Genomic DNA, 72,089 nt, shown 5'->3' on the forward strand with positions numbered 1-72,089 from the left:
CTTGAAAAAGTCTCCATGAGTTGGCCATGTTGTAACCATTGACACAGAAATCCAAAGACTTTCTATGTAGCATGATTCTGCCCCAAGTGAATAGCTTGCATAATGGCTCGAGGCATTGGGTTACATGTGAGACAGCCGAGTTGCAGCCAGTCACCCTCTAACAAAAGAACCTTTGCTGTTTTCTCATCAACCGGAAACACCTGCCAAGTCTCTAAGAGTCCCTGCTGGAAAAATGTTTCCTTTAGATTCTGCTCAAAAATTCAATAATTTCTTCTCTAGTTCATCTCTATCGATTGATACTTTTTCATATATAGCTAAAAGAAAACCACTGATACTTTTTACTCTGCCTGGCAATCCCCTAAGCCAAACTGTGTTAAAAGTATGACTGCTATTTACCAGTTGTGTGATGTTGGGAAAAGATCTCCTCTAGTTTGAATTTCCTCACCTCGGTAATAGGGATTTTGATGCCATCCTTGCAAAGTTGTTGTGCAGATATGGAGCACAAAGCTCAAGCCACAAGTTCATTAGATAATATTTGCTATTTTCCATTCTATCAACTTTCTGCCAAGCTTTTGGTCATGGGTAACATGAGTCAGCTTTTCTCCGTCCTTCCAGGCCTCACTTATAGTCTCCCTGAGTCCCTTCCAGCCTCTACCCACTCCAGAGCCAAAGCCAAACCCGTATGTTACAAATTTTTGTGATTGATCTCTCACGAGGTTATGATCATAAGGGGGTGAGACGGAATCATTTTGAGGCTTCCCTCCGACACTGGCATGGATCCGTTCTTTCTCTCCATGGAGTGTCACGTGGTCTCTCCAATAGCGCAGCCAGATTTTTATATGGCCTATCAGGGCTCCCAAAAATGTAAAACCAGAAGCTTCTAGACCTTCTTAAGGCTTACACCCATTTAGGTAAGTGTCACTTAACACTGCCTTTTGTTGGTTAAGTAGTCACAGGGCAGGGAAGATCCTTGGGGGACATAAAGTCTACCTCCCAATCAGGGGCATGATAAAGGAACTGTGGCCATTTGTTAGGACTTTCATGACATTTTTAGGCTTGTTGGAGACATATTTTAAGAAGTATTTCCTCCCAGGTATATATAACTTGGCATACTGACTTGTTGGTAAAGGTTCTAGCTGTGGTGATCTGGAAGAATCACCTGACCTCTTTGCTCAGCTCTGGGCTCTTGCTAGAACAATGCATTTCATTAAGAACAGATTTTGCTACAGCTATTTTATGCAGACACATTTTCACTGACTCATTTCCTGGGATAACAATCTTAGCTATCAAGAAGAATAGACCTTTAATTTGTTCTTGGTGGTAGGGGGGAGGTTTAAAACAGAGATTAAAAACAGAAGATAAAACGACACATCTCTCGCTGCTGATAAAAAAAAAAAAAGTGTCGAAACGGAAAGCTAAAACCAAGAACACTTCCAGCTTTTGTTGCTGGAAGGAGACAGGCAGCACTGAATTTTTATAGAGTCTATTTCTGACATGTATTTTGCTCACCTGGATGTATCACCTTATCACATTAATGCAGCACCAACTTACAGAAGCATCTTCTAAACAAGTGAACTCTGCCAGTAGCACTTATATCTTTACGTAACAATCAAGTTGATCAGTGGTTCTTGCCGTATCTAAATGCTTCTCAAGAAGCAGAAGAAAATGTTTGATTATACCTCATTAAACAAAATGACATAAAATTAGGTGCCTGGGAATATTATCAGACTTGGGCAAAAATCATGGATTAATTAATTCATTCAAAATTTTGTGTTGACAAGACTGCTATGGGACAAATACTGCTTATGATTGCAGAATAAAACATAATAAAAAGCAGTATGGGAGAAATGCCTTTAAAAAGGGGGAGCTCATAAGAGGGGGTGACACTGTTAAAATTATAAAACCACCCACTATCTCTGAGGCAGGCTGGTGATGCCCTCAGGAGCAGATAAAAACGCACCCCATCAGTAATAGAGAAACTACCTATGCCGTTGGTTTGAGAATGCCAAATCCTCCTTGTGAATGAAGAGATAACTGTGCTTTGTCCTAATATGGTACATTGGTGTCACCCTTAGACTCACCTTCTAGGGAGGTCATTACGGGACCATTGGAAACTTGTCAGCCTTTGGTATTAAGTCACAATCAAGACTGTTCATCCAAACTGCTAGCTGAGAGTACAGCTTGAAGTGAATGAGACGTAATTCAGGTGCAATTTGATACGAAAGTCTAGAGAATGATGTCATGCCACAGAAGAAAAACCTGGTGTAGAAAGCATTACTGTATTTATTCAACAAAGTGTCAAGACTATAAGAATAGGGAAAACAATCTCTATTCTCAAAAAAAATACCCATTACCTCCTGTTGAGCACCTCCATCTGCCTGTCATGCTATGAGCCCTTGCATAAGTTCACACTGCCCCGGTAACAATCTTGCAATAATGGGGTCAATGTTCCCAATCTTCTGGTGAAGAAACTCAGGCTAAAGGAGGCTCAATATCTTGCCCGATATGACATCATTTTGCCCCAGGTGTGCCTGACATCAAAGCCTCAGCTGGTTCTACTACATGAAGCAGTCTCAAGCAGAGAAGACGACTAGTCAGGGGCCACAAAGGAACACCATCTAAATCAGACCATCAGACCAAGGCGTTATGAAAGGTTTCAGGGAAACACTGATGCTGGGATTCGGTCTTGGAAGATCGTAGATTTATTCATTTAAATTTCAATTAGTTTGTTAATTATAAGTATAAGCTCTCGGTAGATAGTTCAAACTAAAGGAAGACATAAAACAAAGAGCAAGATCTCTCCTCTTTCCGCCCTCATACCCAGCAAGTCTAGAGTTCAGAATTAGCCATTGTTATGAATGCCTTGTATATATTTCTGGAAACTTTATCTATAAAATCCTTTAAAAATTTGCTTTACATTTAAATTATGCGTTAAAATTCTATGTAAATCTTCTATTTCAACTATGTGTTTGATTTTAAAACTCATTGTACAGATCATTCAAATCATATGTGACATGAGTTTTTTGATTTAAAATACACCAACACCTCTCTGCGTAAGCATTCATGGCTGTAGAGTGTTTCACTGTAAAGAATTTCACCATTTATTTTTTAGATGAACAGACTTGTTCCCATTTCTTAGTTATTTGCTGTCACAAATAATACTACAAGGAGCATCCCCACATACCCACATATTTTGTGCACTTATGCACAGAGGAAGAAATTCCTAGAAGAAGAATTCAAAGTAGTGTTGAAAACATGAAGACTATGGGCTTGGAGTGGGGGGTACTCTGAGGCTGAGGATCCACTTAGGAGACACCAGGAAAGTAGGTGATGTCAGGAAGACAAAAGCATCAAGAGCAGAAGTAGATCATAAACACGGATGTGACCTAAAGAAGATTGTGGAGAAAGCCTGGAACAAACTTTTTGCACATCCATCTCCTCACCAGCACCCACCACACATGACACACACGCATGCACGCACACAGCAGCCCTAGTCCGGGTGCAACCGTCCCCCATTCTAATGAGGGTTTTTCATAAAATGCTGTGAATTTTAACCCTTCCATGTCTCAGATGCCACCACATATAACTGACCCCGGGCAGGGCGATAGGGATCATACAAGCAATCCCGGGAAGACTTTTGAAACCCAACAGAGGTCCCGGGAAGCCAGACAAAAACACAGTGTGGGACAATGACCCACATGCACACTAGGGAGCAGACTCATTTCTAAAATTACCACTGTAAAATCATCATTATTTTTCTTAGACCTTAGACCTTCTTTATAGGAATCCTGGGGATGGTAAGGGAATTGAAGGGGGGAGAGAATAGAAAAAAAGCTTCATTTTTTGCAATCCCCCAAACTGCATATACATCCTCCAATATGACAAAAGTTTTCCTGCATATTGATACTGAGATGAGAACGCCTAAGTCAAAATATTATAGTTTAAAGAAAAACAAAAAAACCTCAACAAGGGCAATGGAAAAATGTAATCAAACCTCAATAGCTCCCTCTGCTGTCATTTTGGGTAATTTAAAAAATGTTTTGGTTTTATCTTTGTTTTATTTTGTAATTATTCACTTTGGAACCACATTAAACTGGGTAGCATTAAGAGTCAGTTGATAAAATCCTTACCGCTTTGGTTACAATTGAAAGCATCCCTCCTGTACCATGAACAATGACCATTTTATGATCAAACTTCTTCTAAATGGTAGAGGTGTTAGTGTCATTGAAAGAAATGTTTACAGTTCTGAAGTGAAAAGTTCTAAATGGTAGAGGTGTTAGTGTCATTGAAAGAAATGTTTACAGTTCTGAAGTGAAAAATACGCTTCAGAACACGGAAACATTAGTCTCTAAAAATGAGACTAATTTTTAAAAATAAAATGTTTGACGTTTCACTTATGTAGGCAATTTTTGGTCACATGGAAGCCGAAAAGCCCATGGCTTTGAAGAGGATCTACAGTTGGATGAAAAGAAGGAAAGAAACACTAGCCAAATTAGGAACGGAACACGATCTTCCAGGTGTGGACAGCCAGAAGCGCAGGAGGGACAAGAGGGAGGGTGGAAGAAAAGCCTGCCACAGAGCGGGCTTCAAGATGTCACGCACAGTGCTTCTTCATTTCATTCTCCAACAAATCTGTGCGTGGATATTTCTCGTTTTACAAGTCAGAAAATGGACAGCTGCATTTAATTGTTTGGTCGGTCAACAATTAAGTCAAAGGTTTGGGCTCAGATTTAGAAGTGTTTGGCTTTGAAGTAGAAAGGAGAAATTCTGGGCTTGAAGTCCTAGTTCTCTCACTCCCTGGGATCTTAAAAAAGTCCAAGCCTCCCAGCCTGTTCCTTCATCTGTAAACTGTGATTGAATCACCCCCTAGGTCCCTTCCAGCAGTCTGAGTGATCTCAAGATAAATCACTGGATTCCCACACCTTATCTGACCCAGAGAAAATCCAATTTAAGTTAGAATTGAAGGCAATTTTGGAAAAAAAGGAAGGAAAGAAGGAAGAAGGAAGGAAGGAGGGAAGGAGGGAAGGAAGGAAGGAAGGAAGTAGGAGGCAGATCTCCAAAGCAGTTAAAGAGAATACTGAAGGTAAATGGGGATGTTTCAGCAGCCTACTTCCTCCTTGCTAAGGAAAATGAATGTCACGTAGCTTTTTTTCAAGCAGTAATTAGCAGCACCAATTTTCTCCTACTCTGTGCCTCCCCAGTTCAGAGGCTGACTTCTGGTTCCCAAGCAATGAAGGCCACCACTGCAGCAGTGATGGCGATGGTGGCCTTCCTCAATCTAAGAACAGGCTTGGAGGAGTGCCTGACTCATTCAGCAGCTCTTGAGCACTTTCTGTGCTGGGCAGCATTTATGGCAATAAAGAAGACAAAGTCCCTTAATCTCATGAATGTCACACTTTACAGAACAAAGACCATACAGAGAAAACTTTAGATAAGTTCTAGGAAGAAAATAGGAGGTAAGAGAATAGGATAACAGAGTAACTACTTCAGATATGGTGATGAGGGACTTACTCTCTGAAAGTTCTTGTAGCAGAGAAGAGAGAAAATATCCAAAACAGGCAGAGGACAGAAAAACTTGGAGGTAGCAATGAATCTTGGGTTTGTGGGGGGACAAGAAAGCCATTGTGGCTGGAGCAGAAGTGACAAGGCAGAAAGAAGGCAGGGACCCCAGCAGGGATCCAGGCTGCCTAACAAACAGGAATGAAAACACAGCTGAGGAAAGTGGAGACAGCAATCACTGATTACTCGGCAATTTCTCTGGCTCTGGTTACCACGGCCTTTGCTTGACGCGTGGTCAGTTAAGTCAGTGGCACGGGAAGAAGTGCAGAGGCCAAGGGCGGTGAGGGAATGCTGACTGAGTGGGAGGGCGGGGCTTAGGGAGACAAGTAAGGAAGACCCAGGATAAAAACAAGCACTTCCCTTCAGACACAAGTATCCTCATAAAAGCTCCTTACGCATACATACGTATCCATACTAATTTCATGGCACAAATCAAAACTAACTTTTGGTTAAACCATTCCTGTTCTTATTTTTATAGGCAATAAAGTATCAGATAAGGAGAGCAAATATGAAGTTAAAAAAGTTCAGCGATGACAAAAGCTAACGAATCAATAGATCCCTTGTAACGAATCTGCTGAAATGTGATTTTGACTTTATGTTCATAGATCAAAAAGGAATGGTGTGCACCTGCAGGAAGATAAGGGGGCCTGGGAGCGTGTATGGTGGGGAGTTGCCAAGACAGAACTCAAGAACTGGTTCGACACATCTTGTTAAGGATACCCATTCACACAGCGGAGTATGTACACCCCCAGTCCATCAACAAAGTGTGCCCCAGAGGGGTCTGCAGAGTCCAATGTATATTCATAATCATACTAAGACTTTTCCTCTCATCTCTCAGGAGGGCACAAGTCCAGTTTTCCAGAGGATTACATGGGAAGTGATACTGCAAAGACTGAACACAAGAAAGATGAAAATCCAGTTACTTTACAATGTTTCAGTTTTAACTTCAGTATGGTGACTACCAACAGATACAACCCGCATGAACAAAAGCTCTTCGGGTTCCTCAATAATTTGTGTGTAACGGGGTCCTGAGACTAAAATGTTTTGAGTACTGCTGCCCAACCTGTTAATAGATTTGACATTATTAATATTATATATTATGAATATTGTACATTACAAATAGGACATTTATGTTGGTGGTAGTTTTATTATTAATAAATTAGGAGAGTCCACTAAGTACTGGGAGGTAGATCCAGGTATCAAAACCACTCAAGGGGCGCCTGGGTGGCTCAGTTGGTTAAGCGACTGCCTTCGGCTCAGGTCATGATCCTGGAGTCCCTGGATCGAGTCCCGCATCGGGCTCCCTGCTCGGCAGGGAGTCTGCTTTGCCCTCTGACCTTATCCCCTCTCATGTGTTCTCTCTCATTCTCTCTCTCTCAAATAAATAAATAAAATCTTTAAAAAAAAAAAACCATTCAAAAACCACTCGAAGGTAGGAAGAATCTGAGTGTCTACTGTCGGCCTGTGCAAAACTCCTGAATGGTGTAAAAAAAGTACACAATACACAATAATGAAACATCTGAGGTTTTCCTCGAAACTACTTTAAGACCTCACCATGAATGGAAGAGTTTCCTCACCCAACTATAAACATGAACTAAAGAAGACGGGTACCTACATGTTGAGTAAAACTTGGTATTGATGGGTCTTTTTAAAATTTGAACCTTTGTGAGAAAGCTGTTCAAAGGGTCTTCTGTAAAATCTTTTTAATCCGGTTGAAAATAAATACTAATGTGAATAAGTAGTTTATTTCTTCAATTATATGCTATAGGAAAGCATTCCATTGGTTTTTCATTTGTTTTTAATGTGTGACCTTTCAAATATTGCCTGGACAGCAGTAAAAATTAACAAGCAAAATCAAAATGAAGAAAACAAGCCTATCTGGAAAGCCTAGGCTACATAATTCCAAAATAACTATTTAATGGCTTACTTCCTCTTCCTTTTTTTTTTTCCCTTATTAAAAGGGAGTAATGGGGGAAAAACCATCAGTTTCTATAAGCTCTTAGAAATGAAACACGTGCCTTTCTTTCCAAAAGAGAAGTGGTTTACTCAAAGCAATTTCTAAGACTTGAACAAGGTTTCTGCGGCTGTAAATGTAGATACCAGTAATTATTCTGGGTGTATGTCTTCTCTCCAGCATTTCATACAGAAAACATTTCTTACACTTTAGATATTTGAAATAAATACATAAGTGCTAGCACATTACATTTTCTAAGTGGTATGAATACTTCTTTCTCTTTATTAAATTTATTTGCCAAGATATCGTAACAGATTATCATCACACACGTACACATGCAGCCACATGCAGAAAACGGTTAACCTGTGTAATGCAGAGGGGAAAAAAGGTTTTGGACTTTAAAAGAATAGTTTAGGTTAAAATCTTAAAAATGAACAATGTTAAATAATGAAATCAATGTTGGTTAAGGAATGGATTCATAAGAAGTAATACAAACAAACTTTAAGCATTTTAATTTAAAAGAGACGTAGACTTTAATTCACCAATTATTTGCTATACGTCCAAGACTTTTTCTTTGATTAGGAATCTGGTGATGCAAGTTCGTTGATGTCTTTCTTCTATGAACCATGCCTCACCTTTAATCGCCTAAGATTTCCCACGGGAGTGAGAACTGAAAATACACTCGCACACTATGTGCAAACTTGCACATTTTTCTGACTTTGCTGACAAGTATTTACAGTTTTCTGATCTATACCTAATTAGACAACTCACCTCTATCAAGTATTTCCAAAGCCGTCAATTTAGTTTTCATAGAAACAACTCATTGTCACATTTTATCAGTTTACATATTTAAATCTCATAATAGAAGAAACAAGTACAACTGGAATCAACAAGTTCAGAAAGCAGCACAGATGACTCTTGGGCAGCATACACACATGGACAAACTACAGAAGAGCCACGAGATGCGCAAACCGAGTGTGCTCCAAGCACCGGGTGCCTCCCAGAGGAATGCAAAAGTCAGTTCATACAGCAAGCCCAAGCAGAAATAATCCACTTAGTATCTTAGTTGGAGATCATAGCTTCAATATTAGCATGCAACGATATTATGTTGAAGTTGTATTTGTAAACATTTTATCTCAAGATATCTTTCTTTCAAATACATACGAGAGGGTTGAAAGTGCCATCTTGTTTCATGGATGTCAAATACCTCTTGCTTCTAAATTGCACAGTATCGCTGATGAAACACGGAGGTAACATATCCACATTAGTGTTTTTCATTCTGAATTGTTACTATTCATGATGAAGCTTTTACTATTTACTAATGATAAAGTTAATTTGTATACTGGCACCCACAAAATGGAGGCTGCCCCAGGGGCCAGGCCATCGGGAAACTGAACCCACTTAAAGTCAGCCTGCACTCATACCTGAAACACCTGTCAAGGAAACCAAACACACACCAATCACAGTCCTCCAACTCAGCCTTAGCTAGCTCACCGTACCCTAGAAAAAAGGACCTGCTAACCAGTCATGACCTGTTTCCCTGTTGTCTCTTATTGCATTCTGTAAAACTGGCACTTGCCCAAAATCCTTCATGAAGCATGTTCCACTGCTTGGGAGGCACAGTACTGCCCAATCCATGGATTATTTTCCCTTGAATAAAGGGCATCAAACTCATTACTAAATTGTTTTAGCTTTGTCATCGGATACTAATACACTTAAATGGTATCAATATCAAGGATTGTTTGTAACAAAGCAAAAAATTTCTTCTTAGGACCTAATTTTCATCTTTGGCTTCAATTTTCTTCTATTGTTTATAGGTTTTCTTATGCTATTCCCCCATATTTGCTTTCCTTTTGGTCTAATTTGCCTTTGGTTCTGCCATCTGCTCTGCTCTAGCCAGATAAACTAATTTTATGTTGTTACATTTTACTTATTTAGAAAAAGCATGGCTGACAGTCAGCTAAAACTCTGGAAACCAAAAGTTGGCAAAACAAAGATAAATGATAATTTAAGCTTTATTCAGGAAGTGACTGTTCTCAGGATCTCAATAATAAAACATGAATTTAAAGTAATCAGTTTTCTAAAATCTCTAAACTGCATGTAAGTAGTGAAGATTACCCTGACAAATCTTCAATGGCAATCAATAAATTCTAAATTCTCCTAAATCTCTAAATTCTAAATAAAAGAGAATAGAACAGTTAACATTTGAAGGTTTGCCACAGGTCCGGGGATTGTGCTAAGCACTTTCTGAATGTTACCTCATTTAATCCTCCTGGAAAAGGGTCTATTTTCATTCTTTTATTTTTAATTTTTTTAATTGATGAGAAAATCTAGGCTTGGATCTAGTTTAGTGGACCCAGGATTCAAGGACAGGTCTGTAGGCCTCCAAAGTCCATGCTTTTTGCCAGAATATTATGCAGCAGCCTCAGAAGTTATTTCAAAAGAATTCCATCAAAAGACATATGCCAAGCTGTTTAAATCACCCTTTCTTTTTAATGGAAAGAACCACTGTAACCTGTTTAGCTCCTAACTCAGGACTTTCAAACCAGGCAAATCTGAATTTGTTCAGATTTGACCATCTGTTCTTACTTATACACATAAGATCAAGATATTTTGCCATCATCTAAATCTCCTTTATTAAGATTTATTTAATACATCTTCAATCCCTTTGTTAAAAATCATCATTCCATACACAAATTTAGAACTCAGGGAGTAGGTATGAGTCTCCATTAGAATTCCTCCAATATACACCTGTTTGGCTGAAAAAAGGAGAAAGTGGAAAAAGAGTTCTAAAATGATACAAGCAAAAAGGAAAATGTATTGACACAACCTGCTGGGATGAGGCTAAGTAGTAATAAAATATGTTCTTATAATAATTCCTCTTCAAAATTACAAGCATAAGGGGGAACACAACTGCCCACTGAAGCGTAGACTGTGATTCTTTAGGAGCACAGTACGGCAAGGAGGAAAAGAGTGACTTTACAATGGAGAAACCTAACACTACCTCGGCCAGGTGACCAAGGTCAACATCAACAGGGTATGTTGGGGCTATGCATCTTTGGTATGATGTGATGGAAATGGCAATTTCCCTATGGGTTATTCCCCTTCCCAAAACTCATAACCTCAGTCTAATCCTAAGAAAATCACAAGATATAATTACAGAGAGACAGTCTACAAAATATCTGACCAGTATTGTCAAGATCATCAAAAACAAGTCTGAGAAGCCCCCACAGCCAAGAGGAACCTATGAAGACATGGAACTAAAAGTAATGTGCTATCCTCAATGGCATCCTGGACTAGAAAATGGACATTAGGTAAAACTTTAAAATCTCAAAAAAGTATGATGATAATGTATCATCAAAATTGGTCTATTAATTGTAAAAAAACATACCATACAAATGTAAGATGTTAATAGGGAAAGCTGGACACAAGGTATACGGGAGCTCTGTACTGTCTTCCCAACCTTTCTGTAAAACTATTCTAAAAAAAATAATGTACTGGGGCGCCTGGGTGGCTCAGTTGTTAGGCGTCTGCCTTCGGCTCAGGTCATGATCCCAGTGTCCTGGGATCGAGCCCCGCATCGGGCTCCCTGCTCCGCTGGAAGCCTGCTGCTCCCTCTCCCACTCCCCCTGCTTGTGTTCCCTCTCTCACTGTCGCTCTCTCTGTGTCAAATAAATAAAATCTTTAAAAAAAAAAAAAGTGTACTTAAAAAAAAAATCCATAAGGATAATGTAAAATGGTAGTATAATGGAAAAAAAAAAACCAACCTTGGATTTCTTTGGAACACATTCTGTCTCTTTTTATCAACACTATGGAAAAGGTGAGGATTTTGTACCACTGAACTTCAAAATTCACTAAAGGGAAGCATATTCCCATCAAATACAATGAATAAAATCTAATTTGGGATATTCATTACTTATATTCTGAAAATAAAGGATGACTATTAAAAATTATATTGGTTTCCAAACTTATTTTCAAAAGACCTAATATTCACCATTGCTAGAATAAGTCATAGCATACAAAGCTATTGAAATCATAAATTATAGGGGCGCCTGGGTGGCTCAGTCGGTTAAGCATCTGCCTTTGGCTCAGGTCATGATCTCAGGGTCCTGGGATCGAGCCCCACATCGGGCTCCCTGCTCAGCGGGGAGTCTGCTTCTCCCTCTGCCTTTCCTTGTGCTGTCTCAAATAAATAAAATCTTCTTAAAAAATCATAAATTATGAAACGAGAACGGCAAAGAACCTTGCATGCATTCTACACCAATCTCTTGGTAAGTGCACTAAAACAAAGGAAATTTGCTCAGTGTCAACCTACCATTTAGAAGTAACTCGAAGTCTCGTCTTTCAACTTTCAATTCTAAGATCTTCCCCTACACGATAATTCCATTCTGATTGCAGACACGTCAGATAGAGCCAATAATGTTTTTAAATGACATTCAAATATCTACATCCCTAAGTGTGTTCTATGTAAGGGGTATTCTTTTGACGGGCAAGTGGGGTGACAGAAGGGATGAGGAACCCATCAGTGTTACAAACTTCACATTTAGATCTTCCTTGCATTCTAAGTTTTACAAAAATAGTGTTTCATTTACATTTAGTCCCAATGTTGTACAGGTAATTCAAATTAGAGAGGAGACAAATTCTGAACTTCATGCAGTATTTATAAATAAACTATTTAAGCTGCTACTACCACGTGTAGGCGATATATAGTTCTACTTGTCACTAGTACACCAAGAGGAATGAGAAAAGAATACACCTCAAGATTATGCAATTCGAAATACTGTAATTAGAAAGCCTTGGGTTGGTCTGTTAACTTCTGACTGCAAGAATATTTTAGTTCCTAAACTAGACTTACTAAACCTAGTATCACTAAGCAAGATAAAGCCAGGCAGGTAAGAATTAGGGTCCCAACAATAAATGAGTAGCCTTGAATATAAATATGCTGATGAGATGCAAACCCTCCCGTTAGGAAATGACCAGTAAAAAAGAGGTTTCTGATGATGCCAGTGTGGGACACCTGGGGTGATTCTGTTAAACTGTGCCCCAATCACATGCCAACAATGCTGTACGCATCTGGAAAGTTTTGACAGCACAAAACTAAACTCTGGTTTGCCCCATCAGAACAAGTACCTTAGAGCCCAGCCAATAATCAATGCACCAGCCAGATTCATCACGATCTACATAAGCTCTATCTATCCCAAAGGATAACATACAGACTGTTAGAAAAGCATTCCTTGGTACCAAAAATGGGGGATTAGGGTTATTAGACAGCTGGTACCACCACTTCCTCCTGTTACATGAAAACAAATAGGCCTCTTTCTCTTTTGCTCTAAGTTTAGTATTAAGAGCATGTAATTCAATAAGCTCACTGGAGCGGATAAAGATTAGGATAAACTGTTATCCTCCCTCTCTTTAATTCCCCCACTTAATTTAAATGGCCAACTAAAACAAGAGATACAATCTATTTGTACTCGAGAGAAACGTCAATCAGGAAATCCATAATAGGACAGACAAAAATGTTATGTTTTCTGGCAGGCAATACATATTTTTGAAGATAAAATGGAAAAAACACAGATATGAGTGAACAATTTTTATTGAAACCCTCAAAGATTAAAGAGGACCAAATGGTGAGTTTGGGTACCATAACAGAAAATCTCACCTAACTGTACCATCATTCACAGGAATGAACAAACCCAAACACGACAAAATTCAAATTCTCATGTAATTGCTACAAGTGAATGTAAATGAGCTAATCATTTTATCATAACCTTTCTTTAATCATACGAAAAAGGGAATTTACATGGCATAACAAAAGATATGCAAAACTTAATGAAAACACAATTCTCTTAAATTTTTCAAACTTATTTTTATAGGATGCAGAATGCACTTGAAATGATTAAATGACTTAAGCTGATTCTTTTTTTATTGCAAACTGTTTTAACATCAGCTTAACCCCCATGCATGGTATTCAAAAAGAACACAGCTTTTGAATTAGAAAGATCACTTGAGTTAAAATGAGGAATTAAGTATTGAAATTAGGAAAAGGCTGGGGTTTCTTCTGAAAGGAATTTTCAAGTACCAATACGTATAGAGAAAGAATACTAATTTTGGTTACATTTTCCCCCTTACTGTTAAATATACAAACTATAATACCTTTCAAAATAAAATACCCACATAAGATAACTTTAATAAGAAACATTCAAACCAGATCTTGGAAAAATATTAAGCAAGAAGTTTACTGGGTCAATAATGTCTTAATTTGTGATTATTCCAACATTTGATGATGTGTCTCCTGCTGTAGAGCCCAGGTTCTCTCCCTTTTGGTCCCTACAGTTAAGAAATATTTAGTTAGTTGTGCTATTGAGACAATCTGTAGTAATTTCACTTAGAGAAAAAACTTTTTGCCATACACTGACAGACCAAAGAGGAAGAGAAGGTAGGTGCTCTGAAGAAAACTTAAATGAGAAAAAAATTACCAATTTTGAAAAGTTTTTTTGTTTTTTGTTGTTTTTGTTGTTTTTTTTTTTTCCCAAAGGAATGCTGCACCCATTTTACTTAATATTAGAAATCCAGGTTAAAGGCACTGGGATGTACTCCTCACCATGAGCAGACTACTCAACTACATCTGACATCAGAGTCTGCTATTGCAATCAGCCTGCTTGCTGAGTGAGTGACACTTCTTACATAGAAACCTAATGTAAATTAAACAAGTTTGAATCCACTTACAATGTAACTAGTTTTATAAAAATATTCAGAGTTGCTAATAAAGCACCAAGAAAAAGAGAACCTCAGAGAGGACTCAGACCTGTCCTACAAGGTCACCCCTTTATAGTTTTGTCTAATAGGACCTCCAGAGTGACAACAGTCATCTTTGACATGTCCTACCTATATAATCTTAGGGATGTAGAACATTGCTATGGTGACTATACCCAAATGCCAATTTTCACTATAAATAGTTAAGAGACATGTTACAAGATTTCATGGCTTACTCTTAAAAAGGTAAAATAGGTGCAATTTTCCTTTAAGAAAGTCTTTATAGTGTAATATACCATTAACATTTTGATGTTCCCTTCAGTAAACACTGATATAACTACACTGGGACTACCAAAGAACTGTGAAGTAGCTACGATTACCTACAAATACTGTATTTTTTTCCACTTGAATACAGTATTTGTACATTTAAGAAAACATTGTACAAAAAAGTTATATAAATGAAAGCCTCAAAGAAATATCTGTCACTAAATTTTTGAATTGAAGTGACCAAAGACCATAGTAAATGAAAACATTTCTAAACATGATGTAAACATAAATGGAGTAATGCAAAACATCAAGGTATTCAAATCTACTATATTGCTATTTTCACCCTTAATGTATCTTTCTACATAGTTTTCTCCTTTTGGAACAGTAATATAAGGGGCAGTACATTATCTTCATAACCTTATGCCATCAAATCAATTAATACAGATGCTTGACACATTTAATTATACAAAATCAATTTGTTTCAAGTTACAAAATTAATGTTGATATGTAATTAATGAAAAAAAATAAGATGTTAAAAAGATAACTATAAGAATACCCAGATATATGCTGTATTCCCATTTATATAGATCTGATCAATAAAACATCAACACATTCACTTAGATACTGATTTATCCATGGATCAAGGCCATATTTTCAAAGTATTTTAAGGATGCCAGGACACTGCAAAAGCTGGAGAAAAGAGTTGAGGAACAGTATATGCTTGCTAAACAAGAACTATGTTTATTTAGCTAGTGAATACCTAGAGTAATAAATTTTTACTTCATGATAGCAATCAGGCTCGCAAACACCCAGAAAAGGAATTAAGGGTTTTAAATGTAGTTATAAAGGTCATAAAAAGTCTGATTAGACTGAGGTACATTTACTCAAAATTTTGAGATTCATTAAGTGGTAGCAAACAAAATAATTCCTCAGACAAATGCACATTTTTCAGTATACATATTATTGGGGGAAGGAGGGGAGAAGAATGTGCATTAACTGGTGAAATCCACCAAGCTGCATATCAATATTCTGTTACACCAAACAGTTTGAAGACAAGGGAAATGTTCTAATATAATTTCAGATTATGTTTCATTTGGCTAAAATAGAGCTTAAGGTTGCTTTGCCATATTAAAAGTTTACTACAATAATTTTTCACATAAACATTTAGACTTGAACTCCAGGACTAAATATGGCATGATTATTTTGCTTTTAATCTGTCAAATAGCTAAAAACTGACAATTTAAAAACTACAACAAAGAAAAAGTTGAAGCAGTGTGACTCTTACATCATTGAACCACTTCTAATGGTTAACTGTTAGTATTTAACAAATTCAAAGAGTTAATGAATCCTTGCATTCATTCAGTCTTCTGTGCCTTAGCTAGGATGCATAATTACAAAAGACAGCAGATACTGGTAAAAGCTTCAGGACAGAAAGTGCTTGACAAAGTTACAGTTCTCAAGTGTGTTTGGTGAGAGTATAAGGGCAGATGCGCTGATGAAAACCATTACAAGAAGAGTCAATTCTGTGTTAGAGTTCAAAGATGTCACCTTAAGCAGAAAAAAAGCTTTAATAATGTCTTCTTTGACTTATTAGGCATTTCCAGAGTCTACATCATTAGTGTTGTAATTCTAACAGGACATCTTCATATGGTTATTGTTTGTTTCTATTTCTCTCCTGAAAGAAAAACACAAAAAATTTTAATAATATACTATCATTATTTAAAAATTTAAATTATTTGTACTATAATGCAAACCATCTTCATAAAAACTTCTTCAAATACTAATTGGAGTAATTAAAAAAGATTTACTACTACCCGTACACACCATAGAGGGATGATTACCACAAAACATTTTAAAATAAAGCAATCCAAACACAAAGACCTATTTCAAGAGAGTATGGCCCCCTCTATAGCCCTACTTTCCCACGAGATTTTATTTAAGGTGAGAATATGAAATGTCTTTTTAGGCCTTTCAGTGAGTTTTTAATGGTGACGTATCAAATAGACTAAAAGGCCTCTGAAGCAATTTTAAAACTACTGGCTAGGTAGAGTTAGAAGGAAAGGAAGAGTTGCATTAAATTGCGTTCAAGTTGCATTACATTAAGATTCTATTGTTAATTAAAAAATACTATGAATCACAAACTTCCTCTATATCACATTCTCACATTCATCATATTGTAACTTTTTCATATCAAGAAACATGATTATTTATTAATTCCTTTAAGAAAGTGGAAATCCCTTGAACAAAAAGTTAAACTGAGTGATGTTTTCACGATGTTTATTAACCAAATATTTATCTATAGTACTTCTGTCTGTGAAAAAAGGATGACCAGCATTGTGCATGTCTATCAAGTGAATGCATTATATAGTTTGTTTGCATCATCTTGTTTCATTTTTTTTTTTAAAGATTTTATTTATTTATTTGAGAGAGAGAAAGAAAGTACAAGTGGGGAGGCGAAGGGCAGAGGGAGAGGGAGAAGCAGATCCCCCCCCACCACCACCAAGCAGGGAGCCTGATGAGAAGCTGGATCCCAGGACCCCGGGATCATGACCCAAGCTGAAGGCAGATGCTTAACCGACTGAGCCACCCAAGTGCCCCTAATAAGTTCGAACTTCTAACAAGTTCACAGGTGATCCAGACACTGCTGGTCCAGAGAACACACTTTGAAAACCACCTGTGTTTAAACAAATTATAAGACTCACTCTTTCTGTTTTCACTACTCCCACTTTATTTTTCCATGAGTAATACATGTTCCATAATAAATATGAATACACTTTGCAAATGGTCAAATTAGTTTCCCACCCTGTGACAGCATCAGAAAACTGTATTTTACATTCTAAAGAGAACTTTTAAGTTCTTTGTTACTAAATTCCTTTCTTTTTTATTTTAATTTACTCCTAGAACTTGAAGAACAGTATTTTATACAGAAAGCTAATAAAATAAATGCACTACTACATGACAGCTACAAATAATTTTATACACACATAATCAGTGGGAGACTCTGAAATTAAATAAAACAAAATGAAAGCAGACACAAAGCTAGCTGACTCATCACATTTCAAAAGGATAAACAAAAACAAAAATCCAACAACATAAAGAAAAAAAAAGACAAAAAGAGAATTGGTACCGGGAAGCTGTAGTCTAATTTTATAAAGTCCCTAAGCTCTTAAAAAAAAATCCTAAACATAAAATTCAGCTCTAAACTGAAGGAAACAAATAGATTTGTATGAAAAATTTTGAAGCCTGCTTTAATTAGCCAGATATAAAAAACCAGAGAAATTCATCAACTCCACGAAGAGCCCGAGAAGTACAGACAAAAAAAAAAAAAAGAGGCACTATTTAAGGATATGTTAGACAAAGAGAAGTTTAACTCAAGGGAGATGATCAGCTATATCAGTGAGGATCATGTATTATTTAAATAGAAGTTAGAGATGCTATTTCAGTTTGAACAGTAATCAACTATGCACTTTAACTGGATCAAATTTAAAATATATAAATTACACATGTATTATAAATCTATGTATGTAATGTGTAACTTCAAAAAAAGGAAAATAAAAAAGAAATCAATCCAATAGAACAGATGGGTCGGGGGTGGGGGGGCTTGAATGATCTAGATTTAATTAGAAAGTATAAAATAAGACAGCAGAAATACACATTTATATCAAGCATCAAAAAAATGTATGTTCATCAATGAAAACATAACAATTCAGATGCTTCAAAAATCCAGTTATACATGATTACAAGAAAACAACCTAAAACATAAGGACACAAAGTTAAAAGTAATGAAAAGACATAAGACAACACAAACCAAATAAAGACTGACACAACTATATTAATACCAGACAAAACTGATTTGAAGGCAAAAACCATTGTTGGGGAGATAAAATGGTCACTACATACTAAATTACAGACATTTTTAAAATAAGCTTGACAATATTAAACTAAAAAAACTTTACATATATTAGAAGTTGTCAGAGTTATAAAGAAAATTTGACAGGCTTCTCATTATAGCCGAAGAATTTAACACATTTCTCTAAGTAATTGGTAAAACAGAAATATTAGTAAAAATACAGACTGAATATACATAATACAGAAAACGGAGGCAATTATAGGGTACCCTGAACCACCACAAAAGGTGACTATATGTCAGACTAGAAAGCAAATCTCAATAAATACCAAAGAGTCCATGTCATGCAACATCACATTTTCTGACATCAGTTTTAGAAGCAAAACAGATAAACAACAACAAAACACTGTACCCACATTTGGAAATTCTAAAAACACACTTCTAAAAGTCTCCCAAAAAAACATAATGGAAATTCAAAACTTTTTACATCAGTACAATGAAAATGCTTAGTCTAAGCCCCACCGAACACTTAGAAATTTACATGTACAAAACCGGGGAAAAAAAAAAAAAGCTGAAAAATAATGAGCTCATCATCCAACTCAATATGTTAGGAAATGAGTAATAAGTCCCCAAAAGTAGAAGGAATGAAATAAGATAGCAGAAGAAAATAATGAAACAGAAAACAAGAATAAAGAGAACCAAAGAGAATAAAAATTGGTGCTGGCGGGGGGAAGAGCTAGTGTCTGGGGAGAAAAAAACCTAACAATAGCAGAAAAATCTCTGGGAAGACTGATTTAAAAAGAAGATGCATTTAATATCATGAAGACTGATACAACTAAAAAATAAAAATACTATTCATGCCAATATGCAAAAAAAAAGAACCTTAAAACAACTTCCTAAAAATGTAATTTACCTACATACAATTTACCAAACCAAACTCAAGAATAAACAGAAAACCTGACGAGACCTGTAGTAACTAAAGAACATAAATCAACAACTAAAAATCTACCCCACACAAAAGCCTACCAGGCTCACGTTTTTGTCTGTTATGTACGTATGTATGTATGTATGCATGCATGAGTGCATGTATGTAATCTCTACACCTAACGTGGGGCTCAAACTCAAGACCCTGAGATTAAGAGCCAGCCAAGAGCCCCCAGACTCACATGGTTTTAGATGTACATTTAATTGAGTTTGTCCTAGAATTGATCATTCTAAACTTATCACCAACTATTCCAGAGACTAGAAAAAGGGAGACTATTTCCTGAGTATTTTGAGGTTAGCAATACTTTGATACTAACAGGGTCAAGAGAAGAATGAAAAAGTAACAGTCTAGTCTCACTTGTCACAAAAGGATCTCTTAAAGGCTGTTTTGCTGGTAACAGACTGTAGAGGAGCAAAGGTGAGAATGGGAAGGCCAGTAAGGCTAGCACAGTAATAATCCAGTACAATAATAATAGCCCTTAGATGGGGATGAAAGATGCAGAGCTAGTGAAGAGCTTGGATTCGGGATACATTTTGAAAGCAGAATCAACAAGACTGACTTACTAATGTGTCAACTGATTAGATGCGGAGTGAGAAAGAAAAGTATCAAGAATGAGTCCCGTGACTGGAAGGGCAGTGACCTGTACATAGAGAAGGTTGGGGGCAGGCAAAGAAACAGGAGAGTTATATTAGATTTCAGATGCTTATTAGACAGCCATGAGAAGACAGGCAGTTCGGTGAGCCTGGAGACAGGAGGAAAGCTCCAGGGTGGGCATACGAACTCGCAAGTCCTCAGCATAGTAAATGTCCACCAACTTTTAAAACTCAGGTCTTCCTGAATATGATCAATACCTTGGCTTTGAGACAACAAAACCCACATTTACATTAACAAGACCTAGAACTGAGCCTGACACTGTTAATATTAAATAAATATTTAAATATAATGAGAGATCTAGGGCATGCTATCAACTACAGACCACCAGAAATATGAGACTAAGCAGTATGGAGCTATCAGTGATAACTTCTTGTGCTGTTGTAAAATGAGATACAGATTACACAGCTGACATCATAAATTACATGTACTGGTGTGTTGTTGGGAAGTAACACAGGGAGAAAGAAAACCTGAATTATACAGAGGGAGCCCTGGTCCAGGACACCTAAAGGACTATGTCTTTAGTGATAGTTCAGAAGAAGGCACTTTAAACACACACTCTTTAGGACACAAACTTTCCAAACTTTTAATAATCACTGACAATTCAAAAAACAATTGGCAGAGAGATCCCTCCCTCTCTCATTTTCCATTAATAGAGCTAGGCCTCAACCAGGCAGATTTGGGGATTTGAGGGCTTTTGAATCTCTGGTATAGGACTTCTTCCCCACCTTGAGCTGAGCAGACATTGGAGACCAACATATGATCCTAAGGCCCAGACCCAGAACTTGGCCTGTGGAGACGAGCTCCAGGAGGAAGTTTACTTGCCAACCCATGTCTTTTTGACTGAGCATAATGGATGAGCTAAGACTTCCCTACCTAGTAAACAGCTGGAAAACGAAATTTTCTTCAGGGTCCTCAGAGGGGCCAACAGCTTGCCCTTAATGTTATTTCCTTTTAATCACTGGTAGGTTTATCACTATTAGTGATATTTCAGTAACCAGACCTGATACTACATAAACCACAAGGGAAAAAGCAACTGTGTATCTAAGAAGCCACACCATCCAAAAAGAAAATGAGAATGAGCACTAGGAACATAAGTACAATACAAGAGAACTGCAGAAAGAGCCAGTGAATACCTGGGGGGGTGGGGGAGGAAAGAAAGAGAAAGAGAGAAAGCAGGCAGGCAGGCAGTCACTTGAGACCCAAATGCAACAAACACCTTTTGTCTAGCTTAAAAATCTGACTTTCAAATTGAAAATTTCAGTAGATGAATTAAAAGGGGAAAATGGTCACTGCCTCATTTAAGGAGTAGAATATTAAGTCCAAGAATTACCTCAAATTACAAAGCAGGAAAAAGAGAGCTGGATATCACAAAGGAAAAAAATAAGAGAACTGTAGGATAGATCTAAAACAAAATGAATATTCTAGAAGTAGGAAAAAGAACAAATACAAGAGCTAAATAAATAACAACTAAATAACAACAAAAAGAATTTCACAAATTCTTTAATATTCTTCCCTGCATAAGGTGGGGGGGCTTGGTTTTCGTCCTCTAAAGTGTGGGGCTGGACATTCTGACTTGCTTCTAAGAACAGAGTATGCAAAGAGAAAAAAGGGATATTCACATTAGAGAAGCCTAGCAGACACAACCTTAACCAAGTAATCAAAACTAGTATCACTGAGTAGTAAGTTACATATAATCAGATGAGGACACACCACTTACGCAGTATTCTTCCCATAAACTCAGTCTAATCGTGAGAAAGCATTAGGCAAACCAACAATGAAAGACACCTTATAAAACACCTGACCAGCAGTCTTCAAAAATGTTAAAGCCATGAGCGGCAAGGCAAGACAGAGAACTGTCATAGCTTAGAGAAGACTCAGGAGACATAAAAACTAAATGCAAAACTGGTTTTCCAAATCTTGAACAGAAAAAGACATTAGTGGGAAAAGTGGGGAAATCTGGAAAAAAGTCTGTAGTTAACAGTACTGTACCAATGTTAATTTCTTAGTTTGGATAAACATACTAGCATTATGTAACATATCAATATTAGGAGAAATTATATATACAGAAACATCCTGTATTATCTTTGTAACATTTCTGTAAATCTAAAAATTATTCAACATAAAGTTTTAAAAAAGCATGATAAAAAGTTAGAAAAGCACAACTCCCAAATATATTAAATATCAATGCTATAGAAATATGAAATACATAGATGTTCTACAGGGTATTGTTAATTTAATGGCTGCCCAGCTTCTCTTTTTATTGTTTATGGGGATATGTGTTAAATTCTGAAATTTAAAGTTAAAACCAGTAAATTATCAGACTTCATTTTTAAATTAAAAAAAAGGGGGGGATAGGCATGTTTCAAAAAAGACAAAATTATATATGAAGAATGACTATAGTTAAAATATATAATACATTCAATTCTTCAGGAAAATTAATTACTTACCAGGAATAAAATCTACTCAGATTGCCTTACATGACTGAAAATTTCACACTAGAGAGTAGAACAAGGGCAGTAACAGATGGATAAAACCCCCAGCTGTTCAAAAGCCTGTACATTTGTCCAGATCCATTAAAGTGCTTTAATACTGAGATAAGCTTCTGACCTGCACTGTCCCAAAAACATGATCAATCATTTTGCATTAAGAAAGCAAAAGACAAAGAATATAAAGGAAACAAACCAATTCTGTACTGTGAAATAAATTCAAAATTTAAAAAATCATCACAGGAAAGGACAATGATTATGCTTTGGAGGCTCTGTTTTGGGAAGCCAACTTTTCAATTTTTTTAAACTTGCATGTCTATGTAACCGAGACGTAACATTCTTGATCCTCTGCATGACCACACTATAATAAAAAAAAACTGCTTTAAAAGATTCCAGTGCCCAAGTTTGCATTTACAGAATAAAGAAGTATTTCAGGGTTTGAATAAGTATATGCAGTCTGATAATTCATAAACAATTCAGCTGTACCAACCAAAGATAAGTAATCTCAAAGTGTACTATAAAATGGAAGAGTTAAGAGTAAGTTCAAATAGTGAAAAATGGTGAAAAGCCATAATATGTGTCAGTTTAGGTCCAAATGAGAGCAACAACACGATTCTAAGGAGTCTTAGAATTAGGACTAATTTTGTTTGAGCTGTGATTTAGTTTCAACAAAATAGCATCACTCATCACACTAAATTAACTTTTTTGTTGATGTGTAGCCTTATTTTGGTTTTAGAGTTTTCACTTAATTTCACATTTAAGTCACACTATATAATCACATACAAAAATGAAGCATAAAGATCAAAAAGAAAGAAAATGGTCTCTATTTACACACAATGGGACTGTGAGGCAGAAAATCCTAAGGATGTTCTGTTAGAACTACTAGAACTAATAGGTGAATTTACGAAAGTCACAGGACATAAAATATTTCTATAAATCAGCAATAAACAACTGAAAAAACTGAAATGACAATTACATTTACAATAGCATTAAAGAATATAAAATACTAAAAAAAAATTAAAAATTAAAAAATACATATATAAAATCCTTAGAATAAATTCATCAAGAGACATGCGCAGGTCCCCAACACTGAAAAATATAAAACTTCACTGAGAGAAATTAAGTGTCTGTCTGTCAAGCAGATTGAGTTCTACAAAGAAAGGGCTATTTATCTTTAGTGGCTCACTGGTAACCTTTAATATTTACCTGTTGACTGAATAAGAGATCACAGTTAAGAAAAGAACATACAGGATCAAAATATATGGTGATATAGGTTGACCAGAACACAAGATGTGTGCTAGTTTTCTCACATAAAAAGGATGGTCTGGGGACCCAGGAACAGAGGTTCTGAAAGCCAAACAAAGGAATCCATATGCAATTCCATTTGGGATCAGATTCTAGTCTGTTTACAATAAAATGAAAATAATAAAATTATTACATTCCAGACTTTCATTCACAAGTGGAATTTTTCACTAGTAGCTTTTTTATATCTTAGTTCTTTTATTATATATCCTACAATCTTTTTTATTCCCTTATGTTATTTCAAATACAAAAAAATATCAGTATTGAATGTGTAATGTCCAAGAATTGAAATACCTTTCAATAAATTCAGTTTTCTGCCAAGACACAGTAAAGTCAGTTTCACTCAGTAATTAGAGTGTGATATAAATTTCTAAATTAAGAAATTGCACATCAAAATTTTAAAATAATTATAATAAGAAAGATAATTCAACAACTTAAGTTACTTCCTGAAACTTAAAAAAGATATTTCATATTAACCTAAATACGTTCCTGCAGTTAATCATGTATTTGCTGCTCAAGAAAAATAAATAACTGAAATACCATTAAATTTAATGATGACTGTTCATACCGTAATAGGTATGAAAGAAATATCTCCGAAAGATCTGTAATTAATCCAGTAAATTACAGATAGTTCATTTACTAAATTCCTAAAATTCTTTATCAGCACTGGAACAAAATATAGCCACTATTAACTCTCCTTTGGGGCAACAATATTAATCTGAGAAAAAAACAGAAACAAATCGGTATTATAAAATGTTAAATCAAAGCACCTCTTTTCCCACCTCTGGCCTACAAGGAATATTTACCAAGTTCAAAACAGAGTCTACTACAATTAAAACTGTATCATCTTTTTTTTTTTTTTAACTGTATCATCTTGAATATACAAAATGTCACTCAATGTTTTATCAGAGAATTTGTCACTTAAATATGCAATATAAAAGTTTATGGTATCCGGGTACCTGGCTGGCTCAGTCAGTATAGCATGCAACTCTTAGGGTCATGAATTCAAGCCCCACGTTGGGTGTGGAGCCTACTTAAAAAGAAAAAAAAAGAAAAAAAAGCTTATGGTATCCAGGTGCCAAAATCTACTTTCCAAAGAAATATTCTCCAAATTTTACAGTAAAGATAAAAGGAAAAGCAAGATTTTATGTACTAAATTTGTTTCTGTTAATCATAATCAACTCATTCAATAAAAAGGAAGTCCATCCATCAAAAAAAATTTACCAAAATGTAGTTGAGCACAGACTTAGATTCATTCTTCATCCTAAGCACTATAATTTGATTAATGGGAAAGCATTAAACTAAATGTTCTACTTGAGAAAAAGAAATATAGAACTGTCAGGGAAATGCTTACTGTTGTCACAGGTACAGTTATCATTGAAGTGACTTTTTTTTTTTAAGATTTTATTTATTTTATTAATTTGACAGAGAGAGACACAGCGAGAGAGGGAACACAAGTAGGGGGAGTGTGAGAGGGAGAAGCAGGCTTCCCGCTAAACAGGGAGCCAGATGTGGCGCTCGATCCCAGAACCCCGGGATCATGACCTGAGCCGAAGGCAGATGTTTAATGACTGAGCCACCCAGGTGCCCCTGTTGAAGTGACTTCTTGTATATTAACAAAATCTTGGTTACTCTGAGAAAGACCTATCATCTCAGAATTAAAATTATTCCCATTATGAAAAATACTGTATGAGGTACTAAAACTTACTCTTTCAAAATACCTAACAATATAAAATAGTATACATGACTAAAATTCATAGAAGATTCTAGAAATTAAAACCATTTAATAAGGATTTTATTATAATTATGCCTTGCTTAATTCTACATAAACTGCAGGTTTTCATCTCTTTCTGTGCAACTAGGTAAATGCCATATTTTGGAAATCCATCTCGAAGTTACAGGCAATTGAAAACTCTAATTTCTATATAGAGATAAAAGAGCTATTAAACAAAAAATTTCACTTGAGATTATGTTTCCTGGTCAATAAGGATTTATAAGAATGAAAGAAACTAGTAGGATCTAAATGACTCACAATCAAGTGCAACAAAAGTAAAATTTCAATAAAAGGATTATCTAGTCAAAAGTAAATTCTGTCGTGCAGATTACTTAATCTGTACAAATATACTCAGAACATTATTGGTTCTTTGTTTTCTTTCATTTTCCAGTTAAACTAGCTTTATCATTAGAAGCAATACGAACAAATAGCAAGTTAAAAGTAAAAAGTAAGCTCCCCTATCCACCTCTAGCCCTTTCTATTTTAAGTTCCTCCTATGGGTTGCCACTATAAGTAGCATACTAATACATCAATTTCTCGTTTTCTCAATGCAGACACTATCAATTCCCATTGTATGTAAGTAATTTATCACAGTGGATGGATATGTTATATTCTCCTTCTCTTCTCCCTCCTTACACTAGAAGCCACACTATTTTTAGTTTTAGTGATGATCTTTATGACTCTAAATAATATGCAAGGCACAAGTGCTTGATGTATCATCTTTAAACAATTCATTGTTACCTTCAGAAAGATGAGAAAAATACTGCATTTAGTTGTTACTCTTCCTCAAATCTTTCCTTCCCATTCCATCTCATAACATTTTGTTCTAACTATAACTAAATCTTTTACATGTTAGTGTCCATTTCTACAGATGGAAAAACCAAGAGGCAGCCTTCATTATGTAACTTGAATGATCAAGTACATAGTTCCTAAATTTAAAAAGTACAGCAATTTAAACCAATAAAGAAAAATTCAATGACATTCAAACTTTCCAAAGGGAAAGAGATTCTTCAAAGCATTTACTCATTTAACAAATATTTAATCACCTATTTATTTATCAATCATTAGGTGCTAGGGATTCAGCAGAGAACAAAGCAAGCCCTGCTCTCACAGAGCTTATGTTCCAATGAGAACATGATTAGCTAGCAATGTTATTTTCTTTTTAGCTTCCTTCACTTCTCCAAGGTCAGTGGTTCCCCACTGAGGGCTCATTTTCATTTGTCAGGCTTCGAAGACCACAGTGTGGAGATGCTTATAGTCCTGAGATAAACTACATACAATGAAGACCTATCTGATGCACAGTCCCTGTTGAGAGATACTTATTCTAGTATAACCAGTTACCAGGTGTTATCTTTCTTGAAATCCTTTTTCTGCTGAAAAACCTCTTCAGGTTACTTTCTCATGAAGCATAATGTGGCTACTCCTGTACACCTGAAATCTTTATTTTGCATTTCCCCTTCAATGATAAAATGTGACACTCATCTTTAAGAACATAATTCTATATACCCCATTCCCCTCCACTCTGAAATAAGATTTTCCCTATGAGTATCCAGAGTTGTAGATGGAAAAATTCTGATGATAATCTGATTCTCCTTTGTCTGTAGTAGGTAATTTGTCTTTTGCTCAGGAAGCTTAAGATTTTCTCTTTATCCTGTCTTTAGTTCTTTTCAATTTGAAATAATCCTGCTACTTACTCACCTTGAGCCCATTCCTTCTGAAAACATGTTATCTTTTGTCTTTGGACATTTTTCTCCAATCATTCTTCCCTTTGTTTTGGGAAATTTCTTTGATTTGAAATTTCAGATTAACTGGATTTAAAACATTAACATTTTATTATCTGCTGCGCACCGATTTTTTTTTGACATTCATGTTTCTCATTTCCAAGAAAATTTTCTAGTTTTCTTTTCTTTTTACATATGAATCCTTCCTCACTAACAAATTAAATTTTTTTATATTTTAAATTATCTTCTGCTCCCTAAATTCTTTGAGTTTGTCTTCACTGTTCTGCCATTAAGCTTGATTTTAATCAAATATATCAAAAGTATGTGTTCAAATCTAAGAATGAAGAACTAGGCAAATACTATGATAACTAGCATGGATTCCTCTTCCAGTTTTAAGTTTCACCAATATCCCTTACTCTAAAAGACACAGCATGACTTTCCAAGTATTATATTAACCTGACAAGATGTCTAGCAGACTCTTCCATGGGGTGCTTTGATGGCAAGGTAACCTGGGGACTTACTCCATTGTCAAAATAACCAGAAGAAAAAACAAAAAGAAAGTCAATTAAAGACCCAGTGATGAAAAGATGGAATTAGCTTCTTAAAGTCCTTGTCTTCTATCACAAGTAGGCCCAAGAACTTAATGAAAAACATGAACACACTAGGAAGAGAAATGAAAATTACTGTAACCACAGACCCAAATGTAAAATTTAAAACTAAAAACCCTAGGAAAAACCATAGGAAAAAATATTCCTAAACCAAGGAAAGGCAAAGATTTGGGGTCAGATTAGTATAAGCCTTCTAAAATTGTTTTTACTATTTAAAATTGTTTTGGCTATTCTAGGACCTCTACCTGATCTTAGCCTAGGGCTTATACTAGAAAAAAGGCATAAAGGACACCACAGATCAACTGATAAAGAGTATTGTAGCTATGTAAGAGAATATCCTTATCCTTAGGAAATATACACTATACTTTTTGGGGGTAAAGAACCATGATATATGGAACTTACTCTCAAATTGTTAAAAAAAAAAAAAAAACACACATAAAACAAACAGGGAAGAATGTTAATAGGTAAATCTGGATAAAAGGCATATGAGTGTCTCACATACTATTCTTATTCTTCCAAATAGATTAAAAATTATTTCCAAACAAAAAAAAAGAAGGAAAAAAAGATTTGCGAATATTGTTGCATGCTCAATCATTCCACTATATTACCAAGGCATCAATGTATTTTGGCTATTTTCCTACTGATGAACATTTAGGTTGCTACCAGTCTTTTTACTTCATTCTATTTACTTCATTCTTGTGTGTTTTCTGGAGTATTCGGGAAGTTTCTCTTGGGTATATATCCAGGAAAACTGAATTATAAAATATATGAAATGTTCAGCTCTTTAAGAGAATGCAAAACTACTTCCCCACATAGCTATTATCAATTTAATGCTCCTATCTGCAACTGCAGAAGAGATTTTGTTCATCTAGTTTCTCCAATACCTGATACCATCAAATTCCTTAATTTTGCCAAATGAATGGATATAAACTATTTTCTCATTATAGTCCTGACTTGTATTTCCCTAATTATAAGACTATCTTTTAATATATTTATTAGCCATATTTGTTTCCTCTTTCATGAAATGACTATCCATCTTTTGCCCATTTTTCAATTGGGTTCATCTTTTTCTCAAACTGATTCACAGGAGTTCTTTACATATTCTTGATACTAATTTTTGGTAGGTTACATCCAACATTCTTGCAGTGCCTAATATGTCTTTCTACTTTCTTTAAAGCATCTTTGGATGAACAGATTTTTTTTTTAAGTAGACTCCACGCCCAACGTGGGGTTTGAACTCACAACCCAAGAGTCACATGCTCTACTGACTGAGCCAAGTAGGCGCCCCTTAATGAACAGATTTTAATCCGGTCAAATTTTATCAATCTTTTCTTTTATAATTAGTACTATTGTGTGTCTTAAGAAATCCTACTTTACCCAAAGACCGAAGAGTATGCACCTGGGAAAATGTGACCTCCATATATTAGAAGGTTTGAAGAATTTCAGCAAAATACCAGAGGGGTCATGTTAAAAGAGAACACTAAACAATGACCTGCGAATCCTTTTATTTCAAAAAGAAAAAAGGCGTAACAAGTAAAAAGAATTCTACCAAAACACCACTAATTTATCCTTCTTGATGTAACCACGGAGGACCTACAACAGACAGGGAACAAGCACATCCTTCATCACTGGGATGCCAAGAGTATTTAAAAGCAGTTATGCTGGAAAGCTAAGCTAAAGTGCAAGCATGAGCTTATCTAAGAGAAAATCTACAAATAAAAGTCTACACATTCTTCCTGGACAAGGGATAAGAGCACCAGGAAGAAAACTGGGCAAGGATATATGATACCGCAAATGCTGAACAGTTAACAAACAGGGAAAACTGTTTTCTGACATGGTGGTTTCAAACTCAAAGCAAAGTTAAAGTACGCCTACTAGCACATCCATTGTACTGGTTCTCCCTTCTTACTCTCACAGGCTGATGAATCACTCTTTGAGTGGTAAAGTTGACAATCAACATGATTCTCTCATCTCCACATGTGCAGTGTGGGAAGAGAACGTGCAACTAACACGAAGCATTGAAAGGAAGAAAGAAAAAAACAACACAAACCTGTTTTGCAGCAAATACCTGACCTGGATGATTCTCTTCCAGGTTCAATGGTGAAAGAAAAAAAGTCAAAATGAGTCAAATCGTTTCACAAAAAAGGGTACTAATAAAACTATAATGAATCAAACTAAAAAGCTTCTGCACAGTGAAGGAAACCATCAACAAAACTAAAAGGCAGCCTACTGAATGGGAGGAGATATTTACAAATACAAATGACATATCCACTAAGGGGTTAAAGACCTGAATGGACATTTTTCCAAAGAAGACAGATGGTCAACAGACACAAGAAAAGATGCTCAACATCACTAACATTAGGGAAATGCAAACACAATGAGATCTCACCTCACACCTGTCAGAATGGCTAGTATCAAAACGACAAGAGATAACAAGTATTGGTGAGGATGTGGAGAAAAGGGAACCCTTGCGCAGTGTTTGTGGGAATGTAAATTGGTGCAGCCACTGTGGAAAACAGTATGAAGGTGCCTCAAAAAATTAAAAATAGAAATACCATACAATCCAGTAGTAATCCCACTTCTGGGTATTTATCCAAAGAAAACCACACTGTTTTAAAAATATGTATACACCCCTATGTTTATTGCTGCAATATTTATAAACAGCTAAAATATGCAAGCAACCCAAGTGTCCATCAATAGATGAACGACTAAAAAAGATGTGGTGTGTATTGTATATATACACACACAAATACAATAGAATATTACTCAGCCACAAAAAAAAAAAAAAAAAAATGAAATCTTGCCAAATGTGACATGGATGAACCTAGAAGGTATTATAGTAAGTGAATTGAAAGACAAATACCATATGATTTCACTCACTTATATGTGGAACCTAAAAAACAACAAAACAGAAACAGGCTCATAAATACAGAGAACGGTACAGGAGTGAGGGAGTGGGGGGTTGGGGGGGTGAGAATGGGTAAAACAGGTGAAGAGGATTAAGAGGTACAAACTTCCAGTTATAAAATGTCAGAGATCAAATGTACAGAACAGGAAATAGCCAATACTGTTAATTACTGTAGTAACTTTGTATGGCGACAGTAACTATACTTATTGTGGTGAACATTTTGTAATGTATTATAAGTGTCCAATCACTAAGTTGTACACCTGAAACTAACACTGCAGGTCAAGTATACTTCAATTAAAAAAAAAACAAAACTATATTGAATCCAAATCATGGCTGCCAGAAGTTAGACATTGGGGAAGAATGCAAATACAAAGGTATAGTACAAGACAATTTTCCGGGGATGATGAAACTACTCTGAATCCTAATTGTGGTGGTTATCTACAAATGTGTTAAAATTCATTAACTGCCCACTCCAAAAAAGTGAATTATACTACATGATTTAAAAAAAAAAAAACTTTTAAAAAGGATATGTACACGAATTTATAGGCGTTTCATTTACATTCTCCAAAAACTGGAAACAACCCAGAAGTCCTTCAAAGGTTGGATGGATAAACTGTAGTAAATCCACACAATGGAATGATGCTTAGTAATTAAAAGGAACAAAGAACTGATATATAAAACAACATTAATACATTGCAAAGATATCATGCCGAGTGAAAGAAGCCAGTCTTAAAAGATTACACATTGTGTAATTCTGTTTATATGACATTATGGAAAATGCCTTATAGAGTCAAAGAACAGATTAATCAAAGGGGGAAGGAAGCATTTGACTACAAAGAGGCAACAAAAGGGAATTTACAATTTTACTGTATGTAAATTTTAAAAAAGAAACAAGTTAAAAAGCATATGAAAGAGGAAGTTTCAAAAATGGTAATTATAGGAAGCAGAAATAAGCTTTAAACAGTCAGCTTTGTGCTCAATAAACAAGATGGATTCTGGATCAAAAAAAAAAAAACAATCAACAGATGTAAGTGGTAGCTAGATGTAATAATGTAAGCAAACTAATATTGTCACTGAAGAATTCAAAACTTGACAAATCACAAAATCAACACAAAGCAAACCAAATTAATGACATGGAAATTCAAATTTTAAAGTCTCCAAATGCAGAGAAAAATGATAAAGAACCAATAGCACCCGAGGACAAAGACGCACTGTATTTTTCGACATAACCAGAAAAAGGAAAATATAAATTAAAAATTCGGCCTATAGACAGATTAAGGAAAATTATAATAGAGGTCCATATTAAACACATTCCACATACATATTCCTATTCCAAGAATAATCTTTTGTGTACACAAACAGAAATAGCTATTTCCAAAGAAAGAAAATCTAGGCTGGCCTCAGACTTCTCCATGATATAAAACTATAAATAATGTAATATAAATATAAAACTGTAGGTCTAAGCCTGAATAAAAAGCCTGTGACCTAAGAATTTTATATCCAGGTAAACTACTGTTCACATATCATGGTCAAAGAAAGACATTTTCTGAATCTAGAAGGACTTCATATATTTATTATAAATATTTATATTATATATAAATATATATACCAAATTACTCTTCCTAAAAAAAAAAAAAATAAGTTACATAAGATTAAAAAAAAAGGATTCAAAATAAACATGTCAAAGGTGGGTTAGACATCATCAAAAGACTGGCAGTAAACCATGAAACAATTTAAATGTACAGTTTTGAAGTTTAAAAATTATTAACTTTAAATCACTATGGTATGTGATTGTAAAACAATATGTAACTGTCATAAATAATTCCTGAGACAATTATATAATAAAAAAATAAAACTAGGACTAAAATTTTCAGACTGGGTAGGGAAGAAATGTGGAAGACATACAAGGGTGACCTCTCCTTAGTAGTGGGAGGGAAGAAAAAAGTTGAGAAATAGTTCCTTGCCATGCATCTTTTTTCCCTGAGCAATCTCATCCCACTTTCACAGAATCAACTATTTAAGAACAGAAAGCTCCCAAATCTGACTCCCACCTCTAACTGCTTAATCAGAGATCTCACTGTCTGTATTTCTCCAAAGCATCTTACAGTCAGCACATCCTAAAAGGAAAACCTGTACCCCACTTTTCATACCCCAAATCCATTCTCCTGATCCACTATTCGTAATGGCAGTTACAATATGACCATTTACTCAACTGCTGAGCTCAAAAATTCAGGAGCTACTTTCGATCCCTTTTCCCTCATTCTCCCACATTTGACTGTAATCACTAGCACCAGAATCAACTAAGGTTAGCTCATTAAAAATGTACACCACCAGGTCCCTTATCAAATTACAGTTGACCCTTGAACAACATGGGTGTGAACTGTGTGGGTCCGCTTATATACAGATTTTTTCTGTCAAATACAGTCAAATACTGTCAAATACAGTACTTTCTCTTCCTGATGATTTTCTTAATACCATTTTTTCTCTAGCTTACTTTATTTTAGGACTACAGTATACAATTCATGTAACATACAAAATATGTGTTAATCAACTGTGTTATCAGCAAGGCTTCCTATAAACAGTAGGCTATTAGTAGTTAAGTTCTGGGTGAGCCAAAAGTTACATACAAATTCCAAACTAGGAGTTTGGCACCCCTAACCTGTACATTGTTCGAGGGCCATCCGTATATAAGATTTTCCTGCAGTGGGTCTCAAGAACCTGCACTTCCAAGAAGCACCTCAATAGTTTAAGTGCCCCAAGGTTTACAAACGACTGCTCTAGAATCATTATTTCAATTATTATTCACCAGTGAGGAATGTTCACCAAAATAATTCCCTTGTCTGCACAGACCAAGAAGCCACAAGACATGCAAGTTCACACATAGAAACAGAGTGTTGACATTTTACAGAGTTAAGTTCCCACTTTACCTTAATTTCTACACAAGAGCTTTCGATAGTAACCAACATAAATTATTAGAAAAGCTTCTAACTTTATCCCTGCTGCATTTGAAAAGAAATTTAAATGTACTACCTATGGAAAAGTCTGCTAGTTGTCTACTCCCTCCATTCTTTCTTTTTCAAAAATAGGACCCAATTTTCTTTTGTGGTTTGAAACAGAAAACATTCCCCAACCTGTCTTGCTCTGTGTGCCCTGTGATCAAATTCTGGCTTATATGATGCAAGCAAAAACAGTGCATAACTTCAGGGAAGTCTCCCTTAAGAGTCCCACAGAGGGTCAATAACGGAGTAAGAAATGAAATTCTGCAGTCAAAATCGAAAAGTCCATGCCTACCCAACTCTAAGCTGCCTTCCTAAAGTCAAATCCTTACTATACTTTGTACAAGTGCTCTAAGTGTACAAATTACAAAAATGACTCAGGAAAGAGTTTCAGGGAAAAAGTCTATTTTACTTCTCATAAATATGAAATAGTCAAACATTTATTTACAAAAGCTGTTTCAAACTCCTAATACATTTTTGCATAAAATTAATAAAATAGAATTAGTACTAGAGTCCCTCACCAGTTCCTAAGTCTGCTTAGTTATAAATGCAGAACTTATGGAACTTTGATGAACACAACTCAATGACCTTTATCCCCTGAGTATGAAGAACAGGCAAATTCAGAGTCAGGATGACCCTTGGGAAGAGAAAATGATGCCCATGTGCCATGAGAGGCCCTGAAGGGAGTTTGCAGGGCTCTGTTTCTTAAGCTAAGTAGTTGGTTTCCTTCAGAGTAAAGCTCCTAAACTCAGAATGTAATATTAAAAGGCATTAAAGAACACCCATCCATACACACCACCCCAATAAAAAGACCCTACACAAAAAATTACTGTACTCTTACCCTACGCATGGCTTCCTCCTCTTCTTGACGCTTTTCATAATGTGCAAAGTCATCAAAGATTGAGGTGGTATGCTTGAAAGTAGCAATTATTTTAAGCACTTGCTTAGCTTTTTCTAGGGGTACCTCTTGAGTGTCCCTTGAATTGGTAACTGGTTTGTTGTCATTATTTTCTAAGCGAATATGCCGTAATTGGTTATTGGGAACATCTTTGACAAAGATCCATTTAACTTCAAATTTGCCCTTCCACTTATCCTGAGACCAGACACCAGCATATGCATTATAGTCCACAACAGACTTCATTTCAGCCACTCCACAAAAATGTCCACTGCCATTCACACTGAAGAGTAAATACAGTGGGCCTTTCCCATTCAGGGAACGGTAAGCTGCATCCAAACGCTTATTACCATGCTCAGTACTACACCAGATAGAGTACTTAATTGAACGGTGTATGTCATCCTCAGAATAGCTTTTAATTATAAACACACGTCCATTCTTCAGGTTCCAGTCAAAGTCTTTGGGATTATAATTGTTTATGGCCTTTAGCTTTTCCAGCACTGGATGCACTTCTACGCTAGAAGGTGAAGCACTGACAGGAACAACACCTAAACCAAAGTTTTCACCGCCCACTCCATTGTTCTGGTTGAATCCAGCTCCCCTATTCCGAGGAGCTACCCAGCGGTTCTGCAGCTGCTGCTGTTGGGGCTGCACTTGGTGAGGCTGGGCCTGTGGCTGAGGTCCTTGTTGCTGCTGTGGTTGTGGTGGCTGAGGCTGCTGTTGAGGCAGTTGGCTTTGCACCAATGGTGGTGGTTGAATTAATGGCTGAGGCTGCTGGATTATAGTTTGAGGAGGCAGAACTGGTTGGGTTGGTGGAGCCTTTACCACGGACCCCTTTTCATCCCAAGTTCCAATATTCATGTTGTGTTTTATAGGAGGTGGTGGCACAGCAGAACCCCCAATTCCCACATTGCCCTTGGGTTTAAGTTTCGGTTGAGGTTTGGCAGGCTTTCTGGCAATGGCAGCCCAGGAGGTTGGTTTAGGCGCTGCACTGCTAACTGGGGGCACACTATTGGTTGCAATGCTAGTCATACCACTGCTGCTCAAGGCTGTACCTACAGTTTTTGTCACTGCAGCTGTCAGGTCACCACCAATTTTCAGTCCGGTCATGCCTTGCTCAATACTACTAATGCCAGGCACCTTACTCAAAGTATCATTGCCAAATCCAGCCTGTCCATCTGTAATAGCTCTCCCAAGAGAACTAGGTGGATAGCCATAACTGCTACTATAAGCAGAACTTTGTGTTGATTGTCCCTGAGATCCACTTGTCCCCCACGTAGAGAAATCAGCATTACCAGGAAAAAAGTTAAATCCATGTTGACCAAGAAATGGAGGGGTATTTCCTAATGCCCCAGGTTGACTAAACACACCATCTGGTATATAATGATGTTCTCCATTACTCATTTGTCCATAGGTTGTCAGATACGGCATAGGTTGGTCTCCAGCTGTGGACCATGCTGCTTCCCCAAGAGAATATGGAAATCCAATGGATGGAGCATAGTAACTAGGCATGTATGGATCTGACATTGGTGGATAGCTGTTACTCTGGAAGACAAAAGATCATAATCAGGAGCGAAATATCCTCTGACAAGCAGGGGGAAAAAAAGACTCTGAAAGATTAAAATCAAATATTTTTAAATAAATGAAAAACTGATGTGCCCATTCCAGATAAAATAAAAATCTCAAATCCGATTTTATCAAGACAAAGATTTGCTGGTAATTTTATTTTAAAATATTTGTTATAAAATTGCAGGATTTTTTTGGGGGGAGGAGATGGGTAGGATGGGGATAATTTTTAAGAGTCAGATCCTCTGGCACAATTTAAAAATACCATCATTTCTACAAAAATCTGAATTATAAACTCCGCACACACGAATTGATCATTTACAGCCAACTTTATTTTAAGCAGCTGATGTATCCAAAAATTTATATGCAAAGATTAAACAAACCTGGAAGCTATGCCAAATAATAGAGGAACTATAGTATACCTATCTATACGATGGAATCCAATTCAGCAATTAAATTTTGTACTTTTATTAAAATACTCAAACTGAGAAAGAAAATAATGATTCAAGATTATACCTATGGCATGATCTAAATGTTTGTTTTGTTTTGTCTTGCTCGTTTTGAAAAAGAATCAAAACAAAATCCTTACTTACTATGGTTTCTTAATGGTGGGATAACAGGTGCCTCTTTTCTTTGTATTCTAATTTCCAAATTTTACCCAATAAAATCACCTTCCTGTTCAGAATTTTAATTTAGAAACAGTGAGTTCCTGTATTTTTTTCCAGAATTACTGCAATTAAATCTCGTTTGTTTTGAATACTAACTAATCATTTAGTAATTTGCCAAAAATGAAGGCACCAAATTCTATTTAAAGGAAAAAAAAAACCCAACTTTGTTACTAGCCAATGTAAAAAATAAGGTATTTTAAGGATTTATTTTGAAATGGGTTTCTTAGGCCAAAAACATGTCTGAGAATAGATTTTCACTCTGGTTTAGCTGTGATTTTTTAAGTGTTGGACAAACCTTTAGAATGTATAGAATTAAGCAAAATTTTAAAATTAAATCCAGTCGGGGCAACTAGTACTCCCCCTTATAAGGGTGAATACCATTCTAAGGGCTGATAATTCACTTAATATATAGAGGCATTCTTATCCTAAGTCCCCTGGAGCAAAGTATTTAACTTTTTTTTTCTGTTACCCTCTCAGAACTATGCTGCCACTACTTTCCCATCCAAGAAAGTGTATCAATATAAATATGTAACAGTAACTTCATAAATACTACCTGGAATTCAACTGAAATTTCTTTCAAAGGCCTATCAATGAACACTGAGATATTATCACTATTAAGTTAACTTTGACACACCTCACAACTGTTGAAATTGTCCACTATCTATGAGAAAGTTAATTTAAGATTTTGTCCTTTGAAATGATTCTGATATAACTGATATAAAAATAACTTATGAGAATCAAATAAAGGTTGCATTTAAATTAATAATTGTGACATAGACTTACTGAGTATTTCCAGCAAAGCTTGGACTTAAAAACAAAAACAACTCTGTCACTTAGGACTACTTAAAGAAAAAAAGGACTTTTTAAATATACTCAATATATTTTACTATATTCAAAATGGGAAATAAATGGGTTACTGTTTACTAATTTAATTGAACATATTCTTTAACGGTATTACATAATTATTAACTATATTTAAAAATATATTCAAAGAATGCTCACAATATTAGTATGAAGGAAATAACGAACATTTTTGGAACCACAACAGTACTGGCAACACCACACAGTCCAACACTGGCCATACTGACTGCCATACTGAATAAAAGAGAAGCCCGAGGAAAGCTCACAATCACCAACAATGTTTTTCAAAGGAAAAAATCTTTCAGAAATTAGTAATGATTAAACTTTACTAGCCATGAAGAGCGCGCGCGCATGCGCACACACAAGTGTGTAACCCGATCACTGAATTATTTGCTAAAAATAAAAGTACTCAAAGGGCTTCACACTGACAAGGAGGTCCCTGTGATATAAAACACTTAAAAAGCTTAATAAAAATGAATAGGTCAGCCAATATAACATATATAATAGATTAACATATTTTTTTTAAGATATTATTCACTTGAGAGAGTATGCAAGAGAGAGCACGCAGGGGGGAGGGACAGAGGGAGAGGGAAAAGCAGACTCCCCATTGAGCAGGGAGCCTGATGCGGGGCTCGATTCCTGGACCCCGGGATCATGACCTGAGCCAAAGGCAGACGCTTAACTGACTGAGCCACCCAGGTGCCCGTGATTAACATAGTTTTAAAAATTATCTTTTTTTTGAAGTTGCTAAAAAAGATCCTTTTATTACTTTATTATTTATTTCAACCACTTACTGAATGCCTACATTGTGAAAAATACTGATACGTTCATTCTAAAAGAAAACCTACAGTTAAAGAGACACAAAACACAGGGAAGTGAATAAATCCCACATCGGGGAAGAGCAAGAGAGCTGTGCTGAATAGGGAGGTAATCAGTTTCAAAGTTTTAATTTAGAATGCTGGCACTGAAATCTGGACTCAATACGTCCTTACCTGGATGTGAGAGTGAAAAATCAGACCAGGTAGAAAGTTTATTTATTTATTTGAGAGAGTGAGAGAGACCGAGAGAGCACAAGCAGGGGGAGAGGCAAAAGGAGAGGGAGAGGGAGAAGCAGACTCCCCGCTAAGCAGCGAGTCCAATGTGGGGCTCCATCCCAGGACCTGGAGATCATGACCTGAGCCGAAGGCAGATGCTTAACCAACTGAGCCACCCAGGTGCCCCGAGGTAGAAAGTTTTTAAAGTTCATTCCTTATAATCAAGTTTTTCCAAATTACACTTCTAACTTACATTGAATTTTTTTTTTTTAAAGATTTTATTTACTTATTTGACAGAGAAAGACACAGCAAGAGAGGGAACACAAGCAAGGGGGTTAGGAGAGGGGGAAGAAGGCTTCCCACTGAGCAGGGAGCCCGATGCAGGGCTCGATCCCATGACCCTGGGATCATGACCTGAGATGAAGGCAGCCGCTTAACAACTGAGCCACCCAGGCGCCCCATGTTGAATATCCTTATTTCACCATCACAAACGCTGAATTTTGCAGTTACCTACCAAGTTCGTAACTTATCTGTATCATCTATATCATAGTAATTCAGAGGTTAGCAAACTAAAGGTCAAAGAGTAAATATTTCAAGCTTTGTAAGCCAAATAATCTCTAGTTGCTGTCAGTCATCTTTCTTTCTTTCTTTTTTTTTTTTTTTAACAACCCTTTAAAAAGCTACTAGCTTAGGGTTTTTTCCAAAGAAAACAGGGCATAGACTGGATATGATCCCCAGGCTAGTTTGTCCACCCTGTTTTAACTGATTATCTAATCTGTACTAATTCCTAAAAAAAGGAAGCCAATATTCTCTGGGGAATGGGAAAACAAATTCTGCCAACTCTGTTACCTATGGGGCTGGACCAGGCCCAAACTCTTTAGGGTATGGGGGCTTTTATTAGGTAACTTATCAATTATTTTTTTAAATCATAATTTTTACTACTTCACCTGTGAATTATTGATTTTATCAAAATAATAAGTTTAAATTACTTTAAAGTGTGTTCTATTAGTCACAACTGCTATCAAACAGACAGCTCTGGCTAATAAGCAGAAATACAGTGCTGTCCCTACCTGACTATAGAGCTGTCCAGTGTTACTGCTGCCACCTATACTTGAGTATATTGGATAAGTGGCTTTCTACAGTTTATCAAACACTACCCATTCATTTTTCCAGTTTTTTCAGTAGTTTCAGCTGAATGAGATGTTTTTTTTCCTTAGCTCCATCAAAGTACTTAACCAGCTTCTAAAGGCAAGGCTTCATTTTGGGTTCTAGTAAGAACAAAGCTATAGGAAACTTTCAGAGTTTCAAAGTAAGATATGGTCAACACATTTTGAATTAGTAGAATTTCAACTGTAACTGGAAATATTTAAAAATATGTTCTGCTAAATTTAAGACATATTTTTAATTGCTAGCTATATGGAATATCAATCAAAGGAATCTACCTTAGTAGTGAAGAGAAACAAAAGTTCCACTTACTGATGATGGAAAATAACAACTGAAAACTTACTTTCATCTTTTACTTCAAACCTAGTTATAATGAGATATAATCAATATAACAGTTTATGTTCAAATAATCACTTTAATAGTACACTCATAATTTGGAAACTGGTTATAGTGAAATTTTACTATATTCTTTAAAGATATGCAACCTTTAAACCAAATGATGTGAAATGTTTGAAGTTTCCCTCACAGTCAAAGTACTATTTGGAAGAGGAAAAATTACATCAATACATAAATATATAAAGTGACTAAAAAAAAAAATCAATGAATATAATGAAACATACTTGTAAAAACAGATCCACAGACCCTTTACCCACAGCATTAACTTAGAAACACAATCTGGGGAGGCCATTTAACATAAGGTTGAAGTGAAGCCATGAGATGTCTAAACTTTAATCCCAGCCCAGGTACTTATCAGCTATGTGAAAGTAGCCAAGTTACTTAAACTGTGAATTGTTTTCTCATCTACTAAAAGGAAATAAAGATACAGTGCCTAAGACACATGAAGTATTCAATCAACAATAGTTATATTTGTTAATACAACTTGCTCCTTTAAAATGTAAATTAATCCCCAAACACAAGATATAATTTCAGACCTATACCAGATCTTAAAGAATAAAAACTCATGGTGTTATGTAGTAGTCAAGGATATGGACTCAATTCTTTAATCTTTTACTTTCTATGTCCGTGATCTCATCAGATCATGTAATTTCTCTAATCCTGACTTCGTTGGTAAAATGAGGATAATACCTGCTGGTCTTATCAATTGTAAAGATTTTCTAAAATCTACCGTGCTAACTACAAACTGCTATATGAAAGTATAGGAGTAAGGCCTTTTACCTTTAGTTTTTAAAATTTTTTAAGATTTTATTTATTTGTCAGAGAGAGAGAGAGAGAGAGTGCACGCACAAGCAGGGGGAGCATCAGGCAGAGGGAGAAGCAGGCTCCTCCCTGAGCAAGGAGCCCAATGAGGGACTCGGTCCCAGGACCCTGGGATCATGATCTGAGCCAAAGGCAGACACTTCACTGACTGAGCCACCCAGACATCCCTAGTTTTTTTTTTTTTAATTTGCAATCTAAAATACAGAAAAAATTAAAAGATCTTCCTTATAATTTTATTATAATTATTTCTTAGTCTTATGATATACATCAACTGTTTTTCTAATATCTCAAAACTTGAACAAGAAGTTCATGATTACTGCTCTGACTTGAGACATTTTAATACAACTCAATCATAGCTTGTCTTTCACACAGAAACTTAAGATCCATTTTTACTTTCTTTCCAAGAAAGAAGCAGCTATAAATATCCCAGAAGTTCAATTAGAAAGGGAAAGGCGTAATTCACCAATAAAAGCACTTCCGTACAGAGAAAAACAAAAACTGTTTTCTATTAAGAACTTGAGGTACTTCAAACTCCAGAACAGTTTAGAATACTTTTAATGCTTATGTGTATTTTCTTCTAAAACTTTAAAAATATTATTATACTTTTCAAAAAGTATACCCTACGCATATCTAATCACAAGGATGTCACCAAAAAATGTATTATACGTGGTACCCAGTTAACCTAAATATTTCAGCTGTAATTCTTTGTTCCCTAATTCTAGCAGATAAAGCAATCCATTAATTCAACACTTAATAAATGCCTACTATGCGCCAGATACAGTGCCAGTCACTGGAGACAAAAAGATGAAGAACATGGACTCTGACCTGGAACACTTCCCAGGTCTAGTGGGGAAGACACATATACCCTGAAATTTGATAGGTACTGTAATGGAAGTACAAGCAAAGCAAAACAACCACTCTAGTACAAAGAGCAGGGAAGCAAGTAACTGGGAGAATCAGAAGAGACTTCATCAAGGGATAGATATAGGAGTCTGTGTGTGTGTACAGATCATACAAAGAGTGAGATCATGAAAGAAAATATTCAGAAAATATTTATATTCTTAGAAAACAGTGACTCCTATATCCTCAAGCAAACTAGAGAAAGTTGACCAAAGACAAGGCAGGGAGGGAAATGGAGCAATTTTAAGGGCACTCATAGATCAAATGTATCCACTGTTGTGAAGCTGTGGTAACTCTTTAACATGACAGTGGCACAGACTTGGACTTTAAGAAGATTGCTGAGTGGCAATATAGAATTACTAGTTAGAAAATCACTCCAACAGGCAGAGATAATGAAAACCTTAACTAAGGGCAGTGATGGCCAGGACGATAAGTAACAAAATTCAAAATATTTTTTACTTTCTTAGTTCTCTATTCCACTTCTCTGACAAACATGGCTAGGAATTTATTTTCCCATATAGACAAGCAGACAAACTCAAACTTAATTTTTCCAAGTTATTCTTCAAATTTATATGCACAAATTACACGGCATCTTTAACAGTACCATTTAAACCTAAATCTTCCAATCAACTTAATTACCCGATTATTCTGAGGAACTTTAGAGAACTAATTTTAAGACCTGAAGGATGAACAGTTACTTTTCAAATAACTATAAAAATTATCCCTTAAGAAACTGAGCACTAGAAAATAGAACATGCTACCACGGAAGGCCAACAACCTGTTTTTAAAGTATCCTTGGATTTGATCTGAATTAGATCTAAAGTATACAAAACAATTTAAGTCATTAGCCAAAAAATTAAACACTTTTCCAGACAAAAGATTCATTTTTCTTATTCACAATATTAAAATCAGATGAAGGAATTTAATTTAAAGACATACGACACATTTAATTGAAAAATTTTTTAATTGAACATTGAACTATAAATGCTTACATAATTTTAATATGTTACTAATGGGGCGCCTGGCTGGCTCAGTCGTTAAGAGTCTGCCTTCGGCTCAGGTCATGGACCCAGGGTCCTGGGATTGAGCCCCACATCGGGTTCCCTGCTAGGCAGGAAGCCTGCTTCTCCCTCTCCCACTGCCCCTGCTTGTGTTCCCTCTCTCTCGCCGTGTGTGTGTGTGTGTGTGTGTGTGTCAAATAAATAAATAAAATCTTTAAAAAATAAAATAAAATAAATAATATGTAGCTAATTACTTGAGATATTTCACCAATATTTCTAGTTTTCACTAACCTGCTTTAAAAGGTCAATTTTTAAAAATTTTCTCTTTTACCTAGGTGTTATGAGTAACTTGAAGTCTTATACAAATCATCTCTAAGATTTCAGATAATTTTCAATTTTTCTCTCCAATAAACCCAGTTTTCAACATTCTATAGTGTGAGTACTCCTTCAAAGGTAAATAATATGTGCTCTGGTTACAGTAATTATTTTTAGTATTACAGAAAGCTAATTGCTAAAAACCTATTCGTTAGTACTGACAAGAAGAGGGAGGAGAGTACAGCCTGAGTGGCATCAAATTTTAAAACTTCTCTTTAAATAGCACATGAAAATATATTCAAATATCATAAAAAACCTATTAATAGAAAGCATACGACTTTCTATTCAAACATCACATTAAAACAAATCTTTTTTAGATTATTTTTGTCCCAAAATAAGGAAACTTTTATAAATACAATTTAAAAATTGGGTTCACTAAACAAATCTCTTCTACTGTTAGAAAATAACAGTTTTCTGACACTTCCAAAGTTTTTTTTTTACAAGTGCAATCTTATGCAGAATTCCAACATATAAAACAGATAAAAAGCAGAGCACAGCTCTGGTTGCTTCAGGGGATGGGATCAAGAGTACTCTCCCCTGGTTTTCCCTAGGCAGACCTGAAGCACCTCTGTGGAATGCCAAAAAAACAATCTTCTAAGCCCCTGTGACAAATAAATTATATAATCTGTTACCACGTAAAACAAGAGAATTCTTACTGGTTACAATTCTCAAACATTTACATTCCATTAAAATTCCTTGAAAACAGAGGTTGTTTGAAAACAAGAGGATCTTTGTAACTATATCCTTGTCTTAGAAAATCATTTTACATTGTAACACATAAAGTATAAAATCAAGTAGCAAAAAAATTCAATTATTTAATATTTAAAACAATTTCCCAAACTCATCTGATCATGAAGACCTTTCTGAGAAAATATCTACTATACTTCATAATATCAGAATTTCTAAAAAAAAGTTGGAAACACTGCCATAAGAGATGTTAACTGAGATTACTGTATGGGCCCAAATAATAGGATACTGAACATTTCTTTTAAAACGTGCACTGCAATTCAAAACAATGATCTCCCTAATTTCCAGTTATACATTTCTTTCACAACCTTTAAGTGCAAAGTAAATCTGTTACCAAGATCATAAAGTTAGATTATATAAGAATGAAATAATTTTTTCATTCTTTTATGAGCAGCCAAACATTCATAGATTTTATCAACCGTTTTTATTCTTTCTCATTTATTTATTCCCTCCCAATACAAGCTATGAATGTAGATCAACAGACAGAAGTGGGTGGTTAACGAGAAATGACCAAGGGGTAGATCAGGTTGAACAGAACCATGGCTCTCCACACTCCTAAAAACAATCCTACATACCACAAATTGGGAACTACTTCTTTTCAAACTTTCCCTACAACTCTAAAGGCCTACAATGATATTTGTTTCCTTGTTCTTTTACAGTTTAAAAAAAATCTAGAAGTTAAGATTTCATGGTACATTTTTCATATACCTTTTTTTAAGCAAAACAACGAAAGCAGTTTTAATATTCTTTCCCAAAAAACTGGTTAATAATGAAAGTTTATTTTTTTAATTTACATTAACAAATGAATGCAGAAACAGTATATAGAGACCAAAGAGACCAAAGAATACTCTTTCGTTTTTCAATGCTTAAACCTAAATTATACCTGTATACAAACTCACACAATTATCTGTGAAAAATCTAAATACAAAAGAACCTCAAAAGTCACCAGTTTATTTGATTTTATGAAATTCTCCAAGTCTACAACATAGAAGGCAAGCGTGTTTATAAATCTTCTATTCCCTACATTAACTGGCTGTATTAAAACTTTAATTCTCAACGAAATTCAAACTGGAATACCTTATAAAAGAGAAAACACTACATTTAACCAGAATTTCAGGCATAATTACTCCTTTCCCACAAACGTGTAGCTAATTAAACCTTGTAATTTGCTTTGGCTATGAAGATATGGCAGCAACATTAAAAGGTTATTCTTTCAAAATTAAAAAAAAAAAAGTCTACCATACCATATACAAATAATGTCCATCTTAAAATCTTTATATTTCACAATCTAGTTTCAGCCACCTAGAATTTCCAAAGAATTCTCCTGTACCACAAACCTGCAACTGTTACTCAGTATCATGCAGGCACACTAGATTGCTACATGTCATGGTTAGCCTCAATTAAAATAACTATTTGAAAAATCCATTAATACTAATGTAAGTTTAATTTCCTAAATATGGGACTGTCAGACTTACCTGATTTGTCTGGCTACTTAAGTATGGCTCAAAATCATCATCATTTACAGCATCTTTTTGATGAATCGAACCGTTTTGTACTGAAACTAAAAAATATGTTTATATTAGATGCGTGGTAATTATCTTTATGAAACTGACAGAATAACCTAACATTTGCAATATTTTTTGACCAACTCAGAAAAAGTTATCCTGAGTTGTTTTTTGTTAAAAATTTAACTTAATATAGGTACAAATATTTATGTGCAACCAAAAACTTACAAATCTTGTATATACCCAAGATTACATAAACTATATATACACTTCCCATTACCAAAAACATAATGTAAATATCTCAATTTCAACATTGTTGCAAGCAGTTAAATTGTTGGAAGGGTTCCCTGATACTATATTTGAATCTAAAATAAACACTTCAAATAGTGTTGTAGACAATCGATTGCTGAATGTTCTCTACCTTTGTTAAATCTCTATATACTTTAGTACAAGAAAGGTAAATAAAAAATGAAATAACTTTCCTTGGTAACTTAAGTTAGAGTAAATGTCTTAAATGTTCCCAGTTAAAGAAAGTGGCTAGAATTCATTGAAGCAGTTATCACAAGGAATAAATTATAAAAAATCTAAATAAAAAGGCCCCTAATTCTAAACCAAAAAATTACAAAAACTTTCACTTGAAAGTACAAACGAAGACACTAAAGATAACCATGATTATTCTTCAAACACATAAGAAAACCAGAGAATAATTTATAATGCTGTATTTGTTCAGAGATCATTTCCCAAAATGCTTTATAAAGTTGTTATTCTCTAAATGCAGTCTCAGAGTGCTTTTGAGCACAGACTAGAAGTCAAGTCCTGGGTTTGAATCCCAAGTCTAACACTGAGAAGCGGGGTGATCTCTAGTTAGTGGCTTAGTCTCTCTAACTCTACTTCTCTGTTCAAGGAGGTAATTAACAGTACCTACCTCATTTCATCTGAGAATTCAAAGACAGTATTCAATAATCTTGGCTATTATTACTACATAAAATATTACAAGATCCAAAAAGACTAAAAATTACTTTAGGACCACATAAACAGAAGTTTTACAAGGCTAACACTTGATATGATGACACTGTCTAAATATACTATTCTACTTTTGAAACACGTGAGATGAAAAAAGCTTAAAGTTTCTTATGTTTGTTGACTAATCCCTTAGAAACAAAAACAAAAAAAACCCTTTCAGAATCTGAAAATTCCCTGCTTAAAAATACAGTGTCACAGAGTTACTATAAATTAAGGCTGGGGGCAATGAATTTAAGTTGTGTGTTCCTCTAGAGCATCATCATATTTTTATTTTCCCTAATTTTCCAAGAGTTTAGATCACCAAAAATGTAATTATTACAAGCTGACAGTGGCATGGGAGCAAAGATAGGTGAAATCCCTTCACTCTTTGCCACTAATGATCACTCAAAGAAATGATACTACTCTGTGAAGCCTTCAAAGTAGACCTCTTATGATACTACATTGCCCTCAAATCACAAGAGCAACATGAAGGTCACCTTGATCTTGGCTCCACTGAGGTGGTTTAACTGTATTTGGTAAGGATTCCAAGAACCAGAGTTGAGCTAAATGTGCTCCCTAGAATTTAAACATATAACAGCTACTAGAAACAAAAATAAAGAGAAGGGTACCTTAGGTTTTTTCTGCCGGGCTAATCATTTCAGCCCAAGAGATTCTAACATACCTCTTGTCCTTCACCACTGGCTTTACCACCCCTTTATCAAAGGTGGTTATGCAAGGTCTATTACCTCTGGGAAAAAAAAAAAATCCTCACTACACTATTGGACTATGATACTAGTATATGTTATTATCTGAAACAGCTACCCATTTCAAAATCACAACTATCTATTTCTTGTATTCATCAGATTCTCAGAAATTTAGTCCATGCTGCTAATAATAGTAAAAAGTACCCACTTAAAATCTGTCTAAATCTATATTATGGTGCTACTCTTACTCATTTCCTCTGTTCTATTCTTTATCTTCTAATTCTAAGATGCTGAGACTAAGAACAAAATATTCTCATGCACTAAGTAAATATACAGTCTACGGTCTGTGCATAAATGATGCATAAATATGTCTAAAAAGTTCTAAAAGATTATTCAAGGAGTATGTCAATCTAAGGAAAAAATATTTAATTAAAAGTATTTCATGAATACTAACAAGCAATTTGCATTAAATTAGAATCTGAATAAGAGGCTAGCCCTTGAATTTCAGAAGCATACCTTTCCTTAAGAAATTCAACTGTCTTTAAAGACTTTAGTTTTTGAACATTACTTAATGACAATCTAATGTCTTGGAGACTGAAAGCCATTAAATAGCAAAGATATCCAAGCCAGTCCCATAGTCTGTACAAGTTCTTCAGGGAAAAAAGAACAGATGACTTACATGATTCTTCGCCTGTTTCCTCTGCTCTATGAAGCAGAGTCAAATCAAGATAGAACATGGGCCTTAGGAGCCAGGTGATTCTTTGCTCTGGTCCTGACTACATCAAGTTAGGAAAGTCAACAGATCTGTGCATCATGTTTTCCCACCTACAAAAACAGCGACAATACCATATACCCTCTATCTCCTTAAAGGAATGTTTTGAGGATTAATAATAAAATGAAGCCTAAAATGACAATAAAGTGCTTTGCAATCATTTCCAGAGGGAGTGTGGAGACAGGATACAAAAGAACACTGCCAAAACACTGCATTTTCCACTACTTTTCTGAAACACTAAAATACAGCCAAATTCAACCTAATTCTTTTAAACTGCAATTTTACCAAACAATTCTGTCTCTCTGTTGGGAAGGGATGGGGGGAAGAGAGGAGGGAAAAGATAAATTCCTTTCCATATATTTGTCTATTTATACACTTAAGGCACAGGAGGAAGCTGGTAGCAAGGCTGCTAGGAGTACAGGATCTGACACTTTTATCTGTGGTGCCTGCAGGGAAAGGAGAGGTACCCTTTTATTCTGGCAAGCAAAAATTCTGGTTATTAATAAATAAAAGTGATATAAAATCAGTTTCAAATTATGAACCAATAAAAATAAATTATGGACCAATAGTTAAATTATCCTTAAATTTCTACTATCCTTCAGTACTACCCTAGCCAAGGATAATAAAGAGTTCTAACATTTAACATAAGGAAAATCTATTACCTAAAAAGAACTCAAACTTACAAAAAAAGTAAACCTAGAATTATTACTTATACTAGGAAAGCATTTTTGCCTTACAAAGAGATTGATACAGAATTCCTTTAAAATTTTAGCTGTTAGTGCACTTAAATCCTTAAGGATATACAGGAAAAAACTTAGAAAATCAAAGACACTAAGACAGGTGTTAGGCTCACAGTGTCAAATGAAGATAATTCAGAAAGGAAATACAGCATCTCTGAAATTAAGTCATCTGAAAAGGATTATGCTTTCACAACTTTGACAACTCCTCAGCGACATGTATTTTTCATGTTTGAGAAGTTGAATTCAAGTTTAATACTCAATAGTCTTAGAATATTCAGGCTGTAGTTCAAGAAAAATAACTGCTTTCTGCTTCACAAAGGTAAACAGAACTGTAAAACAGTTTTACTGGCTTGAAAACCAAGTCAGCTAAGGCACAGTAGTTTTTCTCAAACACACACAAAGCTACTTGTATCAGTTCACTGCAGGTGCTGCCTTCGCCTTGTAACTCTCCCTGCAGGGGCATAAAAATACAAGTGACGTATACGTGTATTTGTGCACTTGCAGCATCTACCATTTGAAAGCATCTTAAATGATTACCAATACTCTTAGGCCAGTAGAGTTTTTCCCTCCTGCCATGTCTTAGGCAACAGTCTCCCTGCACCTTGAAAATAGATGAGGTGAGGAAGGTGAAAATAAATCCAGCAAATAAAATGGCAACTAGAGCAGTGGACTACTGTAATTGTAATTCATCATAACATATAATAGGATTTACAGCTAGAATTATCACTTTTATTTTGTAGATAGAGGGGAAATTCTGACCAAAAGGTGCAATGTGTTCAAGCTCACTTGGCAAGTCAGTAGCCACAGGAAGTATTAGAACACAGGTCTCCTAGGAATCCCAGTCCACCGTTCTATCCATGGATAAAACTATGAATGGAACAATAAGGGTGAAAGAAAGAAAATTTCTTGGAATAAAGAGCTATCCAAATAAATACTCTGTGTGTGTCTAGATACATCTAAAAAAGGCTATGCTGATGGATCAAAAAAATTTTAACCCAAAAAATACTTATGTATAAATGTCAATATGCAATTATTGTCATAGATAACTTATATCTATATCAGGGAAATCACTAGGACATACCTAAGGGAAATGACTATATCACAATCAAACTTAACAGTAACTCAGTAATGGCTTACAATGCTGTAGATGCTTTATTCTGTTTTGTCAAACAAGTAAGTACTTCATTGAACTTGCATACTTACCTTAAAGCAGGTAACACAAAACACTTAGCATTTCAAATAGCCTTGCAAAGTGCCACCTCCCCACAGATCTAGGATAAAATAATTTATGCTAGGCAATAATGACCACAGATTTCATGTATCTCCAAGTCTATATACTTCCTCATGAGCAAACTAGCAAAAAAAAAAAAATTAATGGATCACTCTTTTGAAATTTACAATATTTTAAAACATTTAAAATAAACAATATCAAACTCTGAGGTTTATGCTTACAACGGAAAATAATCCTAAAATTGAACTTTTAACTCTAAAAATTAGAACTTCTAAATGTGTATATACTCCCCCAAAATACATCTTTAATCAAAACAAAACAATAAATTTATGCTACCTGATACAGTGCCATTTATCTGGTATGTACAAATTCTCAAACTGTACTACAACTCAAAATTAACTGACCTGAGTACTCAGAACCTATTCTTTTCAAATTTGCAAAGGCAAATAAAAACCCTAAGAATATAAAGAGCACCAATAAAGACCTTGAACTTACATCTAAAAAGCTACTATACATATTATTTTCTAGGTAATACTTTACTAACTGAAATAAAAAACAGGAAGCATAATTCTATTTAGTCTAATTTCAGGCCCTATTACAAAATGTTATAAATCTATAATTCACTGTAATGTTAATTGGCACTATCCCAAGAAAGCAGTTATTGTTCTATACTTACTAATGTCACATGATTAATGTCATAATGTTTCAGTCAGTTGACTGTATTGTTCCATATTAATAGACACCAAAAAACACTTATTTTTTTTTAAATGCTTTACTTTCAATGGTTTTTTGGGGTTTTTTTTAACTGAAAAGTAAAATCATATAGCCAGAGCAGAAACCTCACAAATTATTTCCTTCCCAGTCCTTTCTAAAATACCAGATTGAGTCACACCTTGCAATCAGGGCTACACAGCAAGATTACATGCCTGTTCAGTTTTGATCTCTCTCATGTTTTAACTGACTTCACTAGAACCAGTGGTTAACAGTACAGTTTTCACTAATGTGACATGGAATACAACTTGAGTTGCATTTTTTAACATAACCCAGCAATGTCGAACAAAATGTCCACTTATCTGCACGCATTTGGAGAAATTTTTGTGGTAGAAGTTACATAATACAGATAAATTGCAAAATTAAAGAAATGTCACCACATTTATAATACCTCCTTAACTGAAATACAACTAAGAAAACTGTTTTTTTTGTACGGTTTGGTTTCTAAAAAAGTAGCTTCAAAGCAAGGAACTACCGAAGTTTTGGGTAGCATTTGGCTGGTTTGGCCGTGATGAGTATTTCTCTAAACATACATTTCAAAACAAACAAAAAACTGGAGAAAAACAAACAAAAAGGCCCTGGCAAAGTTTAAAAGTGACATCAGACGAACATTAGGAGATAAGATAAAAATACTCAAACTCACCTTTATTTCCTTGCCCTTTAGGTCTCTGCGCAGCAAGACGAAAGAGGTGGTAATGAGAAGAAAAAAAAGAGAGAGAAAGTGTGTTAATCAAAGACCTTATCAAAGACAAGTTATTTTCAACAATCCGCGTAGGAGGAAAACCCACCACATCCTCCATAGCCTCCAATTTCCCAACCACCCCCAGTCTTTAAACCTCCTACCCGCCACTCGAAATCCGTCTCCCAGAGGTCGCCTGGTCTCAGCCCCACGTCTGCCGCCCTCAGATTGCCCTAAGGCCCCTAGGAGCGGTCGTTCCCCCACCCACCGCGGCTCCGCAGCCGCCCGTCTCGGCCGCAGGCTCCCGGGCAGGGCGCACGCCCCGGCCCGGGCGGCAGGACCGCAGCAACTTGCGCCCGAGGCACCGTTATGGGGCCGGCAGCGGCGGCGACGGGGAGGAGCCGAAGCCCCACGCGAGGGTGGAGCTCCAGGGCTCGGGCCTTCGCCGAGCCTGAGGCCTCTGCTCCCTCACCTGATCCACGCTAGTGGCTGACATTCTTCACCGCAACCCGAGAGCTGCTGCCGCTGCCGCCGCCGCCGCCGCCGCCGCTTGGGCCTCTCCCCGTGCACTCACAGCAGTTGGCTGCCGCCCTCCGCCGAGTGACTGATCCAGCCGCCGCCGCTGCCGCCGCTCGTTCAGAAGCCAGAAAGAGGGCCTCGCGCTCGGGGGTCCGTGGAAGGGGCCCTTCTTTTCGGCGTGCAGGCTCCTCTTCCCCCTCTCGCTCTTCGCTCCTCGGGTCCACAATGGCGGACAGACTCCCTAGTCTCACTTCCGCTCCGAGCCTTCCTGACCTTCCGCTCTCCACTCTGACGTCCCTGCTCACCTCGCTCTTCCTCCCCCACCCGCGCGCCCGCGAGCTACCGACCTTGGCTCCGCCTGCGCATCGCCACGTCACCGGAGACGGGGACCGCTGGTCGGCCCCTGGACGCATGCGCCGGGGAGGGAGTGCGCCTGTGCGGCGGCGAGCGCCACCTTCCAGGGACGCTTCGGTGGCTTCCTTCTGTGCGACTCCCGGGATGCAGGGCGCGCGGCGGGCGGAGACAGCGGGAAGCGGGCCCGAGCGGGATGCCCTCGCAGGCTGGGCAGGAAGTAGGCCTGGGCGGGAGGCGGCGGCTGCCTGGGAGTAGAGCAGTGCCGGCGGCGCGCTCCTGGTGGCGGAGCGGACCGTGGTGGGTTGCAGCGTCGCAGCCGCACCGGGTGAGCGAGCAGCGGTGGCCGGGCCTCCTCCAGAGCCTCCTGAGGCCATCCAAGGCCACGTGGGCGGCCGGGTTAGTCAACCGCCCTCGGGACAGAGATGCTGGGCCTTCCGCACAAGCCAGCACGTGCAGCGAAAGTGGCTGGGTTAGAGCTCTGGGCACTGAAGCAGAGAGGAGGTGCGCCCGCCAAGTGTTCGTTCTCACCAAACCCCAGGCACATGCTCGGAATAACTCATAATTAATCCATAACCTCTGGAGTCAAATTTACCACCAATTCCTGCACTTGTGTCGCCCTCCCGTAATGTTATAATCTCAGGAAACATACACATAGTTACAGGTTTTTCAGTCCTAAAAGTTAGTTTCAAAAGAAACTGGTTAAGTTACTTTTTGCAAACTGGCAAAACCAAAGCAGCCGATTTGCAACATTTTGAAAGTTTTGTTGAAATAACATTTTTGCAATAAAGGCAAAGATTCCTTGCCTAACAGGTGTGACGTGGACTCTAAAAAAAGAAATAATTTAGATGACTAAATCCTTTCTTTACTTCAAAGCCATCAGATAAGTAATAATTGAGAAAGTATAACATTGTTGAATTACAGGATTCATTTTGTGTTTCACGATGCAACAGTATTTTAGAAGCACTGAAAAATAGAACTGAAACTTATCTTGAGAGTCCACTGCTTCATATAAATCACCAAGAGGCATTTTTCAGATCTGGTCAGCTTCCCATGCTCTCTCATTTTGCCACAGGGCCCAGGGACTCAGCCGGATTTTTGGCTCAGGCTGAACACTCTTGCCACTTCCCAAGACTTCTCCCACCCTTCCAGTTCTTGTTCTCAGTCTCTCCAGTCTACGCATCCTCCACTCCTTACAGTGTGAAAGAGTTTGCTACTACATTCTATGAGTGGGGAAAGAGTATACAAGAGGAAGCTTGTGAAATCTTGCAGGCCTTGTCCTTAATTATCTTTGTTAAAAAACCGTGGCTTTGGAATCCAATCTATCTGAGTTTGAATTCTGGCTGGGCTAGAATTAGTTGCATAACATTGGGAAAGTTACTGAATTTTTCTAAGCCTTAGTTTCCTGATAACTAAAGTAAGGTCAGATATGTACAATTCCTGGCAAAAAAAAGCTTTCAACAAGCATGGCTAGTTTTGGGTTTCTTTGCTAAATAATTACCAGAATGGTGGTAATACCTTACGTTCATTGAGTGTTCATTATGTGTCAGGCACTGTAATAATTATTCAAATCCTCACACCATCCTTGTGTGTTAGTTCTGTTACAAAAACTGGCACACAATAAGGTTAAGAAACACACCCAAAATAACACAGCTAGTTACAGAGAGCCAGGATTTAAACACAGGCCTCCTGGCTGTGTTTAGCTCCAGAGCTTGTATTCTACCCACCATAAAACACTGCCTAATGACATAATGTTTGATGAGCTTCTGTTTTCTTTTATTCCTGCCCCTCAATAGTCTCCTTCCTTGCTTCTTGCCATTTCTAGCACTGAGGTCTGAACTTGCAGAATGGAGTGGTAACTACCATGAAATATATAAGCCCATTTAATTTAGTATTAAATTAAATTTTGAAGTACATTAAGGAGACTACCTAAAATCATTTCCAATGCCTCCAGGAGTATGCAAATGAAATTTTGGAAAATGCTGCTCTGGAGTTTTGATTCTAGACAAAATTTCACTTTTCTACAAGGCCACCGGTTTATCAGGCTCTTGGTAAACAAAACACTGTTCAAAGCTTGGAAAGGAGAGGGTAGGTTGGGTTTCAGCCCCCATTTACCCATCAGCCATCTTCGTGCCTTATCCAGTGGACTTCTACTCTGTGTAACTCTAAGCAATGGCCCTATACTTCTGCATCACTTTTTGTATCAGTTAAAATGAGTTTTGGCTGCAGGTGACATCAAGTCCAAAATAACAGGAACTTAAGCTAGGGGTCTGTTTTTCTCTCATAAAAGAAGTCTGGAGGTTGTCAGTCCGGGGCTTGGGCTATTGTCACAGTGTTAGGTATCCAGACTTCTAGCCTGTTGTTCCACCGTCCTCGTGATAACACTTCCACCTGTGATCCAAGATGGCTGCTCAACGTCGTAGTCACATTCCTGCCAGAGAAAGCAAGGTGAAGAAAGGCATGTCTCTTTCCTTCATGGACATTTTGAGAAATTGTATTTCCTACTTCTACCTACCCCCTGGTTTTTCTTATGGAAATACCTGGTTGAAGGAAACTTGGAAACCATTCTGGGTGGCTATGTGCCAGAAAGTTTACTACTAAGGAAGAAGGGGATGGTAGATCATGAGAGATAGCTAATTAGTACTAAACTGTGTATGCGTAATTACACAGATTCACTTCCTTACTTACCAGAGTATTGATTATGAGATTACAAATAAATTTTAACTGAGTAGGCATTTGCAAATACAGAGTCCAGGAATAATAGGAATCAACTGTATTTAAAGTGACAAGAATAGTGATTGACACAATGTAAGTAAGAGTTCTTTTCTTGTGTAGGTACATACTATGATACTGAATTATTAAAATTTTATATGAATACTGCGATTCTCTGAGTAAAATATATTAGAAAGCAATGTGTAGATTAAACAAATTTTATGTCATTTTCAGTTGATTAAAAGTAGTGGGTAAGTCATAGAATGTCAGATATAACCTTCTAGCCCATGGGAAAATCAGATTTAGCTTAAATGTTTGAAAGTTACAATATTTTTCTCAAAAAACAAACAATCCAATTAAAAGAAGGCCCGAGGACCTGAATAGACATTTTTCCAAAGGAGATAAACAGATGTCCAACAGACACATGAAAAGATGTTCAAATGCAAATCAAAACCATGATGAGCTATCACCTTACTCTTGTCAGAATGGCTAAAATCGAAAAGAGAAGAAATAACAGTTGGCAAGGATGTGGAGAAAAAGGAGCCCTCATACACTGTTGGTAAGAATATAAATTGGTGCAGCCACTGTGGAAAACAGTATGGAGGTCCATAAAAATTAAAAATAGAAATACTGTCTGATCCACTACTGGGCATTTACCCCACCCAAAAATGAAAACACTAACTCAAAAAGATATACACACCCCTATATTTATTTTAGCATTATTTACAATAGCCTAAGATATGGAACTGACCTAAGTGTCCATTGATAGATGAATGGATAAAGAAGATGTAATACGTGTACACAGGTGCACACACAGGAATATTACATAGCTGTAAAAAAGGATGAGATCATGCTATTTGCAACAACATGGAAGGATCTAGAGGGCATTATGCTAATAATAAGTCAGAGTGAGAAAGACAAATATGATTTCACTCATGTGGAATCTGAAAAAAAGAAATGAATAAACGAAAAGCAGAATCAGACCTATAAACAGGGGAAGGGGTGGAGGAATGAGAAAAATGGGTGAAGGGGAGTGGGAGATACAGGCTTCGAGTTAGGAAATGAATAAGCCACAGAAATAAAAGGCACTGCATAAAGAATATAGTCAATGATATTGTAATAGTGTAGTATGATAACATGGTAGCTATGCTTGTGAGTAGAGCATAATGTATAAACTTGCTAAATCACTATGTTGTATACCCAAGACTAATGTAACATTGAATGTTAACTATACTCAAATTAAAAATTTAAAAAAAATAAAAATACAACATTTTTGTCAATACTAAATCCACCATAAGGTCAAGGATTGAGTACATGTTATTAAATGGGATTTGTACTTACCTGAATTTCACATATATATCAAATAAAAGATTTTAAAAGGAAAAATATTCATTTTTAATGTGAAAATGTTGAAAAATTCCAGTTTTATTTTGTTTTACAAGTGGGTTTTTTTGGAAATCAGAAACTTCAAATAGAAAATTTTGATATTTCTGACAAATCTAGCATAAGCAGTAAAATTAGATTTGGATTGTAAAAGAGTACAAAAAGATAATACTTGTTTGTGTCATTCAAAAATCAGAAAAATCATGGGATTTTTAAAACACTGAATGAATATGTTAATTAAATTTTATTTAATAATAGAGCATACAAATCTCCCGAAATTGACCAAAAGACCTCTTCATTAGTAAAAATAATACTATTTCTTATTAATTGACAAATACTGAATGCTTTCTGTGATTATAGCACATCATGAATCATTTTGGGAAATGCAAAAAAGACATGATCCTTATACTCAAAAGAACTTGTCTAGTTATGAAGATAAAATATGCCACATTAATGCCTCAGTTGGACAATGATTTACAGTTTGTGATTCACATTCTTATATGAGCATCACCTCAGTCCTCTGAGGTAGGATAGGCAGCATACAGTTCATTTGCCAAAGAAGAAACTTAGACTTAGATCATAATAGTAGGTGATAAAATGCTAGAGCTGGAATTAGAACATAGTTTTTCAGATGATTAGGCCAGTTTTCTGAACAAGTTTTAGGCAATTTTTTTGGAAAGTCCTCTGCCTTTTCCAAAATAATTAAATTAATGTGCTCAGTGCCATGGAAGTTTTAGGAGATCAGTAGACATTAGGAAGTGGGCCTTGAAGAATGGATAACAATTACATGGGCAGTAAAAGAGGAAAAATCTAGATGGTGGGAGCACGGTGAACAGGAGCATGGATAACTCAGCAGTGGTATGATGGAGGGGAGGGGGGCAAGAATCCTGGAACTGATGACTTGTAAAGAAATACTGATTCTCTCAGAGTGACCTTGATAGTCATAGCAGTTTTACCCCCTCCCCTCCTCCACCCCCAATAGCACAATGGGACTAGACAAGAGAATTCTCTCCCAGGCCAATGAGAAATGAGTTACCACTGATTTCAGCCCAGCAGGGTACATGTGGAAATAAAGTAGCTACTTGCCCACCAGCTCCAAACCAAAGCGCTCACCTCTCCCTTATGGGTACGGTGGCTCACTGGTCTCAGGCTGCAGGTGCGACAGTTGTAGAGAAGAAAAGCATCCGGTACCTCAGGCTTAAGATACAGAGGGCCAGTGCAGTGGCTGCATCTATTTCTATCACTACAAAAGTGACATGGGTAACTGGCAGTGGTCCACACATGTGAATACAAAATTACAAACAGTTGATAGCTGCGGAAGGGATGTTTTTTGAATTACTCATCAACACTGGTGGAACTAATAGATGTGGGGGTCACAGTTCCCATGATTTCATATGAAAGCGCTCAATATTGTGATCCCCATTGTTCTTCGAGGCAGGGGCAGCTTGCAGAATCATCTATTTATTTCTAAAAGGCTTCTGTGCCTAGAATGTCCTGCCTGAGATCCTTCAGGCTGCTGTAACAAAATACCACAGACTGAGTAGGTTAGAAGGAACAGAAATTTATTCCTCACAGTTCTGGAGTCTGGGAAGTCAAGACCAAGTCTCCAGTTTGGTCACGTTCTAGTGAGGGCCCTCTTTCTGGTACGTAGCTGGCACTTTTTTTTTTTTAGATTTTATTTTTATTTATTTGACAGAGAGAGAACACAAACAGGGGGAATGGCAGAGGGAGAGGGAGAAGCAGGCTCCCCGCTGAGCAGGGAGCCCGATGTGGGACTCGATTCCAAGACCCTGGGATCATGATTTGAGCCGAAGGCAGACGCTTAACCAACTGAGGCACCCAGGCGCCCCAAGCCAGCACAGTCTTGTGGGGCCCCCACTAGCAGAAAGGGTGCGGGATCTCTGGGAGTGGGGGGTTATCTTTTATAACAACACTAATCTCTTTCATGAAAGCTCTGACCTCATGAGTTAATTACTTCCAAAGGCCTCACACTTCCTAATACCATCACATTAGGCATTAGGATTTAGACATGAATTTTGGGGGACAGGAACATTCAGACTATAGCATGCCCTTCCTCGCCTGTTAACATTTTCCCATTAAGATCTAACTGTTACTTATCCTGTAACACCTTTGATATTACCAGTCAAAATCAATTGCCCTCTCCTCCAAAACCCCTGAGTACCGTTTAAACAATCAACTATCCTATCAGTTGACTCATAAATGCAATAAACTGAATGTCTATTATGTGGCAGATGTGTACCAGGTCATTTACATATATTATTTAATTTAGCTTCACTCTAGTATATTTCCTTTTCACATGAGAGACAACTGGCATTTGAAGATATTAAGTAACTTGCTTAAAGTCATTTGGATGGTCATATATTGGTTTGTAATGTGCCAATAAACCCTCTTAAGTTGGTTTGTAATAGTGTAACAAGAGCCCAAGTGACGAGGTCTCTGAAATGGAGACTGTCTAGGAAGGCTTCACAAGGTCAAGGAGGTCACATAGAAGTGATTAAGAGGGCAGACTCTGGAGTAGGACCTCTGAGTGTGTATCGTGGCGTTAGCATTTATGAGCTTTGTAGCCTTGGGCTAATTTCCCTCCATCTCTGTGCTCTGGTGTTGCACCTTCCTCTTAGCGTTCTTGAAAAGATTAAATGAGAGATGATTAAGTGCAGTGTTTGCCACGGTCCTCCAAAGATAGTAAACATTCAGTAAGATTAGCAATTATCATTATTACCATCTTCTTTATCACTGTCATTAAATATTAAAATGTACCAAGCAAGATGTGTGATAAGAGCTCCAGGATTTTACTAACAAAATCTTGGTTCATATCCCAAGAATGCCTCTTCAGAAGGCATGTCTTAAACAAGTATGTAACACTCTCAATGCCAATTTCTTAATTTCTAAAATGGAGAAAAATACGTTAGGGTTGTTTTGAGCATTAAGAAATCATGTCCAAAAATATTTTGTGAAACTGTTAAGCGTTTTTGCAACAGTGGTTTTTATTATGAACTGATCAGTAAATATTTTGAGTATTTTATACACTGCTCGAGCACTTAAGTTTAAAAAAATTGTGAAATCCAAAAGTGTATGGCTAATGACAAAAAATTTGAGATATTCACATATTCACTATTATCTGTTTTTCTTCTCACTTTATGAGATGTTAATGACCAGGTGGTTAATTCTCTGTAGTAAAATGGTAACTATGTTGCTTAAACTGTGACAATTCAGTCTTTTTTTTTTTTTTTTTTTTTAAGTAAACTCTAGGCCCAACATAGGGCTTGAACTCACAACCCTGAGATCAAGAGTCAAACACTCCGCTGACTGAGCCTACCAGGTGCCTCTGTAACAATTCAATCTTAAAGTACTTAGAACATACTTATTATGGATTGAATTGTGTTCCCCAGAAGGATATGTTGAAGTCTTAACCCCCGTACCTTAGCCAAATAGAGCCATTGCAGGTGTAATTAGTTAAGATAAGGTAGGAGTAGGGGAGACCTTTAATCCAATATGATTGGCATCCTTACAAGACAAACACAGATACACACAAGGGAAGAACAGAGTGTGATGACAGAAACAGAGATTGAAGCTGCAAACCAAGGAATGGCAAGGATCTCCAGCAAGCCACCACAAGTTAGGAAGAGGCAAAGCAAGACCATGAACCTGCTGACACCTTGCTTTTGACCTCTAGCCTCCAGAACTAAAAGACAATAAATTTCTGTTGTTTTAAATACCCCCCCCCCAGATTGTGGTACTTTATTACAGTAGCCCTACCTAACCAGGACAATACTTTATGAATCCCTTTTAAGAATATCAGATGAACTTAATTCCAAAAAAATCAGAATTATCTTGGGGAATTTAAAAAATCATAAAAAAACTGAAAAAAATAATAAAATACTATCTTGGACCAATGCGATTCATGAATCCAGAATTCTGTGAGAGGCAATGAAAAATAAAGAGAAAGCATGGATTTTTCCAGTCATATGTATTTGGCTTCAAATTCTTGCCAAGCTACTGAATAGCTGTGTGAACTTAAGTTATTTAACACTCACTCAATTTCCTCATTTTAAGAATGGGATCATCATGCCTATGTCACAAGGTTGTTGAGAAGCATTTGTCCAGCATCTGGGCCAAGCAGGCACTTAGCCAATGTTCTTTCTGAGAAGATGCCAGGGGGTTTTCTATACAGCACCATGGTGATTGCACTTTAACTCATTCTCAGATTAAGAAATGCAAATAATCCTAAATTCCCCTTTAGTAACCCATGAGAAATATTTCATTGGAGCCAAGATTTTACTTATGACTCTGAAGCAGAATGCTAATCTTGCAATATTTATCAGTGTTCACCCAAACCCTCTCCCTTTCGTCAATACTTCCTGTCATCTTGGTCCTTTCTCCATATTTAAGCAGCAGCTAGGCTTTTCTGTTTGTGTTCAGAGAAGGAATGTGGCTGTGGGGAGCTGGGGGGACTCTCTTCCCGTCTTTGAGTTTTTTTAAAAGCAGAGGGGCGCCTGGGTGGCTCAGTTGGTTAAGCCTCTGCCTTTGGCTCAGGTCATGATCTCAGGGTCCTGGGATCCAGCCCTGAGTCTAGCTCCCTGCTCAGCGGGGAGTCTGCTTCTCCCTCTCTCTCTGCCACTCCCCCTACTGGTGCTCTCTCTCTCTGTCAAATAAATAAATAGAATCTTTAAAAAAAACAACAACAACAAATGAAAGCAGAGGCCTAGAGATAACAAGAAGATCCTAATGAATAGACAAAAGAGTGGAGAGATTGCATCAGCAAGAACACGGCTTCCTCTCTCTTCCACAATCTCTCTGTATACCCTGGCAAATGAGAATCCCCAAGGTTGAAGGTTGAAAGGAATTTCAGGAGTTGGAGAGGAGGCATGTTGCTGGGGCCCTAGAGAAAAGTGCTGTCCCTGTTGAGTGACAGATGTAGCACCAGGCTGGTGGGTGTGAGAGGTCCCAGCTCCCTGGAGCTCTGTTCCTTACCTCTGGGCCAGGCTCCAGGGAGGCAACAGGGCTCAGAGGAAGCCCTAAGTGCCCATTGCAGTACCGAGGTAGCAGAATGAGTCCCATGGGCCCAAGGATGGTGACAGGTAGAGGAGAAAAACCCTTACTCAAAAGAGTCATAAAATAGGAAAGAGAAGTCTCCAGATTAACCTTCTTGGACTAATTCAAAGAGGCCAGATGGGAATTGATATCTTAAGTGACTGAGGGGACAGATGATACTACAGATAAATGAGCTTTCATCTCAATATCCTGGCTTTATGCAAATATTAGAGAAACAGAGGGAAAGATACTGAATAGACCAAGACTAACTTTGTGCCGGCCCGGTAAAATGATGCTTTGAAATAGAAATCAAGGGGCGCCTGGGTGGCTCAGTCGGTTAAACATCTGCCTTCAGCTCATGTCATGATCCCGGGGTCCTGGGATGGAGCCCCGATTCAGGCTCCCTGCTCAGCGGGGAGTCTGCTTCTCCCTCTGCCCCTCCTCCCCATTCATGTGCGTCCCCCCCCACACACAAATAAATAAATAAAATCTTTGAAAAAAAAGAAAAAAGAAATAGAAATCAAGTTGAGTTGTAAAAATTAAGTTTTGTTTCTCGCACATAAGACTTTGTAGATGAAGATTCTGGCCTTATAATATAGCTGATTTGTAGATTTGGCCTATATAGCTCAATTTCATTCAATTAATATTTATTGAGTGCAAATCATGCCCAGCAATGAAATCCAGTACAGCTAGAGAGTAGTGAGCATAGGGAAGAATAGCCTTGGGCTTGAAGGAAGTTTTGTTTGTTTTTAGTACATGATTTCTTTGCTAGGTAAGTTGGCTGGAAGATAAAGTAATGTAGCCTATTTAGGTCTAAAGCAAGAGGGAACGTTTAGCCATTATTTAAAATAGCATTCTATCACAATGTGCCAAGTGAACTTGCAATGACTGATAGTTTTGGAGTAAAAATGTTTCACTCCTACACCCTGTGCCTATTTCTAGACATTATCTGTAGCTTTATATTGTGTCTAGATGGGAGCTTTCTGAAGGTTTTAGAGACTCTGCTCTTGTAATTATGTCACTATCTTTCACAACATTTTATGGTTTTTACAAGTATAAATGAATTCAGAACTCTAAACCACTTCCACTGGAGTTCATTACATTTCAAATGTTTCTTTTGATCAGAATATGATAATGTGTGTTTACTTCTGGGTCGAGCAGTCGCCAACAACACGTTTATTGTGTCATATCTGTGGGGGCTGGAAATTTAGAACTTAAAATGCGTTCTTGCATTAAACGAATATTACCAACAGTGACTTACAGCAGGATATGCATCCTGTAATATCGCTGAATTAATGTTCTCTACGTTTGACTTTTGATTTGGCTTATCTGTTGTCATTGCTTCACACAGCATCCATCCTCTTCTTTCTGTTTCTGTTATTTCTACTCATTTTCCCTCTGCTTTGCACAAAGCGTCAGTTTACCAAGCTCTATCTGAATCTCATCAATCCCACCAATCCCCAATGATGAGTTCAGGCTCTCATCATTTCTCACTTTGACTAATGCCTCTGAACTGCCCACATGCTCTCTTCCATCAACCATCCTCCACCCTGCTGCCAAAGTTTCAGATCTTGTTGTCATTCCTCCCTCCTTCAAGCCCTTCATGGTTTCCCTTCACCTAGAGCAGTTGTCTCCAAGTTTTACCGAACCCAGAAAAACAATTTCAAGCATTTATCAGCAATACAACCAAATTTATTTATATATTTATTTATTTGTTTGTTTATTCATTCATTCATTCATTGTAAGCTCTACGCCCAATGTGAGGCTTGAATTCATGACCCTGAGATCAAGAGTCCCATGTTCTACCCACTGAGCCAGCCAGGCGCCCCCCAGCCAAATTTATTTTTAATAATTTGTATATTTGTATTATTGCACTAACATTAGGTCTAATATAAATTACATTACAAGAAAAATTTTTTAAGAAAAAAACTAAAGTACACATAAATAAAAATGGGAAGTTCTCCACACTGTAGAGTACTATACTGAGCATACTCCTTTTGTAGATTTCTATCTTATGGTCTTCCCTGTAACTCCCACCAATTCACACACACACATGCTCCTACCTGCTAACCTCACTATACATGTAAAATTCTCTCAACGTGCCACATTCACTCTTGACTCTCTATCTTTGCATAGGTTGTAGCTTCTGCCCAGAAATCCTTGAACACTCCCTTTCTCCCCAGCCCTTTCTTTGAGAAACTCCTACTCATCTTCAGGACTCTCTTACATTACTATCTTCCTGGATACCTTCCTTGATCCTATTAGGTGCAGTCAGATACCTTTCTCTGTGTACCTTAGTAACCTGGTCATCCCTTATGCTGCCCATGTTCCTTCCTGGTTCTTTAAGCTTCTTGGGGATAAGGATCAGGGATTTCACCTTGATGTCATCATTCCCTAGCACACTGCTCAGCACATAGTGTAACATTACTCTTCAGCTGGAAATAATTTGGCCGAAGGTGGTTTGGTGGAAAGCAAGCTGGACAACGAGTCATTTTGGTCATGGGGGTGGTCTTGTAACATTCTCTGCATCTTTAAGAATTGTTGCCTATTTTGCCTTTTCTTTCACCCCCAGGGGGCAGGATTGTACTTTTGTTTGTTTGTTTAAGACTATTTATTTGAGAGAGAGAGAGCGAGAAAGAGAGCACGAGCAGGGGGAGTGTCATAGGGAAAAGCAGACTCCCTGCTGAGCAGGGAAGCCTGACCTGGGGCTCCATCCCAAGACCCTGGGATCATGACCTGAGCGGAAGGCAGATGCTTAATGGACTGGGCCACCCAGGCACCTCGGGATTGTACTTTTTAATACTAATTTTTTTCATCTAATTTTAACTGCTCTGCACTATTCATCATTTCAAAAATTTCATATAACCTAGGTATCCAATAATTGGTAAATTGCAAAAAGGTACACATGATATTAGATTACAGAAAAATAACATTTATGGTTTTTTTTTTAAGATTTTATTTATTTATTTGACAGAGAGAGACATAGCAAGAGAAGGAACACAAGCAGGGAGAGTGGGAGAGGGAGAAGCAAGCTTCCCACTGAGCAGGGAGCCCGATGCGGGGCTCAATCCCAGGATCCTGGGATCATGACCTGAGCCAAAGGCAGACGCTTAATGACTGAGCCACCCAGGTGCCCCTAACATTTATGTTTTATATAGAAGAAACATGGAGGATATAATCTAAGGTATTAATAAACATTTTATTTCAAAAATAAGCTTGTAGCCATCAAAAGGAATGAGATCTTGCCATTTGCAACGACGTGTATGGAACTGGAGGGTATTATGCTGAGCGAAATAAGTCAATCAGAGAAAGACATGTATCATATGACCTCACTGATATGAGGAATTCTTAATCTCAGGAAACAACCTGAGGGTTGCTGGAGTGGGGGGTGGGGTGGGAGGGATGGGCTGACTGGGTGATAGACACTGGGGAGGGTATGTGCTCTGGTAAGCGCTGTGAATTGTGCAAGACTGTTGAATCTCAGATCTGTACCTATGAAACAAATAATGCAATATATGTTAAGAAAAAAAAAAAAGAAGAAGATAGCAGGAGGGGAAGAATGAAGGGGGGAAATCGGAGGGGTAGACAAACCATGAGAGACGATGGACTCTGAAAAACAAACTGAGGGTTCTAGAGGGGAGGGGGGGAGGATGGGTTAGCCTGGTGATGGGTATTGAAGAGGGCACGTTCTGCATGGAGCACTGGGTGTTATGCACAAACAATGAATCATGGAACACTACATCTAAAACTAATGATGTAATGTATGGGGATTAACATAACAATAAAAAATTAAAAAAAAATAGGCTTGTATTATTCAAACGCTTCCTGATCATTTCAGAAAATCAGAAACCACAAACAAGGAAATAAACAAAAGAGCAGTAAAATTTCATCATCCTAGAAACAACTGCTTTGTGGGAGAGAATGGGAGGAGAGGAGAAATGTATATGAATTGATTAGTGACTGATTAGGAAAAGGGCAGCCTTGATGAGATTTTGGGAGGGACACATAGAAGATCAAGTGACTTTGATGGGAATCTAGGAAGGATAGCTTAAAATAAATGAAGAATTTTTTTGAAGTAGCTAAACTGATCTTCTCCTCCCTCAGATTAAAGCATAATTCATTCATTTGATTTGCTAGCCCCAAATCTCAATAAATTAAGCATACATTCCCAAGCCTTTATTTCCAGTTTTATTTTCTTCTGATACTCTATTTGGTGTCAAATTATGCTCCTCGGGCTTCCCCAAAATTTGTCTCTAGCATTCTCTTGACCTTACGTCTATGCACAAGTTATTTATTATAACGAATGCCACCAATCATTGTCTGATGAAATATGTTCGCCTTTCAAAGCTCATCTAGAATGTTTTCTTCATCATGAAGTCTTCACTTCCCACCCAACCCCTACCCCCGTCCTACAAGGAATCTCTTCTCTGTGACTCTCCATAGCACTTTATATTTTGTTGATAGCCTCTATGTTCCGATAGTGTGGGAAGGGGACAGAGCAGTGAATTTGCAAGACCTGACAGTACTTTGTAAACTTAAAAGCATTGTACAAATGTACGATGTTACATCAAGAAGAATAGCTTTATAACCTTGGTTTAGATAAAGATTTCTTAGGACACAAGAAGCATGAACCATAAAAAACCAGATGATAAATTCGACTTAGTAAAAAATAAAAACTTCTGGTCTCTGAAAGATACTAGATGAGTAGAAAAAGAAAAGTCACAGACTGGGAGAAAATACATACACATACACACACACACACACTTGCAGAACATTTATAGTATTTATAGTATAGGTTATTCATTGTGGCGCCATGTGCAATACTTTTGCGATTCATCCATGTTATTGCTCAGATTGACTTTTCATTCCTTGCTGAGTTGTATTTCATTATATAGATATGTCTATCCATTTACCAATTAAGGAACACTTACTTTTTTTCCCAAATTTTGCTCATTACAAATAAACATTTGCCCACTAAACTTTGTGGCATTTTCGTTTCTCTTGAATAAATAGGTAGGAATGGAATTGCTGGGTGGTATGGTAAGTATATGTTTATAAGAAACCACTGAACAGTTTTTCTAAAATGGCAGTATCATTCGGCATTGCCACCAACAACGTATGAGAGTTCCGACTGCTCTGTGTCAGCACCTGTCCCTGTCAGCCCATTTAATCTTAGACATTCTAATAGCTGTGGAGAGGTCTCTCATTGTGGTTTAATTGGCTTTTCCTTAGCAATGAATGATGTTGAGCATCTTTTCATGTGCTTATTTTTCATCCACATTTCTTCCTCAGTGATGTGTCCAAATCTTTTGCCTCTTTTTATTAGATTGTTTGTTTCCTTATTATTGACTCGTAAGGGTTCTTTATATATTTGGGATGTAAGTCTTTTATCAGACATGTGTTTGGGGAGCACTTTCTCCCAGTCTGTGACTTTTCTTTTTCTATTCATCTAGTATCTTTCAGAGACCAGAAGTTTTTATTTTTTACTAAGTCTAGTTTATCATTTGGTTTTTTATGGTTCATGCTTCTTGTGTCCTAAGAAATCTTTATCTGAACCAAGGTTATAAAGCTATTCTTCTATGTTTTTCTTATAAAATTTTATAGTTTTAGCTCTAATATCTGGGTCTATTATCCTTTTGGAGTTAATTATTTGTACATGGTGTGTATCCACTAATCTTCAATAAAAAGTTAAAAAAAAAAAAAGTTCCAGCTATGCTGACCTTTATTTTGATGTGACTTTTAGTATTACTCCACCTAGTGGTTATTTAAAAACACTCACACATTTAATCTGTCCATTCATACGATATTTTAAAGTTTATTTATTTTTTATTTTTATTTAAGTAATCTCTACACCCAATATGGGGCTCGAACTCAGGATCGTGAAATCAAGAGGGCATGCTTTTCTGACTGAGCCAGCCAGGAACCCCCATATAACATTTTAAATATAAATACAAAAGCAGGTTGCTGTTTTTTGTTTTTTGTTTTCAAAAAAGAAACAAAAGTATTTTGAAAACAAATGTTTGGAAATAATCATTTAATTTTATTTTGAAATAGATATAAATATATCACCTGTAAAAAGTCTCTTATCTCTGCATACTTGGAAAACTTGAGAACAGATTTTTCTAACTTCTTTTAAATACTCCCACTTAAAAATGAGGCACGCCCATGAGATTCAAACACTTTTTTGAAAATTTGAAAGTACAGCACCTTCCAATTACTTGTCAAGAACAGTTAATTGACATTAGGAAAGGTAGATTTTTTTACTAATAATTTTCAATAAAAACTTCTGAATAAATGGATCAAATTGAAAAATGAGTATTGGATATACATATCTTTGTGATATATTCTTTTAAAAATAACCAAGTATCAAAATAAGCTGAACTTACAACTTGACTTTTGGGTTGCTATATCAAAAATCCATAATCCAAGGGGCACCTGGGTGGCTCAGTCAGTTAAGCGCCTGCCTTCAGCTCAGGTCATGATCCCAGGGTTCTGGGATTGAGCCCCGCATTGGGCTCCCTGCTCAGTGAGGAGTCTGCTTCTTCCTCTCTCTCTGCCCCTCCCCCTTCTCATGCTCTCTCTCTCTCTCTCTCTCTCTCTCAAATGAATAAATAAAATCTTTAAAAAAAAGTGATAATCCAAGATTTAAAAAACTGATATGCATTCACCAAAAACATTATTAATAGTAATAGCAAAAAGGATTTTTGTACCATTAACAAAACAAAATTGTTTTTAAAGTATTTACTTCCTTCTACGTCACACCATAAAATGCCTGTGTGTTTTACAATATACATAATTTATAAATATATAAATATAAAATAATTAGTTGTATCTTTGAATAAATTACTCAGTCTCTCTGGGTTCCTATATTCTCACCTGTAAAATGAATGGTTTTGATTACATAATCTGTTCAACTTGCTTTAAAATTCTTTGATTTTGTAATTCTATGCTTCGAGATCCTCTTTTTGACCTGTATGTCCACATTTTTTAAATGATACCATCATCAGCCTTCTTTCACATGCTTAAGACCTACATTTTCTTTGGAATTCAGGCAGCTCATTTCTCCCTGCCTGAGGTCAATCCCCAAGTTATACAAGTATCCTTTGAGATTTAAAGAAGAAAAATTGTTTTTCTTTGGGGAATAATGGAGTCAGGGAGATCAGTTCTATAGCATTGCTATGATTGAAGCATGAGAAAGGGGTTTACTTAAGGAGGTGTAAAACAAAAACAAAAACAAAAACAGATGTGAGGAATGACAAAGGAATTTGCTTTGAGGAAGGAAATGACAGACCTGGAGATAGGTTGCAGATATAAAGGACTTTGCAGGAGGAAGAGTTAAAGATAATTTGGAAGATTCTAGCCTGGGAGATTAGAAGAAAGGTGATATTATGGACAGGTTTACGAACATATTAAAATGATGCCAGTATGTGCCAGGAGAACACTGGGCTCTGTTGCAAAAGTTAAATTTGAGGTGATCTTGGCAATGCAATTATCTTTACTTTTTTTGTTAGAAAATAAGTCACAGATTAAGGAAAAATGGGTTAATATCCCTAACGGATAAAGATCATTTACAAATCAATAGGAAAAAAATACATTTCCAATAAAAAATGGGCAAAGACAATTGCCAGGAACTCATCAAAGAAGACACTCAAATGACCAATAAATGTGAAAAAAGTTCAATCCTACAGTTTAAGAAATGTGAAATTAAAATAATAATAGCCTGTAATATAGGTGATCAGGGTAGGCTTTCGCCATAATTATGTGGCTTCTTCGGAGAAACTGTTCTTTTCTCTTATAGAAATGGACTTGAATGTGGTTAGAATATATTTTGAAGCTATGCCTTCTGAGCCCTGGCTTATGGAAATGAGAACCTGAGAGGGAGAGGGAAGGCAGCAAGCCTGGCTGGAGCCCAGCAGGTTGATGTGACAGAACAGGGGGTCCATGAATGTGCGGAGAAGAGCTGACAATCAGAGCAATTCCTGATGACTACATCAAGTGAAAATGATAATCTTTGGCAAATTGAAATGATATGTCTCATTTCTGAAGATGAAGAAAAAGTGATATATATCTTCTTAAACCAGCTAACCACGTTCATTAACATAGTCATCCCAACATAGCTAGAGAAGTTGAGAAAGCACCAGATAAACATTGAAAAGTACCAAAGGCAGGGGGCGCCTGGGTGGCTCAGTCAGTTAAGCCGCTGCCTTCGGCTCAGGTCATGATCCCAGGGTCCTGGGATGGAGCCCCACATCCGGCTCCCTGCTCAGCAGAAAGCCGGCTCTCCTTCTCCCTCTGCTGCTCCCCCTGCTTGTGCTCTCTGGTGCTCTCTCTCTGTCAAATAAATAAAATCTTTACAAAAAGAAAAGCACCAAAGGTGCAGAATCTTTCAGGTGTATCAGTATGGAGTATAAAATTTGTCATGTACCCTCCAATCTAAGAAATAGAATTATGTTTGAAAATCCAGAGGCTGCTCTAGGGATTCAGAAGAGAATGGTAATTAAGGGGCGCCTGGCTGGCTCACTCAGTAGAGCATGCTACTCTTGATCTCCGGGGTCAGGACAGGGGTAGAACTTATTTAAACAAAAAAGAGAGAGAACGATGTTAAAGAAAAAACATCAAGAAAACCAGCAGAGGGCGCCTGGGTGGCTCAGTCCATTAAGCATCTGCCTTCGACTCAGGTCATGATCCCGGGGTCCTGGGATCTAGTCCCAAACTGGGCTCCCTGCTCCGCGGGGAGTCTGCTTCTCCCTCTCCCTCTGTTGCGCTCTCTCTCTCTCTGTCAAATAAATAAATAAAATCTTTAAAAGAAAAACCAGCAGAATTTCTCCAACTCCATCTGGAATCTATAGAAAAATTAAGGGACAAATCAATGATGAAGAAATTTCATTTTACCAGCTTCACAACTGTTTGTGGTGTATATTATGACATTTTGATCTTTCTAACAGTAGTACAGTTGACTTTTAGTCTCTTTCTGTATGCACTATACTTTTTTTAAAAAAAGATTGTATTTATTTATTTGACAGAGAGAGAGAGAGAGAAAGCACAAGCAGGGGGAGCAGCAGAGGGAGAGGGAGAAGCAGGGTCCCCACTGAGCAGGGAGCCCGATGCGGGGCTCGATCCCAGGACTCTGGGATCATGACCTGAGCCGAAGGCAGGCGCTTAACTTACTGAACCACCCAGGCGCCCCTGTATGCACTATACTGATGACTATTTGTATGACTATTTGTATGTCTTTAGTGACTACCTGCTATTCTAACTGAATAAAACTTAGAATCCTTGAAGTGCCTCCTCATTTTACAGGCTGAAATTTCTTTTTCTTTTTTTTAGAGAGAGAGAGAAAGAGCGAGCACAAGCGGGGGAAGGGAGGAGGGACAGAGGGAGGGGGAGAGAGAATCTTAAGCAGACTCCATGCCTAGGGCAGAGTCTGATGCGGGGCTTAATCTCACGACCCTGAGATCATGACCTGAGATGTTATCAAGAGTCGGAGGCTTAACCGACTAAGCCACCCAGGTGCCCCTACAGGCTGAAATTTCTGAAGCCATGTTACCATGCATGCTATGTTCAATGGAATCTCAGGGTCTAAAGCTCTCGTTTATATATGCTTTGGAAAGAAATTTTTAAAAAAATTCTAAGGAGAATCTGAACCTGCCTTTGTGGAGTGAGGCTGTAGAGAACAGCCCTGTGAGGCTTGTCATTATTTCTACTTGAAAATTCTTGTTATTTCTTTTTTTTTTTTACTTTTGTGTTGTTCTTATTATGCACTACATTAATACACTGCATAACCTTCTAGAAGGGGTAGATGAGTATGACTGAGTTACTTTTCATCAATCAGGAAAATGCTTCCTTAATCGATATTCTCCAAATTGATACATAGTAACAATTAACTCCAGAGACCCGCCTATCTCTTTGCATCAGACTCCACTGATATGGATAATAGGCAACCCTTTTTCCCTTGCCCCCGTTATGGAACCTGTGGATGTGCACCGTGGCTATGCCGGGGATGACCAAGCACATGGCCATGATGCGAGTTTCATGTCCAGGGAGTTTATCCCAAGGAAATAATCTGACTTGCATGCAAAGATGCAAAAGATGCATAAAGATAATGATTAGAGCAGTTTATAACAAGGGATTAGTGGAAACTATATAAATATTCACCGTATATACATTAGTTAAAATTTAAAAACACACATAACAATATGAACAGTTTAACCTCATTTTTTTAAATGCCCTAAATATGTTCATAGATGAAGATATCCAAAATTTGATGTGACAAGTAGGATATTAGATATAGATACGGCAATTGCCTACATAGAGGTGAAATTTGAAGTGACATCATTCTTGCAATTCAATAAAATTATATATATTTAACACATTTTTGTTTAATTTTTGAGTCTAATAAAATGTATATAAACACTAAACATTTTA

General features: G+C 36.8%; 1 protein-coding gene across 7 annotated transcripts; it reads right to left on the reverse strand.

Annotated features, from left to right (window-relative positions):
- Window positions 1-13,090: 13,090 nt before the first annotated feature.
- Window positions 13,091-52,844, reverse strand: YTHDF3 (YTH N6-methyladenosine RNA binding protein F3). 7 transcript variants are annotated; one of them, XM_036088919.2, is made up of 6 exons: window positions 52,120-52,844; window positions 51,612-51,636; window positions 48,134-48,279; window positions 45,719-45,804; window positions 34,656-36,254; window positions 13,091-16,208 (listed from the first exon to the last, which is right to left on the reverse strand). In XM_036088919.2, the coding sequence occupies exons 3-6, from the start codon at window positions 48,189-48,191 to the stop codon at window positions 16,185-16,187; spliced, it is 1,767 nt and encodes a 588-aa protein (XP_035944812.1). In that variant the 5' UTR covers window positions 48,192-48,279; window positions 51,612-51,636; window positions 52,120-52,844; the 3' UTR covers window positions 13,091-16,184. The 7 variants fall into 7 exon arrangements, with proteins under 7 accessions (XP_035944812.1, XP_035944815.1, XP_035944817.1 ...); XM_036088922.2 differs by lacking the exon at window positions 52,120-52,844 and adding an exon at window positions 51,812-51,894; XM_036088924.2 differs by lacking the exon at window positions 48,134-48,279 and having other exon boundaries at window positions 52,120-52,842.
- Between the last annotated feature and the right edge of the window lie 19,245 nt (window positions 52,845-72,089).

This window comes from Halichoerus grypus, chromosome 5, assembly GCF_964656455.1.
Source record: "Halichoerus grypus chromosome 5, mHalGry1.hap1.1, whole genome shotgun sequence".
In the NCBI taxonomy this organism is placed as follows: Eukaryota; Metazoa; Chordata; class Mammalia; order Carnivora; family Phocidae; genus Halichoerus; species Halichoerus grypus.

Excerpts from the sequence above, each read along its gene's own strand:
- YTHDF3 (XM_036088919.2), bottom strand. The coding sequence starts at position 48,191 with ATGTTCTATCTTGATTTGACTCTGCTTCATAGAGCAGAGGAAACAGGC. Across the intron at positions 45,805-48,133 it reads GGAAACAGGCGAAGAATCAT|TTTCAGTACAAAACGGTTCG; the intron begins GTAAGTCATCTG and ends CATATTTTTTAG. Across the intron at positions 16,209-34,655 it reads AGGAGGAAGCCATGCGTAGG|GAGAGAAATAGAAACAAACA; the intron begins GTAAGAGTACAG and ends TTTTTCTTTCAG.